The sequence below is a fragment of the Camelus ferus genome, chromosome 13 (assembly GCF_009834535.1).
Source record: "Camelus ferus isolate YT-003-E chromosome 13, BCGSAC_Cfer_1.0, whole genome shotgun sequence".
NCBI classification, from domain to species: Eukaryota; Metazoa; Chordata; class Mammalia; order Artiodactyla; family Camelidae; genus Camelus; species Camelus ferus.
Window position 1 is genome coordinate 13,510,707 of NC_045708.1, and position 70,800 is coordinate 13,581,506.

A 70,800-nucleotide genomic window follows, 5' to 3' on the forward strand; every position below is an offset into this window, starting at 1 on the left:
ATCAACAGATGACTGGATAAAGAAGATGTGGTATATTTATACAATGGAATACTACTCAGCCATAAAAACCGACAACATAACACCATTTGCAGCAACATGGATGCTCCTGGAGAATGTCATTCTAAGTGAAGTAAGCCAGAAAGAGAAAGAAAAATACCATATGAGATTGCTCATATGTGGAATCTGAAAAAAACCAAACAAACAAAGCATAAATACTAAACAGAAATAGACTCACAGACATAGAATACAAACTTGTGGTTGCCAAGAGGGCGGGGGGTGGGAAGAGAGAGACTGGGATTTCAAAATTGTAGACTAGATAAACAAGATTATACTGTATAGCACAGGGAAATATACACAAGATCTTATGGTAGCTCACAGAGAAAAAAATGTGGCAATGAATATATATATGTTCATGTATAACTGAAAAATTGTGCTCTACACTGGAATTTGACATAACATTGTAAAATGATTATAAATCAATAAAAAATGTTAAAAAAATTGTTTAGGTACAAAAGCACCTTTAGTCATAGTGCTCTTTTGTGGAACATTATAAACTTTTATATATACTGCCTCCAAAGAACAAATGAATACAACTATGCTATATGCTCAAGTCTTTAAAAAAAAAAAGAGAGCAAGAGATTGGATAAAACATGGCTTTCTTTGAGCCTTCTCTTTAATTTTAGGCTGCTACTTATTTATTTGTTTAGTCACTTTTGAGCATTTATCAGACAGTAAACAGATACTATACTTATTGGGGGTCAGATTCTCAGCAGACAAATGGTAGTAAGTTCCAAAAGTCTGGGAAAAACATCTTTATGTGAGAAAAAGATTAAGATTCACAAACATTTAGAAGCCTTCTGGGAATGTTTGCATTTTGAAAGAGGTTTCACTTCTTATCCCAAAAGCTTGACAGCTCTAATTGTGAAACGTAAGCCAGTGTGATGTGTCAAGATAAGACGTCTATTTGGAGGCAGGGATACGCTTCCAAGGCCACTCAGCTCATGCAACTGACACAGCACTTACCTTGTCTTGGAGAGGCCTTTCCAATGCGTGGGCCTTGGGTACCAAAACATTCCCCAAGCTTTATCCTAAGATAAGACGGGAATAGGGATCCTTGGGCTCCCCCTTGAAGGGACTTGACCTTTGTACAACTCTGAAGAAGTGAGAAGAGAGCAACGACTGAAAGAGCATGACCCAAGTGCCACTTGCCCCATCTGGGTGGTGGAGCAGGTGTTTCCAGGTGTGTCCAGGTTGCCATGTCAACAAGCACGTCAGTCTGCACCCACACTGCTGTTTTCAGAAACCCTCTCCTCTTCCTGGTGTCCTTTGCTCTGGGTTTTAGCTGCCTCAGCCATGACTCTGAGTGAACCTGGGCCCCAGAAAAACTCTCTGTCCCAACTCTGTCTGTCAATATCTAGAAACACATCTGTAGATGGAGAAGGAGAGGCTATGGAAGATCACTGACCTCAGAGTGTTGAACCAAAGGCCTGCTGCTTCCTAACCAGATGGCTGTGACAAGTGTCCTAACCTCCCCAGAATTCAGTTTTCTAATCTGAAAGTGAGGATCATGATAAAATCTTCATCACAAGGTTGTGTGAGAATTAAAATAATGTACGAAGAGGCTTTAACACAGTGGTGATGCTCAATTCGTAGTAACTTGGATGGTTATTAATGTCCTGAAAATTCAACATATGGGATCATTCAGCCCTTTCGGAGACTCACGGACCCAGCATCCCTCTGCCTGGCAGTCCAGAGTCTACTTTGCATATTTCCTAGAAGACAAGTGGCTTTCTCTTTGAGAGTAAAGTCCCCCAGGGCAAGAGAGAATTCAAGGGGGTGGAATGGAGCGGGTGTTGGATTCTGATCCCTGTGGATGACTCACCTGCTTTGACTTGAAACCTGCATTTGCAAATGGGGACAATAAAACATTTTCCCCTTCACTGCCTCACCCTTGTCTCCTAATGTATGAGGCTGACGGGAGCATTGATTAGCCTGTAAATTGTCTGGTCTAACCTGGAGAATAACATCTAACAGAAGCGATGAAGATGGTTGCAGTTTACAGAATTGAAGACTTGTTTTCAGAGCACTACTTCCTGATACCTGGAACTGAAGACTTTATTCTATGTAGACTCAGGCATGTGTAGGTGGAAATAGCATGGAGATTAATATTGGAGAACCAGTAGTCCTAGGACTGATATTTGTTCCTGAATCAATATGGTAGGATAAATGATTCTCAGACCCTTGGCAAAAGGGAAGTTTTACTTAAAACCTCATGGTTAGAAGCACATTCTGGAGTTGGCCTCTCAGGTTTGAATCTCAGCTCAACTCCTGCTAGCTGTGTGGCTTTGGGCTAATTTACTTAATCTCTCTGTGCCTCAGTTCCTTTATCTGTAAAATGGGAATAATGGTAGTACACAACTCATAGGATTGTTGTGAAAATTGAATGAGTTAAAAATCTAGTTTTTAGAACAGAGTGTCTGACAGAATAGGGGCTTGATACATGTTAGTATCTATCTGTCAATCTATCTATCTATCTATCTATCTATCTATCTATCTATCTATCATCTATCTATCATCTATCTATCAATATCTTTATCATCTGGACTGAGCAGTACAATGTAGAAGAAAGAATCTAGGATTTGAAACAGATATACCTTTTGTTCCAGATATACCTCTTGTCCCTGCCTGTACTACTGAGAAGTTTTGTGATCTCTAGATACTTAACCATTCTTAAGTTTCTGTATTCAGTAATGGCTGGAAGCTGGAGATACTTACATGAGCTGTATAAAATACAGAAACATCTTAAAACTAGTAAATAGCTAACAAGATAGTGAGGAGAACCGGTTGAGATCTGGGAACACCTAGGATCCCAGAGAATTCGCCTTACACTCAGGGCCACTTTTGCTCAAGAACATTTGCTGATATCAAATAGGCAGCTCTTTCAGAGATAATAGAACTAAAGGAGGATTTTGGGTCTCATCAAGGGTAATGATCCTGGTAATTTTCATTTTTAGCTGGGACTCAAAAGCACTGTACCCCAGGAGAAGGGATGAGATGGAAATAAACTAGCTCTTGCTCAGACTGTAGCCAGTCTTTGAGTTATCAGGGCGGTCCAGAAAACCTCAGTCTTTTGAGTTTGGTTGGTTAAATCATCCTGGACAGTTCCTATCCTCAGGTATTTAGTAGAAGCTAATGAAAAGTCTCTTTTGGGAGAACATAGCATCTTGCTAAGTCTCAAATTATTTTAGCAAACATATTTTAAAATACAAAATCCAACAACTAATTAAAGATAACCAAGCACACTAAGAGACAAGGCACCATGAGCAGAAGTCAAGAGAAACAACAGACAAGGGAAACAGATCCATAAGGATCACTGCTGTTGGAATGACCAGAAAACAACAATAAGACAACCACACTCACTATGTTCAAAGAGATTCACAGAAAACTGGAAAATTATGTCAGGAAACAGGAAGTGACAAAAAGTGACACAGCAGATTTGAAAAAAGAACCAAACAGAAATTCTAGAACTGAAAAACATAAGAACCAAAACTAAGACTGCAATGGATGGTTTTAACATCAGATTTGACCCAGCTAAAGAAAGAATTAACATCAGAAGCTGTAAGACAGATAAAAAGAAAATCTCCAGGAAAAAGCATAGGGAGTCAAAAGACATGACCTATGGAAGAGAAGTGACACAGAATGTCCAATTTAGGATTAACTGAATTTGGCTTTTCCAGAAAAACATTATTTTTCCCAGAAGAAAAAAGCAGAACAGAGCACAGATTATATTTGAAGAAAATAACGGAAACATTTCCAGAGATGAGGGCACATCTTTTCAAAGACACAAGAAACCCAAATATTTCTAGGCAGAATAAACAGAAAGAAATTCACTTGGGAACATCTAATGGTAAAACTGCCTCAGTGGTTCCCTATTCCTGGAACCTTCTTCCACAAGGCCCATTCTAGCTAAATCCTATTCACAAGTCACATTTTATTTTCTGTCTAATGTAGATTAGAACACTTCATGTCCATCCTCCTTCCCCCACTTCTGAGTTAGGTGGCCCTTCTTCTTTGTTCCACAGCATCCTGGGCTTACTCAGATTTTCTAACTTATCATACCTGAAATTGCCTCGTTCTCTGGCTGTCTCTCACACCAGGCTGTGAGGTCCATGAGCTGGAGGAATGTGTCTATGTTGCTCATTGGTGACCCCAGCACCCCAGCACAGAGCCTGGCACACACAAAAAAGCACTTAAAAATGTGTGTCAGAAGATGAAAATCATCTAAACTCTTTGAGCTTCTGTTTTCTCATCTGGGTACAAATGGGTACAATGATACCAATTTCACGCAGTCTGCATATGGTTATAAGAATTAAGTTAGATAAAACAGGTACCAGACCTCGGTTGATGCAATAGTGCTATATATTTGAACTCCTTAAACCTCTGTTTTCATATTTGTTCAGTGGGAAAATAGTATCAGTTAGGTCATTTTTAGCATAAGCTGAGACAAGCTATCAATCACGTCGTAGTTGACAGTGAGCTAACGGCAGTTAAATGAGCCAAAAGAGGGCCAAGCCCACTTGTTAAATTCCTACCACATGCCATTTGCTGTGCTAGGAGCATCATATTCTTTATCTCATTTCAAGGTGGATGACAACATGAGACATACAGTTCTCCTCTTCCCTTTTAGATACTCGAGAACTAAACGCCTTGCAGAGATCACATCCGAGAACTTTCTTAGAGGAAGAGGAAGGAGAGAGAGAGAAAAGATGCTTTAGATCTTGGGGAAGCTCTTGATTTTCAACTTCCACTGCAAACTCTGAGCTTGAGGAGGAGAGAGTTTACTTTGTTGAGCAAGATTCTCTCCTCCTGCAACCCCAGGCAATTAGAAAAACTTTTTTTGACAAATCAGCAAGGTCCTAGGATCCTAATATTCCTTATCTTATAGTCACTAGCCTTCTCAGAAATAAATATCCAGTATAGTAAAAACCATCACCTTCTGGAAAGGTGAGAGGGACAAGGGGTCAAAATCCCATGAGGCTGATTTCAAAGGATTCAAAGGATTCAAAGCCCTGGAGTCATGTTCAGCCAGCAAGCACTTGGAATAGGCACTGCATGACAGACTCATCCAATCTTCACAATGCTTTAAGATTGCATTAGTTAGTATAATCCTACTAGATGCTATAACATGTTTTTTAAATTTTGTTTTATGAGGGGAGGTGATTGGGTTTATTTACTTACTTATATTTGAAGGAGGTACTGGGGATTGAACCCAGGACCTTGTGCATACTAAGCATACGCTCTACCACCTGAGCTATATACCCTTCCCTCAGATGCTACAACAAATAAAACCTAAAATTTCAGAGGTTTAACACAAAGTTTGTTTTTTTCCCTCACTTAACAGTCCAATGAGGTTATTTCTGGTCAATGTGTGGTTTTCCTCCATTTGGTGACTCAGGGACCCTGGCCTGGAAGGGCCACACATCACTTCCGTTCACATCTCAGAGAGAAAAATTTGTCTTTGGCTGCATCTGGGTGCAAGATGGGCTGGAAAATGGAACCTATGGAAGAGGAAGCATGGATTTTTGGTGTAGAGCTAGACATCTCTTCTGTAAAAGTGTCATCATTATCATCATCCCCATTTTTGGATGGGGAAACTGAAGCTCTGGTACTGAAATAACCTACCCAAGGTCTGTAGCTGATAAGTGGCAGAGGCTGGATTTGAACCTGGGTGGTCCATTTTCAAATCCCGTGTACTTGCTATTGTAATCTGCTAGCTCACAGTGATGAATAAAAGAAAAAGAAAATGTCAGACACACCTTTGGAATTTTATTTTCAAAAATAAAACACTTGAAATAAACTCAATAAGCACTTGAAAAGAGTCACTCAAAGTAGCTCAAATGACACCATCTCAGAGAAGCCTTCTCTGCTCTTCTTTTCTTCCAAACACCCTGCACCCCCAGGCACTCTGTTTCATGTAACCTTGTGTATTTTCTCCACAGTGCTAGCACTGTTGGAAATCAGGCACATGTTTCTTTCCTGTGGATTGACTAACTCCCTGACTAGAATATAAGCTTCCTGGAAGCAGGGAGCTTGCCTGTCTTTGTATCTCAGTTCCCATCCCAGAGCCTGGTACACAGCAAATACTCAATAAATTTTTTGTGAATTTAATGAGTGGGCGTATCTACAAAGTGCAGATGCATTCATTTTCATTCATTCTCACATTCATTCACTCATGTATTACTCATTCATTCATTCGTTCATAGACTCTTTCTCAAATGACAGAGCCTAATCTGAAGATAGAGAGATGGTAGTCCTTGGTCTAAGGGTAACTTGTGAAATCCTGGAAGGCTTCCTATAGGTGGTGGTATTAGAGCTTGAGGGACTATTTAATTGTAAGCTGAGAAAGGGGTATCGTATTACTTGTCTTGACACTTTTACATTTTCACTTGGTCTGTAACCAAAAGCATTTCTCCCCTGGGTTTGTTCACTACCATTGTTCAGCAAAGACACCAGCCTGGCCACCACTTCATGACTGCAAAGCTCCTGAACATTATAGACAATAAAAAGAGTAGAGAATGGACTCACAATGGGACAAGGTGGGTACCAAGGCAGGTTCTAGGTTCATAGCAAAGGGCTGGCAGCTTTCTTTAGCCTATAAATAAAATGACCCAGCCATCAACAAGATGGCCAGTCCATCTCAAATTCTGATGCCACAGCAATGCCAATGTCACAGCTGTAAGCATGAGTCCCCAAGGAGAGGTTTTCATGTTTTTCTTAAAAATCTGAGTTCCTATTCTCCAGTTTTCTTTTTGGGTAAGCCACGCCACTGGTATGGTAGCTACTCCATTCCCGATGCAATGAATATGCTTAGACAACGTCACGGGTGACATGCCTGGCATGAATCAAAGTTAGAGTCAGATGCTAGAGAATGATGTATTTGACCTTTCCCCATAAGAGGCTGCTCCAGTCCTGGCACTGTGAGTTCTGTTGCCCTGGGAAGCTTTAGGGAACAGGATACGAGCAAAGAGAGGTGTTCCAAGGACTACTCACATCTTTTGGGGGAATGTTTTTCTTATTTCAATGTCCGAAAGCCAGAAAAATACAAGCATGCAACAATGCAAACAAATGGAAAATAAAAATCACCTCTAGTTTCAAGGGCCTAGAGGTAATCAACTTAGCATTTTGATATCTATTCTTTCACTCTTTCCGTGCATGCTTTTTTTTTCCCCTCACGAAAAGAAGATCCTTATCACTTTGCGAACTGCTTTTTCACCTAATAACACATTGCATACATTATTCCATTCCATTTCATTTGATCGATCATCTTCGATAAGACTACTTGGAATGGCTACAGATTTCTATGATAGGACCACATCCTAGTTTATTTGGAAAATCCACTATTGGTGGGTATTTAGGTTGTTTACCATTTTCCCCATGATAATGCTGTAATGATTATTTTTGAGGCTAGACATCGAGTCAAATGGTGTGTGCATTTTAAAGGCATGATTTGTTCTTCACCAGCAAAGTGGAGAGATCCCAGCCGCTCTAGCTGAACAAATTAAAATAAAGGCTGATTTAAATAAAGTATGTGTGTGTGCGCGCGTGATTAACTGTAAATACAAAAATTATATGCTCATTTCTTTGAATAGATCTACTCCAAGGGGGTCATTTTGACCCCAATTCCTTTTTCATCTAACTGGGAAAAAAAAAAAAGAGTTATTTGCCTGGGGATGAGAAGGTGTGGTGGAACCACCAGATTTTTTACCTCCTTTCAGGATGCTTCTGAGTTTGTGCTTTTGCACCTGGAGATTTCACAGAGGGCTCTTAGGTGAGCTGGGGACACTGAGTTTTTTGGAGACTCTCTCTCTAGGTAAGGATCTCTCCTGAACTTTCCTGATACACACCCTTTGATTCCCTCCATCTTCTCCAAGAAGAGAAATGGACACAGAACCGAAGCCAGCCTCCTGCAGTGTCAGAGATGTACCTTCTTCAAGGGACAGACATGTTCTTGAGGAGGGCTGAGGACAGCTATTTCCAGCACCGGTAGCTGGCAGCAGCCGTCACTCCGAGCTTCTGGGTTTTCATAACCATGTCCAGTTTCAGGTGTCAAAGGCAGTTCCCTGCCAACCCAGCCTGCCAATAAAAGTCGCTCCCATTTATAGAACTCTTGCTGTAGATCAGGCAGTTTAGACCCATCAACTTGCAAGGCGGGCGTTAAAATCTCTATTCTGCAGATGAAAAGACAGAAATCGAATGGTTAGCTAACTCACCCAGCATCACACACTCAGGAAGTGGGAAAGTCAGGATTCTAACTCCACTCTGTCTGATCCCAGAGCCCCTAAACTCTTGCCGCTATGCCTCATTGTTATTCTGCTTTATTGTTATCCTTGGGTTTTGCAGTTCATTTTACAGGTAAACTTTAAACTCAGTCAGGGCTAGGAAGATTTTGGCTACTAAAGGAACTGGATTTTTTGGTTGCCTGTGTTATAAGGCTCCACCAATGCCATTTCCTATCAAACATAAATTGTGATTGTCTGAAAAAATTGGAGATAAATTCTCAAAGAATCCTGAGAACATGTCAATGCTTTTATCTGAAACTGTGGGCTTTTGGTTGCCATGGTGACAGGGACCCCTCTTTCAGGAATAGACTCAGGACCCTCTGGAAGCTTTGCCTGATGCTCCTGCTCTGCCCCCTGACTTCTGGATGGGATGTCCTAGCATCCTAAGTCTGGCACTAGAGAGGTGACATCACAGTGAAATGTTCAGCTTTGATGTCTGGCTTTCCCAGACATGAGAGCCTTTCCATCCCCAGTGTTCTCGGGTACCCAGCAAAAGGAGCCTGGGCTTTTCTAGCACAGTAGTCCTCACTCTTTCACTTCCTGCATTTTTCCTTTAATGGACACTCAACACCCATTAATGGAGCCTCTAACGCCATAGATAACTAAACCAGAGTTCCAGCACGGGAGAGCCAGTCTAATGGAGAGAGGCAGATAGCAACTCTGAATATTTAATAGCAAAAGCTTGAAAACGAATCAACAAAAGCTACACATATAAACATAGATAAATTAAAAATATATAATATTCGGTAAACAAGTCACAGAATGATACATTCGCCTTGGTATCATTTACGTAAACTTAAAAATGCTAAACCATACTGCATGTTGTGTGGTAATACAAATCTGTGCATGGTAAGCACCAGATTTATGAATGTGGTTACCCCAAGTTACTAGGGAGGGGGCAGCTGTTGGGGAGCAGTGTATGGGGGACTTCTGTAGTATATGCCATATTTTATATCCCAAGAAAGGAGTGTTAGTCATGTTAGTGTACAGTGCATTATTCTTTATCCATATTTGTAATTGTTAATATTTAATTTCATTTTGAAAGTAGTTTTACAAACTGTGGTTACCCAGGGGAAAGGGCGGGGGGTGGGGGAGACGGACTGGGAGTCTGGGAATTGACAGATACACATTACTATATGTGATAAGAAGCAAGGACCTACTGCACAGCACAGGGAACTATATTCAATTTCTTGTAATGAGTTGTAATGGAAAAGAAACTGAAAAAAAAAGTATGTATATGTATAACTGAATCACTTTGCTGTACACCTGAAACTAGCATTGTAAATCGACTACACTTCAATAAAAAATAAGAATAAAAAAAGGTAGATTTAAAAAATACACACACATATGCACATATAGTCCCATCTCAATTTTGTATTTAAAAATGGACTTATGTTCATGGTAGAGAAAAGATGGGAGGAAACAGTAGGTTAAACCACAAGAAACTATCATTTGTGCTGGTTAAAAAATGCTCGATTATCAGCAATATATGGGTCAACCTAACACACTAAAATGGCAACAATCACTGTCTCCGAGAGTGGGATTAAGGGGAATTTAAAAAAATTCTTTCAAGTCTTTTCAGATTTTCTCCCATGCATATATTTTTCATATTAGAAAAATTTCGCTGCAGATTGTAGGAGAAGGAAGAGAGAAAGCTGTCTTTCTGCTGCCCCCTTGTGTGCCCTGCAGCACAAGGCTCCCCTTCCCTTCACCTGCCGGCTTAGTTAATCTGCACCGCAGGGTGGGGTCCCGGCACAGGTGCCCATGGTGCAGTTGCGGGTGGTTTACGCCGGATGTCTGTAACAGCAGACACTGTGAGCAATTAGGATCTTTCGCACAGAGGCACCAAACAAAGAAATGGTTATGGAGCTGTAAAGACAAACCCTGCAGCTCAAGGACTAATAAAAGTCATTTTGAATGAGTATAGGCATCCAGATCAGGGACAGGAGCCCCCATTCCCTTAGGCAACACTGTTTTCTCTCTTCAAGGGTCATTGATGAAATGGAAAAAAATCAAGTGAGGGTCACATGAAAACAAAAACTGATGTCTTTTATTCCGCTGGAGAGCAGGGTGATGTGCTAGTCAGTTGCTAGAGAAAGTAACAATGGAGGATATTGAACTATTCACTTCACCCATATAAATAATTTGGTATATGTAATAGATTTCAGTTTTAGAGCCATTTAAGGGAAAGTGGGGAGAATGGGCAGTGGTGAGGTAGAAAATAAGGAAGTCAGGGAGAGAGGAGGAAGGAAATGAATATTTATTGAGTCAGATACTTGGTTAGGGTCATGATATCAATTCCCTAGAACAACTCTGAGGAGTCATGATTGCTTTCATTTCTCAGACAGGGAAACTGGAACTTGGAAAGAGCATGGGAAATACTGCTGATCATAGAAGCTATGGGCAGCAGAAATGGGATTTGGACTTAATTCAACATGACTACTCCAAAACTCTTTTCTTTTTGGTCCACCATATGCTGAGTGGGTGAAACCAAAGAGGTGCTGGAAATCCAGAGAAAGGATAAGAGGGAAAGCAGGACAGACTGGGGTACATAGTGGGGCCAACCAGCACCAAGAACAGGAGCCACAAATGAAGAAAGTGATGGAGAGATCAAGCTTCACGTGTGCGTGCATGCACATATGCAAACACACACACACACAAATTCACCCCCCCCCCCACAACAGACACAGAAACAGAAAATGCCTGAGAGAGAGAGAAATACTTTTGGTGACTACCATTCTCCCCTGTGGTCTACTAGGAGATGACACAGAAGATAACTAAACCATGTTGCATTCTCACAACATTGGATACAAATGATGTAATCAGACGTGGCCTTGGTACTCCCTGCCCTGAACTTTGCTTTCTCAGAGACTCTCAGCCAATTAACTGCACTGAGCACCCACCCAAGGGAACGTGCAGAGTGGGTGTGGGTGGTGGGGTGATGTGATGCTCTTTGCCCTGAGTGTTTGACGTCTATGTGTGTGCTTTCTGCCCATCAAATAGAACGACTTATCATTAACTCAAATTTCCTACTACGGAATCTGTGATGGTTTAGACACAGCTGTGTTGATATTTAATTTTGCTTAGGAACCCTTGCCCTCCCCGGAAGAGCCAATTAACAGTAAAACAAGACTGATCCGAGAGTGATATGGTGAGAGAGGCAAGAAAGCAAGATGCCAAGAACTCTTTTCTTTTCAATTTTAATTGGAGTACTGTCAGTTACAATGTGTCAACCTCTGGTGTACAACATAATGTCCCAGTCATGCATATACATACGTATATTCATTTTCATTTTTTGAAGAACTTTTAAAGACTTAGGAAATACTTCTTGGGAAAAGCAATATGCTTATTACAAATTTGTGTTAGCTGATAAAGCAGGTCCCCAAAAGAACTCTATGGGCTTCAATTTGCAGGAAAGAATAGATTTTATTAGTCTAGTAAAAAGAATTATATTAATTTTGTTATATACACAATACATTATCATATTGCCCTCATGAAGAAAATATGTATAAAGGTAAGTTCACTTTCACTCTTTCTTCCCTCCCCATTCTTACCAATTTGGTGTTTATCTTTCTGGACCTTTTCCTACATATGTGAGAACAGTTGATCCTCCGTATCTATGGACTCCACACCCACAGATCCAAGGTTGGCTCAAGCACAATCCAAGGTTGATTGTATCCGTGGATGGGGAATCCTGAGTACAGAGGGCCAGCTGTACTACACCATTTTATATAAGGGACTTCAGCATCCATGGATTTTGGTATCTGTTAGTCTTGGAACCAATCTCCTGTGGATACCGAGGGGTGAACTGTACACACTGCAGAAAACATACAGTTCTTCTGTCTTGTTTTATGTTGTTGTTGTTGTGTTTTAACCTAAAGTCTACATGGAATAGATCTCTTTGCCATGTGTTTTTTCATTCCCCCTCACATCCAGGAGAGCTTTCCATGTGAGCTCATCTAGACCAACCTCATTTCCCCTTCACCATTCTTTGAAACGGTTGCCTAGTATTTAACAAATGGCTCTTGCATAATTGAAGAAGGCATTTTCCCATTGATGGATACTCACACTATTTCTAATTATCAGCTTTTACACAGCACTACGCCTTAAATACCCTTGGAAAGAACTCCTAGTGCATGAGTGCAAGATTTGTTTAAGATAGTTAATAAAATGAGGTATTTCTGGGTCACTGGGCATTTAAAATGTTACCAGGGACTGCCCAAATTGCCCTCCCAGTGGCCAGACTAGTTTACCTCCCAGCAGCAGTGTGTGAGACTTCTCATTTCCCCACACTGTCATTGGTATGTTCTTGCAAGTCTTAAAGACGCATTTATTTCTTCACGAAAGTTCTACTCATCACGCTTTTTTACTAAATTGAACTTAATGCCGCTCATTGAGGTTTCATGATTATTTTAATGACTTCTGGTGATGCTGGCAGAGCGTTCATTTAATTCACAAGTACTCCTTCCTTTTGGCCTTTAGATGTAATTTATAAGCAGTATTGATTCGCACTCAAAGGGAGACATTGTTCAACACAGGCCTCTGATGACAGAAGAGAAACTAGCTCATTCAAGATTCTGGGCATGGCCCGACGGGCCAAGGGCTTATGAAAGAAAAGATTTTAACAAGAAGGGCAAGTGTTTGCATTTCTGTCAATATTTCCACATTTTTAAAATCGAAGTATGGTCAGTTTACAATGTTGTGTCAATTTCTGGTGTACAGCATAATGTTTCAGTCATACATGTATGTACATATATTTCTTTACATATTCTGTTTCATTATAGGTCAGTACAAGATATTGAATATAGCTCTCTGTGCTGTACAGTAGAAACTTGTTGTTTATTTATTTTATATATAGTAGCTAGTATCTGCAAATGCCAAACTCCCAACTTATCCCTTCCCACCCCCTTCCCCCCTGGTAACCATAAGTTTGTTCTCTGTCTATGAGTCTGTCTGTTTTGTAAATAAGTTCATTTGCATCTTTTTTTTTTAGATTACACATATAGGTGATATCATATGGTATTTTTTTCTCTTTCTGGCTTACTTCACTTAGTATGACAATCTCCAGGTCCATTCATGTTGCAGCAAATGGCATTATTTTATTCTTTTGTATGGCTGAGTAGCATTCCATTGTATATATATGTACCACAACTTCTTTATCCAGTCATCTGTTGATGGACATTTAGGTTGTTTCCACGTCTTGGCTATTGTATATAGTGCTGCTATGAACATCGGGGCACATGTATCTTTTTGAATTAAAATTTCCTCCAGACATATGCCCAGGAATGGGATTGCTGGATCATATGGTAAGTCTGTTTTTAGTTTTTAGAGGAATCTCCATACTGTTTTCCATAACAGCTACACCAAATTACATTTCCACCACAGTGTAGGAGGGCTCCCTTTTTTCCACACCCCGTCCAGCATTTATCGTTTGTGCCTTTCCACATGTTTTGTGGTGACAAACCCTTCTTCCCCGGTTTCAGAGCCCAGGAGTTTTCCACAATCAGAGGAATGATTCGCACAACTCCATTAAGCTGGTACTTACCGCTGGCCTGGAGTTTTATATTTTTATATAATCTTTACAACTCTCCCTCCCATCCTTATGTTACCGTAGTCATTTTACAGAACAGAAAATTGAGGTTCAGATGTTAAATAACTCACCTGAAATGAAACCAGGATGGAAACCCAGGCCTATGGGCTCTAAAGCTTTGTGATCCACTTTAATGCAGGGACAGTTAACTAGAAAATCAGCCAACAGTGGTATGTGACAACAGACATGGTAGGAAGGTGTATCAGCAACAAATATGGGCAGTGTAAAGGAGTTCATCATGAAATAAATTCAGGTACTTTATAGGGTACACTGCATAGAGTAGTTTATGAAAAAAATTATACATGTAGTATAACATAGTGGTTAAGAACATCCACCCTGAAGCCAGATGGCCTGTCTTCAAATCCTGCCTCTGCCACTTTCCAGCTGTGTGACTTTGGGCAAGATACTTAACCTCTCTGTGCCTCAGTCGTCTCGCCTATAAGGTAGGGATTAAAAATAACACATATTTCCTTCCATTGTCATAGTGATTAAGTAAGGCAGTATTTGTAAAGCAATCAGAATAGTGCCTTGTACACAATAAACACAGTAAAGGTTTTATTATCATCATTTTTATTGTATTTGATCTTCACTGTTGTTACTCCCGTTTTACAGATGAGAAAAAGGAAACTAGGGAGGTTAAGTAACTCACCCACGATCATGGAATCAGTCAGTGATAGGCTCGAACCAGAACCTGGGTCTCTGCCATCCTGTTCAGAGTTTTTTTTCACTCCTTGCACTGCCTATCAACTTAACTAAATACAAACAGAGGGGTTGTTGCAGGCCTGGCAATGTCTGTGCAAGAAAAGGTGGTGGCCAGGCATAATTTACACACATTCTTTCTAAGCAAAAAATATGGCTTTGTAGAGGAGGAATTTCAGGAACTTCAGAGAAGTAAAACATTCCACAGTATTTCAGTCCAATTCTGTTTACTGAACTTTTCCTAGCATGAGACTCTGTTTTTCCAATCTACTTCTCTTCCCTTCGGTCCCAGACCTGGCATCACCATCCCCATCTCTGTCTTTGGATGGCTACAGGAACTTCCCACCTGGCATCCTGCTTTCAGCCCATTCTCCTAACTATAGCCAAAGACATATTTCTAAACATAAGCCTGCTCATGCCATCTCCTGATTGAAATGCTTCCATGGCTCTAAGGACTTGGGCAAAAACCCTTCATATGGCCTACGAGATGGGGCCAGAGCTGGACTTTCCTTCCATTTCCCGTCTCATAACTCAAGCCCCCCCCGCTCCCATCAGAGTGAATTTTCTTAAATACCGATCTCTGCTTTTGGACACACAATCCCTTCTCTCTTGACTGTCTTTGTCTGGCCAAGTCCTACTCATCCTTTAAGCTTCAGCTTAGAACTCAGCTCTTTCGGGCATCCTCTTTTTGCATTTTTCACTCCACTTTTTGCTCCATGGCACCCTGTACCTCCTCCATCATAGCATTTGTCATGCAATATCATAATTGCTGTTTCCTTGCCTGTATGTCCGACTGGAATGTGGGCTCCTTGAGGGCAACTGCCATGTCTCCTGGGTTCAGTGTCACATCTGGCATCTAACCCAGGGCCTGAAACGAGAGTTATTTACACCATGAAGATAAATACACACACTAGTTGAAATTGAGGAAGTGGAGCGTCAGAGTCAGAGAGAGAGGGAGACAGCTCACCATTTTGGAAACCTGCAGAATGAGTCCCCAGATAGACTGAAGCTTGCTTTTATGTTGCAGGCTTGATATTTATCCCCATGGGTAGGAGCTGATTGGTGGGTCCTTACGCAAATGAGGGATACTGAGAGGTAAGTTTTGATTGGTGGGTATACAGAAAGTGAAAGGGGTGTGTCTGAAAGAGAGAGGGCCGGGGATGAACTTTCCCGCCAGTAGCTTTCACTCAGGTCTCTGGAGGCGGAAGTTGCTATGCAGACGAGGTATGCCGAAGGGTAAATCCTGATTGGTGGGTTTTACAGAAGGCGGGAGTTGTTACTTAGGGTCCACTGGGCTTGTCCCGAAATAGTGGCGGATCCGGGAAAGGAGTGGTGGATCACGAAGGGGAGGTTGGTCGTGGCTATCATGGAGGCTGTTCCCAAAGGGGAACTTGGAGATAGGGTGAGAAAATAAGATTATTAAGGGCAGAAATGTTAGCAACATCCCCATAAATGGTGAAAGAGACTGGTTTGAGGAGCAAGAGGTGGAGGAGACAGTGGCATCCTTGTGGGAAGAGAAAGAGGGGTTTACGGCAGGTGAGAGGGGATTACTGACGGAGTTAGTTTCCAGGGTAGGTGGATGTGGATTAGGGTTACCAACTACCCCGGTTTGCCTGGGACTGTCCCCATTTTAAAAATATTAGTCCTGGGACCCAGGAGAACGCTTAGACCAGGTTGAATCAAGATTACCAGAGGAACCAGTGGTTTTGGGCAAGGACTACCTCTCCCTGAGTTAGGAGGGAAGGTAGAGAGGTAGAGAAGGGGAGGAGTAAATAAAGTGTATGGGCTTTGGAACTAGGGCTCTCTTTGACCTTACCCTGCTTTGTTCTCTCTGTCGCACCAGCCCCTCACTTGGAGTACCACCCACCGCTAGGGGGCGGAGTGGATCAAAGATCGGTGCCCCTCTAGCTCTGCCAGGTGCACCCTTTATGGCGCCTGTCAGCCGAGCCTGGCGGAGGGGGCGGGGTTCCGTCACGTGACAGGGGAGCTCGGCGCAGGCGCAGGCGCGGTGGCCGCCTCGCCGTCGCCGGGCTCGGGCTCCCGCGCCGCTCTTCCTTCTCGCCGCCCGGCGGTCCTGCGGCTTTCCCTCCTGCCGCTGCGGGCCGCGGGGCCAAGGCCATGTCCCGGAAGCAGGCGGCGAAGAGCCGGCCGGGCAGCGGCAGCCGGAAAGCCGAGGCCGAGCGCAAGCGGGACGAGCGGGCGGCGCGCCGGGCCCTGGCCAAGGAGCGGCGGAACCGGCCGGAGTCCGGCGGCGGCGGCGGCTGCGAGGAGGAGTTCGTCAGCTTCGCCAACCAGCTGCAGGCTCTGGGGCTGAAGCTGCGGGAGGTGCCGGGGGACGGGTGAGGCGGGCCCGGGAGCGCGGGGGGCGGCGCCGGGGGACGCGCCGGGCACGGCGATCGTCGCCGGTTCTCGTCCACCCCTTCATCGGGTGGTCCTGAGCGCCAGCCGCGAGCCAGCCGCTTCCCATTGCAGGAGGTCCGGCGGCGAGCGAGGCGGCCAGGTCCTCCCCTCGAGACGCTTGAGTAACCCCCAGTTCCTCTAATCGTGGCAAAGGCCCCAAGCAAACTATGAAAGGGTCCTCAGAGAGAATAGTGGAGCAGGTCTCCCTTAGATCGGTGCCCAGGAAGACCCCCTGAAAGGTGACATTTAAGCTGAGACCTGAAGGAGTGGGATGGAGCCGCTCAGTGGAAGAGCAGGACGGCACGCAGAGCTGTCACAAGGACGCTCAAATAGAGGCATAAGCCCCACTTGGTATAACGCTTGGCCGCCTTTGAGTCCTTTCTGTTGGATATTGGACTCCTTGTACACTTGGGAAATTGGGTCTGTGAGGGCCTGTTGTTTGCTGAGCTGAAGGCAGCTTCTCTAATTCTTACTTCCATGGGCTTCAATTTCTCCTCTAAGCAACGGCGCTTACCCAAGCTTGCTTGGGGCTTAGTCTGGAATCTAGATCCAGCTCTTTTAGGGAACACGGGATGGGAGAGAGTGGGGTGGGAGGGAGAGAATGGGTGAAGGGAAGGAAAAATGGCCTCGGGAAAGGGGGTATGGATCCAGGAGCATGGAGGAAAGAAGGAAAAGGGTAGGGGAGAGGGGAGGAGATCAGTTAGCATCCCACTGCAGGGGTAGGTAAAAGGGAGTCTGATTGCCAGGGTTTGTCCCTCTAAAAGAGACAGTATTAATAACAGCCTTGCCATTGTTGTTCCTCCCTTCATTTGGGGGATCAGATAGGGCAGAGGGAAGAAAAAGATGAAGCTAAAGACTGTACAAAATTGCCTTAGGTATTAATGGTAGAAGAGGGGAAGAAAATGTTTTCTGGATTTCACATGATGACATTGAAGCTTATTAGTCAAGACTGTTTCTGAACTGACTTTATTTACCTTTCCCACCTTTCCTATATATGTGCAGTGCTTCAGGCAAATTGGATTTATAGCAATTTATTTACCATCACCCGGCACAGTGCCTGGCACACAGAAGGCATTCAGTGCATTTTTTGTTGAATGAATGATAAAAATATCATAGAGGGAGGCCAGCAAGACTCTCAGCAGGGCCTCTCAAAGGGGCATTTTCTGAGTGGGATTGCTACAGTTAAAAGCTTACTTTGCTGGGTCTTGCTTTTAGCCTAGTAGCTTGATTTTTGTCAAATATAGTTTATTAAATATTCAGGGACTTACTTATCCTAATCATACTCACAAGCACAAGACGTTGCTATATAAGCCAAAATACCAGTTGAGTTCTGTGAGATTGGCGTGAGGCTGGCAGTTCCTTGCAAATGATTGGATTGCTTGTGTCTGCTAAACCGGGTGTGATATTCCCACTGTCGGCGTGTCCAGGAAACTAAAAGTGCTCAACAGAAGGTTGCTTATGAGCAGGAATGGCAGCATGGGGAGTTGTAAAATCCTGAGGGGGTTTTCATGATGTTGTGGGAAACTTTGGGAGTACTGCCTCTACTCTCCTGCCCCCAAAGAGAGCATTCTTCTTTGGTTAATTCAGCGAACATTGGTTGAGCAACATGCTGGGAATACGTTGGAGACTTAGGTACTTAAGGAGTTCATGGCCTAGTAAGAAAGAAGCTTGATGGCAGATCTCAAACATTTTGGTGTTAGCTCCCGTTTACACTCCTAAAAGTTACCGAGGACTACAAAGAGCTTTTGTTTATGTGGGTTCTAGTTATCAATGTTTACTATATTAGGAAGTAAAACAAAAATTAAAGATGTAATACACAAACACACATTCCATTAGCTTTCAGAGTGATAACATCATACATATCAGGTGGCCTCTGGAAAACTCCACTGTACCCTTGTGAGAGAATGAGAGGGAAAGAAATGAGTAACATCTTAGTTTTGGACTCGTGGATTACCTGAGAGGGTCTCAGAGACCGCCCCCCCCCCCCCCAAACTGGGCCACACTTTAAGAATGGATGCTATAAATAATTAAAATTCAGGTTGATATATTCTTAACAGTGACTGATTATAGCTGTACTATTGAGAAGGAAGTGGCCAACACTCCCTGAAATGGTCAGGGGAACCTCATTCATCCAGCAGATGTTCACTGAAACCTACACCATGCCAGGTGCCTCTCAGAGGAGGTCACACTCAGACTGGGTCATGAACGAACAACAAAAATATGCCAAGAGAACATTCCAGGCTGAAGAGTAATGAATGTAAAGGCACAGGAGCACATTATTTTTGAGAGACCTGCAAGTTGTTCAGGGCGACAGGAGTGCAGGGGGCCAGAGGCCAGAGGCCACCGTGACTACAATGCTCATGTCTCTCACTTCTGAGGTCCCTGTCCAAAATAAATGATAATGATATTTCCACCTTTGTAGGCTCTGTGAAGCTAATCCCTTCCTGTTTACAAACTCTTCCCATGGGTGCCATGAGGTGGACTGTTCAGCCCTCTTTAGCGTTGTTGCTCTTTCGGATATGGGGAGACAGGTTTTATCACTGTGCAGTGGATGGCGTTTCCTGTGTATGTTATGGGTTAGTAGGTATCAACAGATTCTTTGTTAGTAGCTTATTGACTACTCTTGGTGAAATATAAAATTGTGGCAATAAAAAGAAAAGTTGACCATCTCCACTCTTCCATCTTTCCATTCTTTTCTGATCACAATATTGTGTAGCCGGAGAGAGCACCTCACTATAGGTATCCATTGCTGGTAGTATATGATACTTGTAGCATCCTGGAACCTTTGGGTGCTTGGGAATAAATGAGCAAGTGTTCTCTAATGTAACCTTTGCATGAGTTGAAACAGTGTAGCATAGATTAATCAGGGAGTTACTTATGGGTCTTTGTAATGCATCATCGCCTTCATATTTGTTGTGTTGTCTGGAGGGTAGACCCACATAAATTGGATTCAACTTCAAAACAAGAAAGAAATATTTTAACCTTGATAAATTGTCCTTAAAAACATGACTGGCTGTGTCGTGAAAAGAATCTCGAATTGGATTAGGCAGTACAATATTAACATCTCTCTGAACTATATCCATTTGTATCTTACTAAATGTAGCCTCAAATTACATTACTAATTAGTAGTGTTCTAAAATTAAGACATTAAAGAATCACTAATTTTAGCCATGTATTTTTGTCTCAAACAGTTTTATTTTTAAATTTTTATCTTATTTTTATAATTGTAGAATCTTAGTGATGGAAAGGCATTCACACGTCATCTTGTCTAATTGTCCACTGGTACCTGCATCCCTGTACAGCAGCCTCATTTTTTGTGTCTCGCTCAGTGGTTTTCAACCTTGAATCACATGGGAAACTTTGGAAAAATAAAGTGCCTGGGCGCCCCCCCAGATCAGCCACACCAGAATCTCAGGCAGTGGGGCCTGCTTATTGATCTTTTTAAAAAATGTCCACGTGTGATTCTGATGTGCAGCCGCAAGTGAGAACTGCTGATTTAGAGCCTGGAGTCTCGGCATACAGCAGAATCTCCGGGAGGACTAATTAGACACTTGGAGGGACTAGATTGCTGGGTCCCAACCCCAGGGTGTCTGACTCAGTAGGCATGGGGTGTGGCCTCAGAATTTTCATTTTGAGCAAGTTCTCAGGTGATGGTGATCTTGCAAGTCACGAATCATACTTTGAGAGTCCGTGATGTAGACCAGTGCTGTCTAATAGAGATAAAACGGGAACCGCATTGGAGTTAGCCAAGCCGCAAGGTTTGGGGACACAGTTTTACACGAGACTTCCCTGACTTCTGACACCAGCTGCAGTTTGTGGTTTCCCAGAATCACTCTCAGGTTTGATAATTTGCTAGAAGGACTCAGAGAACTCACTGAAGGCTGTTAATACTCACAGTTACAGTGTATTACAAGGAAAGGATACAGATCAAAATTAGCCAAAAGGTAGAGTCTGGGAAGATTACACAGTGCACAAAGAGGGTTGTCAGCCAGGCAACCTCACCCAAACTTCAGTGTCCAGAATTTTTATGAGGGCTTCATTATGTGAGTGATACTGAATGACTGCCTAAGTGGTTGAACTCAGTCTCCAGCTCCCCAGTCCCCCAGGTCTTTCTGATATCACATGGCCACATGGATTAAACACAGTTAATACATAAAAAGTATTTAGAACAGTCCCTGGCTAAGTGATGGGGGTTTCAGTGCTTTTTCTTTGCATACATTTGTGTATGTTTCTCCGTCTATGTATATAGTATGCAGATGAACACGATTGAGCTCATACAGTGTACACAGTTTTATACCTACTTTTTTGGCTTACATGGAGAACATTTGCCCATTACTGAAAGCATGTTACTTTCCGTAGAACAGCATTTTGATATATCAAATATAAGATAACTAAAAATGCAACTTTGTGCTAAATCATACCTTCTTTTAAACTGGATTCAAGAATAGACTAGTGGTGGCAGATGTTAAAGGTTTAAGAAAAGTTTGAGAGAAACACTTAAAATTGAGAACATTTTCTCCATTAGCTTACTTCTTTTTACCCTTGTGGTTGGAAAAAAGGCTGCTATTGTTAGATATTTAGCAACAGACATCCCATTCTAGTGTATAGAACTATTATGTTCCAAACTCTTCTAGAATCTTGCCCCAGATTGATAACAGAGTTTCTTGGATTCTAGTTTATAGAATCAGTTGTCTTTAAGTTCTCTTCTCCCTTCTGCAAAAAAAGGTATAAATCCTTATACGTTTTGAAGAGATTCCTGCCTCTCTATAATTTTCTATTGAAAACTCACTTTTCTAAGTTGAAAACTGAAAATCCTCCATCATCTACACATTTAAGTATCCGAAGTCTTTCCAGAAGTGATGAGTTTGAATTTTGGAATTAGAATATCATAGATTTTCATTTAGAAGAGTAAACAGTTTGGTGCAAAAGTGGGCTATTGTTTGGCTTCAAAATGGCTGTTTCCTTGGTTTTGAGGTTACCAGATTGCGCTTGTCTTGTTTCAGTCTCTGTGTTTCTGGGCCCTGTATTTGTGATATAGTTCGGAATTTTAGAAGCCTTTAAGGGGTTTGAAAGTAAAGATAACACTTAAAATTTATTACCAGCATTTTAATTTTTGAAACAGAACAAAACAAGAAGCAAACTTGCAAAGAGTTTATTTGGCAAGAATGACAACAGCACTGTGGCTCCTCAGGTGAGAGGTGAGGAGCCACGCAGGGAGAGGATGCTTGCGCGGGGCACCTTGCACCTGCCTGTTGTCCAAGTGCTCTCCTTCCGTGCCTTTCTCCACTGTGCTCTTAGGACTCAAACAGGATGTTAAGTTCAGTTATTTCTGTTGGGAGCTCGACAGATTGCTGTCTTTTGGGTGCTCTTTGTCAGGTGAATGACTGGTTAGCTGGGCAGCTGGAGTGAAAAGGGTCTCAGAAGAGAGGCAGTAGATACAATTTATCACTTTGGAAGGGGGTCTGGGAGCTACGGCCCCCAGGCGTGAAATGGCCAGTAGTGTCTGGACCCTGTCTGAGGTGGACAGTTATCACCAGCTTCATCTGTTGAAGCAACTGAGACCCAGAGAAGTCCAGTAGCGCTCCTGAGTCAGCCAGCTGGCGAGTGGGGAATAGAATCCTTGTTTGCTGCCTCTCAAGAAAGTAATGTGGTTGAACATCTGCCCTGGTGCTCTCCCCCTAGTATCTGGGAAGAATCCTGGGCTGTCCACAGTCGAGGCTTTGTCTTGTCTCTGGGTGAAAGCTTTCCATGGGTGGCCTAGCAAGAAGCATCACTATTTTAGATGAACCAAGTTCATTTCTAAAAGGCCTTGACCAGTGTTTCTGTTTCAATAGCAATTGCCTATTCAGAGCTCTTGGTGATCAATTGGAGGGACACTCAAGAAATCATCTCAAGCACCGACAGGAGACAGTGGACTACATGATAAAGCAGCGGGAAGATTTTGAACCCTTTGTAGAAGATGACGTTCCTTTTGAGAAACATGGTAGGTTCATCGTGGGACACCGGATCCTCCAGGAGTAATGCATTGGGTAATTAAATCCATCAGCATCCCCCACCTTCCCAGCCAGGGATTGGATTACATCAATTATAACGTTCATTTATTCAACAGATATTTATTTACCTGCTCTGTAATAGGCAGCATGCTAGACAGGTCAGCAGTTTACATATTAAATGTGGGTATATGGTACCCATTTTGTGGTTTAGTGCTATGTAAAATGAGTTGTGTCATTGATCCAGTTAAAACATTTTAGGTGAAGTGAGTTTTTAGTTTGAGACTTGAAACTTTGAATATCTTCAGTGTAGATCATGTGGTAGATCTGGGGGTATGGCAGGACCTTAGACGTACAGTGGGAAGGTGTTTCCATGAAATGTCACTGTGCCGGCCTGATGGTTGGTTGGTGCTGCGGAAGAGTTTGTATTTAAGAAGTGAGAAGTGGCTCTGACAGCAGAAATGAAGAGAAACCTGGAAGTCTGCTCGTGCTACTTGTGTGCTGGTTGAAGACTAAGCTTCCTGCATTTATCACCCTTACCATTATGTGTCCTTAATGTCTGTCTGCCGTGTCACACCATGAGACACTTGAGGGCAGGGGTTCTGTTCCCCAGCGTGGCGATGGCTGGGCACATGGTAGGCACTCATTTTTGTTAACTGAATGAACGAATGGCTCACTTAACTCCTCAGGACCTCGTTACCCTTGAGTCTGGCTGTATCTTTCAGGATGATTCCTTTCCTTTAGACTGTGGCTTTGTAGAATCAGCACCATCTTTTCCCTAACTATGCAGATACCCAGATCAGAAACCTGAATGTTCTTCATGCGTTCCTCCTCATACTCAGTCATTCAGTAAGTCTTATCACTTCTACTGCAATACTTTTTTTCTCGTTTCTAGTACCTCATCAGATCAGGCCTCTATGGCCATTTGCCTGGATTTCTTCAGTACTCTTTGGGCTGGTCTCATTGCCTCCTGGTCCCTTCTGTTTATTTTCCAAATTGCAGCCAGAGTAGTGATCTAAATGTATATCTAGTAGGTGTTCCCCTGCCTAGCGCCTGTAAAGTCCAAACTCTAGCCCTTTAAGATCTATGATTTTATTTCCCTACCCTCTTTTCTTGTCATTTCCCAATATATTTTCTTGCTCCCCAAGCTTGCCATCTCAGCATTCTAAGTTCCTGCCGATACTGTGGAGTCCACAGGCTCATCCTGTTCTCTTTCTCACCTCTGCTTGAAACATCATCCATTCTTCTGTCTGTCTCCTACCTGCCCTCTGGGAATCAGCGTAGTTGTCTCAGGTGAGAAACTTACCTAGTACACCTTATCTCCCTCTCCTCACTGATCAGACTGGCTTACGTTCCCCTGCTAGAGTTAGCCAAGCTACAAGGTTTGGGGACACCAGCTGCCAGTTCGTGGTTTCCCAGAATCATTCTCAGGTTTGATAATGTGCTAGAAGGACTCAGAGAACTCACTGACGGCTGTTAATACTCACAGTTACAGTGTATTACAAGGAAAGGATACAGATGAAAATTAGCCAAAATGTAGAGTCTGGGAAGGTTACACAGTGCACAAAGAGGATTCTCAGCCAGGCAACCTCACCCAAACTTCAGTGTCCAGAATTTTTATGAGGGCTTCATTAGGTGAGTGATACTGAATGACTGCCTAAGTGGTTGAACTCAGTCTCCAGCTCCCCAGTCCCCCAGGTCTTTCTGATATCTCATGGCCAGAGAGGTCCACCATGAGTTGCCTCATGCATAAACTTAGTATAAACTGTCAGATGTGCTGAGGGGCCCACTATGGATAACAAAGACACCCCTGTCACTTGGGAAATCCCAAGAGTTTAGAGGTTATATCCCAGGAGCCAGGGGTAAAGGCCAGACCTCTCTTTGGGTAAGGCCGAATTCTTCACTACACATTTCTTTCTGAAAGCACTTACATATCAGCAGTGTCTGTTTTCTTGTTGTTTGTCCCCCCACTGGTTGTAAACTCTTGAGGGCAGACTGACAGGCTGTATAACGGAGTGGCCAGGAGCCAAGGTCTTAGAGTCAGGCTGCCTGGGATCAACTCAGCTCTGCTGTGTACTGACTCGTGACCTTGGGCACTGTTACAAAGTACCCTCTGCCTCAGTTTCCTCATTGATAAGGTGGTGTGCATGATAATACCTCTTTCAGAGAGTTGTTTTGAGAGTTAAAAGTGATTTATCAGAAGAAATTATAAAATCTGAATCTATGAGAAGTGAGTGAAGCAGTGCTGGGCACGTAATAAGCATTCATTAATGCAAACTATAGTGATTACTGTGGTAATTGTTACATTTCCAGTGTCTTTCAGAGAGTTAGGCATTTCTGAAACATTCAGAAATTATTTATTGAAGGAATAAATAAATGAATCCTTTCTTTTGAGTGATTGGTGCCCTTCCGAGTAGCAGTCTACGTATGGTTCAACCAGCTTATATTCCTAGACTCTGACAAAGCTAATGGACTTTTTCAGGTATATACCCTTGTTTCTCATTGTTTGGAGCTAAATAGATATCAAAGCGTGTTACTATTTGGATTTTTCCATTATAAAGACTTTTTTTTTTCACTCCTCTATTTTCATGCAGTGGCCAGTTTGGCAAAGCCTGGAACATTTGCTGGCAATGATGCTATTGTAGCCTTTGCAAGAAATCATCAGTTGAATGTGGTGATTCATCAACTTAATGCCCCTTTGTGGCAGGTAGGTCACCTATGCAGGAATTTATGTTAAGCTCTTATTTAGGAATTAGCTGTGGGGCTGTCCTAAGGTGATGGGGCTTGACTACTGAACTATGCAGGGTAACTGTGAGCCTAACCAAAGACAGGAGGCTTGTGGTGGCTTGGAATTAAATAAGCCCTACATTACAAATGGGGTCTGGAGTATAATTCAAAAACCTTTAAAATGCCAGAAATATTATTCAGCAGTCAGTTAATTGGGTAATTTGAGACAGAGGGCCTAATGGGGAAATAATTCAGATAATTTTGCAAAAATATCTAAATGAGACTTTAAAGGATTTGCATACAAATTCTAGTTTGACATTTACCTGTGTCATGGGTATGTTTTTAGTTTTTAGATGGAGGGAAACAAAGACTAAATTCACTGGACTAACCATTGCTAAAAAGTATGTTCTGAACAACAAAACTTACTTCATGGCCTAAGCTGTCAAGCTTTGTTTCTGTGCTCTGTCCAGCTGTACAGAGCGGTTCCAGTGGCTTTTCTGTAACAAATAAGATTCTACAACAGACGTTCAGTTTGTGCTGTTGGGCCGCCTAAGCCTTCCCTCCCCCTCCTCACCCCCACCCCCACCCCTTTGCCTCTGGTATTCTAAATTAACCTAATCTCCCAAATAATGCATCAAACCAAACATTGTGGAGGATGGAAGGTCAAAGGGCAGGTGAAAATGTGCGCAGACTACCACCCGCTACTCTTCCTCAGTCCTCCGGGTGCTTTTCACGTTGTGGCCCAGCTTCTAAAGACTGCTCGTGTGCTTGCTGCCAGTCCTCCCCCCTCCCCCTCCCCCACTTCCCTGTTTCTAACTTTTCTTCTAATTGAAAGTAGAACATAATGATTATAGAACAGTTTGGAAATTCCAAAAAGCGCATAAAGGCAAATAAAATTACCCAGAGCCGCACTCCCCAGAGGTAATTACTGTTAACTTTTTAGTATGTATCCTTGTTATTCCCACACACTGTTAGCTGTAAAAATATTCTCACTTCACTGGGAAAAGATGTCTGGTGAAGTCACGTGTTTTAAGCACGTTTAGACACACAGATACATCTGTATGTATGTACACACTCACTTACCTATCCCTATGTATTATATTATTATAAAGGCAACAGTGGCCTTTTTCTCGTCATTCTCCTGTACCTACCACTTGCATTTATATTCCTTTGTAAATTGATTGTTCCTAGCCTTTGCTCATTAAAAATAAAGTCAACTTTATCGAGATACGATTTACGTAAAGCAAAATTCACCCTTCTCTGATGTACAGTTCTATGTGTTTTGACATAGCCACGTAAATACCAATATTATCAACATATAGAATATTTCCCCTATCCCAAAAACTTCCCTCGTTCTCCTCTGCAGTCACTAGTCCCCTCCCCATCATCCCCAGCCACTAATCTGACTTGTCTCTTACAGCTTTGCCTTTCCAGAATGTCATATAAATGGAAGTATATAGCTTTTTATGTCTGGCATAATGTCCTTTTAACAAAATTACACGACAGCAAAATAGGTTAGATACTGCATGGTTGGTGAGGACTTTTACCTGACAGGGACACAGCGAGCAGTATGGGAACGGTATCTGTGTGTGTTGTTCTTTGGGGCCTGGTACTGACACCAGGGAGAGCTATCATGTTTTTAGTGAGGCTGTCTCTGTCTAAGGATGTCTTTGAGTCGAGAATACTGGTTACCTCCTTTGTTGTCCCAGTTTTTGTCTTTAAATCTTTACTGCTTAGCAGAAGTCATCAAAATTAGCGTAAGTCATCAAAATCATTTGAATATACAGCATAATGATCCTATCCTTGAAGGAATGTACTCAATGCCAATTTAGTAATTGTAGCTCGCCTTTTCTTCCATTGATAACTTTCTTAAAGTTTCTTAATTATCTAGGTAGTTGTGGAAGATAATTCTACATAGTTAGAATTTTTTTTTCAGATACATGTATTTCTATCGTGTCCTCTTTCATGGATTGCTAAACACTGATGAATGTGTTTCCTGTAAACTGGCACTATTCACTAGGTTTCCCTCATCTCCCTCCACCCCAGTGAAGCATCTTAGTTTGAGAATTGAAACTGGATTGGTTGCTGCTGTCATGGGTAAGAGTGCTTGCATTAATAGTGAGTAGGTTTATATTCACAACCTACACTTTTCTAGTTACGAATGGAACATTTGCTTCTGTAAACAATATAGATGTGTGTAGCAGAGAAAGCGAAAGTCCTCTGTCATCTCCCTCGTCGTGAACTTCACGCTTAACAATTTGGTGACTGTTCCTCAAGTTGCTTTTCCTACTCATGATGTGCGCAGAGTGTCATTGTTATTTACGTACGTAAGTGTGCTAGCGATCATGTCATTGAGAGGTTCCTTTCCCTGGAGTCCTCCTGGGAGGTGAATGGGTCCCTCTGTTGTGCATGTGTCAGAACCCTCTGCACCTTGACACCTAGCATTCTCCCTGGAGAAAGCTCCCTCCGTTCTGACTTCTAGGCCTCTGTGGTTCCTGTTTGCTCCATGGTTTTGCTGTGTTTTTAGACCGCAGTTATTGTTTAATAATAGTACCTTCCTGCCTATGACTTTCAGCAAAAACGAGAAGGAGGTGCTGCTATTTGGGGGTTTTAACAAAGAGACAGTTACTGGGCTTTCTGAAGGACCGATTAAGAATTACCTTGGAGTTTCTGTGGAGGTGGTGGTTTTGGGGGGTATACGCAGGTTCCACCTTACTTAGGGCATCTGTATTGCACAACTGCAGGGAGCACTGTTCTTGTTGGGCTGTGCTCCAGGGGGACCATTCACACAGAACAGCTTGTGAGTAGCACCTCTAGGCTTGTGCGGTGCAGTGGTACTGTTTGACTGTATATAATTTTGTTTTGAAATTGATACACGTGGGAGATTTTGAGTTTGTTAATGATTCTCAATATGTGGTTGATGAAGCATGCTATTTTTGTTTTAAGGACAGGGGTGAATTTACTGTGAAGCCAGGGAAGCATGTGTTAGGTTCCTCTTTTTTATGGCCCCCTTTCAAGGGCTTGGGAGAGCTTCTAGCAATTTTGTATTTTTAATTTTATATTCTTTTTCTCAAAGAGGGTCCCAAATTGTTTGAACTTCAAGCCCAACAAACCTACGTCTGCCTCTGGCCTTCCCTCTTGGAAGGGCCTGTGCATTTGAGGGGCTGAGAGATACTGACACTCCTGAAACTTCAGCTTATTTAAGTTCATTGTAAATCTTCCCCTGGTTTTTGAATCTGTATTTTCATGTGGATTTATTTCCATATAGTTGCAGATTAAAGCGCGTTGAAGCATATGTGCATGAGTGGGAGAAAGGTAATTCAGAAATTGCTTAGGACATAACCCAGTTATCTTCCTAGTCTGTCCTGTATAGAGCCCGTTGGCTGGGCTTCCTGGGCGTTCCAGGTGGCGGCTCCCTTCCGAAAGTGACAGTGTGCAGATCCTGGCTGGCATCTTCCCTTCCTCTGCCCGCAGATCCGCGGTACAGAGAAGAGCAACGTGCGGGAGTTGCACATCGCGTACCGGTGTGGCGAGCACTATGACAGCGTCCGGAGGATCAACGACAACTCGGAAGCACCTGCGCACCTCCAGACTGATGTGAGTGAATCTCCATTTTCTTCTCTATTCTCAGCCCCGCAGGAACCAGGTTGAGAGCCGAGTGCCCTGGAGCTAAAAACCAGTGATGTTTTTATAGGAAGTTGCCTCTCTTGAATCTGTAGGCTTGATTTTTTTTTTTTTTAACTGTTAGCTGAGAGCAACAGTTAAAATTGTTTGTCATTCTTTGGCTTTGCCTAACAGCGGAGGCTTATGATTACATGAGTATAATTTATAAAAATATTTTAGATTACTTTTGTTTTAAAATTAATCCATGCTTCATATCTAAAATTTGGGAACTATAGAGAAGGTAAAGAAGAAAATAAAAAATACATAAAATCAGTAATTTTTGTTATTGTTTTGATACTTATGTAACTTTGTTTCCTGCTTTTTTTTCAATTAGCATGATTTCATAAGCCTTTTCTTACATTATTAGACATTTTCATAATTTAAAAAAATGTGAAAGTCACTCTCTCACCTTTGTTTTACTTTCCTGGATGCAACCAGTGTTGCTAATATATTGTAAAATTACCTAGAGATATTTTACATACCAAGCAGATGTATGGGTATGTGCATGTGTTCCACTTTTGCTGGATTACATTCTCCCTGTGCACAGGGGTGGCATCCTCTACATACTGCTCTGCACCGTGATTTTTCAGTAGAACATATCTTGGAGTTTAATTCATAGCAGCACAGAACTTCCTTAATCTTTTTAAATGTGCATAGTATTCTGTTGTATGGATGCATCATAGTGTGTTTGAATAGTCCCTTTGAGGGACTTTTAGATGGCTTTGCCACTTTGCTTTTGTAAATAACATGCAGTACGTATATGCATATCTTTTCACGCATATGTGAGTGTATTTGTGGAATAAATTCCTGGAAGTTTCTTCTTACACATCAGAGGATGCGTGCATGGTAATTGTGGTAGGGATTGCCACCTCGCTCTCTGTAGAGGTTTCCCAGTCTACACTCCCACTTGCGGTGTGTGTCTCTTCCTGTACCTTTGCCAGCACAGCGTGTTATCAAGTTTTTAAATCTTTGTCTCTATTAGGGGAAAAGTTGTTTTCTTAACATAGTTTTAATTTATATTTCTCTTATTAGTTAGTTTATGCATCTTCTGTGTCTAAAACCTTTTTGTATTTTTGTGTGTGAACTGTATGCATTTTCTTTGTCCATTTTTTTTTCCTGTTCAGTTTTCTTAACGATTTTTAGGAGATCTTTATATAGTAGGGAAATTAGCCTCTATCTGTGGTATAAGTTGCGAATTTTTTTCACAGTCTGTCATTGTCTTTTTATTCTTTTCCATATGGTCTTTGCTATGAAGGAATTTTAGATTTTTATGTGGTTAAGTTTATCAGATTTTCTTATGTGTCTTCTGAGTTTTGGGTCATAATTAGGAAGCTGTTTCCCACTCTGAGGTTAAAAAAGAATTCTCCCATAGTTTATTTTAGTACTTCTATAGTTTCATTTTTAAAAAGAGAATTAGATCTTGTCTCTATTTGGGATTTATAGTCACATAAATGTGTGAGGGTATGGATCCAACTTTATGTCTTTCCTTGTGGTTACCTAGTTGTGCCCAAACTATTTATTAATTATAAATTTTTCCCCACTGATTTAAAGTGCTGCTTTTTTCATATAGTAAATTTTCATATGCAGTTGGGTCTATTTCTAGACATTGATTGTGTTCCGCTGATTTCTCTGTTCATATGTTAGTGTGTTCATCATTTTAATTAAAGAGTATATTTTAAAATCTAGTAGTTTTTCACTCATCATTACTTTTCTTTTTTTATAATTTCCTGTATACTCTTGCTTTTTTTTGTTTTATATATGAATGTTAGAACAAGTTTGTCCAGTTAAAGAGAAGTCCTGTTGATTTTTGTTTTTATTGGGATCTCATTAAATTAATAGATTAACAGGCAGAAATTGATATCTTTATGATGTTGAATATTCCTAGCCAAGAACCTGATAAGCTTTTTATTTGTTAAATTGACTTTTTTGGTCTGTAGGAGCATTTTCTTCATATAGATCTTTTCTCATTTTTTTCTGAGTTTATTTTTAGGTGTTTTGTGTTTTCTGTTCCTGTTGTAAGGAAAGGATCTTTTTTCCCTTTATATTTGTATGTATGAAAGTTGCTGAGAAAATGTTACTTATGTACATACCCAGCTATTCTCCAGAATTCTCTTTGTTTTTAATTGAGGTAAAATTCACATAACATGAAATAACCATTTTAAAGTGTACAATTCAGTGGCTCTGAGTATACCCACCACGCTGTTCCGGAACACTTGCAGCACCCCAGGAGGAAACCTGCTTCCCATCAAGCAGTCATTCCCCATTCCTTTTCTACCCCTTCCACCACCAGCCTACTTTCTGTCTCTATGGTTTCACTTATTCTGGATGTTTCTTTTAAGTGGAGTCCCACAACTGTGTGGCTTTTTGTGACTGCCTTTCGTTAGTGTGATGTTTTCAAGGTTCATCCATGTCATAGCATGTCTCAATACTTCGTTCACTTTCAAGGTTGAAAATACTCCATTGTGTTGCTCTACCACTACTTTTGTGTATTCTTTTCATCTCTTGATGAGCATTTGGGTTGTTTCCACTTTTTGGCTATTGTGAATAGTGCTGCTGTGAATATGTGTGTATAGTATTTATTTAAGTACCTGTTTTCAACCTTTTGGAGATACAGTTGACCCATGAGCAACGCGAGGGTCAGGGGCACCGACCCGGCACAGTTGAAAATCTAAGTATAACTTACAGTTGGCCCTCTGTATCCGAGGTTCCTCCATATCTGTGTCCATATCTGCAGTTCCACATCCTCGGAGTCAGCCAGTCGTGAATTGTGTGGTACTGTAGTATTTACAAATGAAAAAAATTTTGTAAGTGGACCTTCCAAAACCCATCAACTATATACCTAGAAGTAGAATTGCTGGGTCGTATGGTAATTCTATCTTTAACTTTCTGAGAACGTGCCACAGTGTTTTCCACAGTGTGTAGCTGCACCGTTTTACGTTCCCACCAGCAGTGTATGCGGGGTCCACTTTCTCCACATCCTCACCAACACCTGTTGTTTTTCTTTCTTTCTACTTAAAATGATGGCCAGCCTCCTAGATGTGAAGTGGCGTCTTGTGGTTTTGATGTTCATTCCCTAAAGTTTAATGATGTTCAGCATCTTTCATTTGCTTATTGGCCATTTGTGTATCTTTGGAGAGTCTATTCAAGTCCTTTTTGTGTGTTTAATTGGGATATTTTTGATTTGGTTGTTGAGTTCTGAAAGTTACGTATTTTGGACACTTGATTCTTCTATAAACACATGATTTGCCAGAGCTCTTTTTGCTTGGAGTAGTTTTTTTGTCGATCCTCTCTTTTTTTAAGGTATAGAATTCTATTATCTGCAAATAGGCAAACTTTTCTTCTTCCTTTTCAGTGTTATACTTCTAATTTTGGGGGGGTGGCAATTGCATTGCTGTTACCTCCAAGACATTGCTAAATGATAATGGTGGCTGTGAAAATCCTTGCTGTGCTCCTTACTTCAGTGGGAACGAAGCATTGTTCTGTGGATTTACCACAGTTATTTAACCATAGCCACGCTGTGAAACCTCTAGGTGTTTCCAGTTATTCACCACTGTTAGTGGCACTGGCATGAGCACTTTTACATACATCGTTTCTACCCTTGACATTCTTTCCTTTGGATGAATTTCAAAGACTCTTGATACACATAGCCAAATTGTTAGGGTAAAATTTTAGAACAGGTTGCTTTATATTAACATTCTAAGGCATATACCGCACATTGCTGGATTCCACTTACAGTTTTACATACAAAAAGTAGAAAAGTCCTTGCTCATTTCCCATCTCCCTGCATCAATAGGAAGCAGAGGGAGGAAGTGGTTGGGAGCCACAGAGGGATGGTTTTGGCTGTTCTGAAATGGGCTTAGGTTGTAAAGGCCTGTGGATACCAAGTGAGCTGCTCTTCACGTTTTTAGAATTTGGATTGGCAGATCCCCTTGGGTGTGGAAGCACGGGAGGTTGGATGAGTCATGCTCACTGCGATAATCTGGTTGGGACAAGATTGTCAGCACACTGAGCTTGCTGATGATCAAACAGGATCTAGGGAGCCAGATGACAGTGGTATACCGTGTTTATTCAAGACACGCTGTCCGCTGAAAAAGCCCGTCGGGTGCCAGTGCCAAGGACTGATTCTGTTCCTAAGCTCACAGCCCTGGAGACCTGCTGAGACAGACGTGTGCTGTCCGAGTCAGCAGTCATTGCCACAATGTCGGTATCTAGAAACTGTCAGTGCTCTAATGCCGTTTTCACTGAAGAGTCTATCCCATGTCGTGGGCCCTTCTTCTTAATACTTCAGCTGTGGCCTGTAATCTCAGTGTCTGGATGAAATTTAGCCTGGTGGTTGCCATTCCTTTAAGATTGTTCCTGGAACCTTTTCCCATGTATTTGAATGTTTTTGAGCTTAGAGTGTCTCCCTATGTTGAAGATTCTGAACAGAGTTTGCTAGAGTTCTGTGATTCTTCCTCTGCATCCTTTAGTTTCAGATGCTTCATCAAGATGAATCAAATAAAAGAGAGAAGATCAAGACAAAGGGAGTCGACTTTGAGGACGACCTGAAAGATGAAGTAGAAGACGCCGTCCAGAAAGTCGGCAATGCAACTGGGTGTTCAGTTAGTGTCTGTCACGCAGCAACAGTGGTTCACAAACTTGCTCTGCCTCGTTTACCTGCTAGCTTTGTGCCAGCACTCTTAGCGTGCCAGCACCCCATGGGCCAAGATAGGTCCAGGATCTTTAGAGTTTGATTAGGTCATGTGATATGACTTAATGAGAGCAGTTTATTCATTTCTCTCTCGTTTGCCAGACTTTACCCAGTACCGTTCAAAATCCTGAGGAAGTATGTGAATTTATTCTTTTTTTCTGACTAGTGCAGTTTTATAAGAATTAATTTTATTAAATGGTTATTTCAGATGACCAGTTTTACTGAAAATTAAGACATTTTCTAAATGGAAGGTCTTGAAACCTTACCTCAATTCTCACTATCGCATCCTTTTGTTTATAGCAAATTGCTGAAGCCGCGATAGGTAGAGAAGTATACGCAGAGTCTTGACGTGGTCCTTTGTTTCTTGCGTAGGATTTTAATTTGATAGTCCAGAACCTGGAAGCTGAAAATTACAACATTGAATCTGCGATAATTGCCATGCTCCAGATGAACCAGGGGAGAAGAAATAGTAAGTCCATGGTTAATATGGATAAGCTCTCAAAATGGATGTGTTGGTGACTTTCCAAATATTTATTTTTAATCAAGTGACAGGTAGCAATTATGTTGTCACCTATTCTTTCAGCAGTTGTTTACTGAGTACTTTGTATGTGCAGGCGATTTTACCAGGTGCTAGCCCTGCATTAGGGAGGGGATAGTCTGGGGGGGGGCAGGGCGTGGTGGAGAGTCATAAGTAAATTAGTGTAATATGTAATGGAGGGGGTACAGGATGCTAGGCGAGCGCATGAAAGGGCCTCCTAGCCCAACTTTGGAAAAATGGAAAGTGTCAGGGAAGGCTTTGTCCTTTTAGAAATTACATCTCATTATAATACAAAATGGATAACTGACAAGGAATGGAGAGAAAAATTATTTTTCTCATGGAAATATTTAGATTACTAGCATCTATCAACTGGTGATAATTCGGAATTTTTTTGCTTGAACTGAATTTAATTCTGTGATTCAGAGGAGGGAAAAAAAGATGTTAACATCTGTTTTCTCAAGTTACTTATTTTAAATGGTTTCAGTACTTCTTGCCAGGCATTATGTGCCAGGCCCTGTTCCTGGCATTGTAGTTTTCTGATGGGGTATTTTATTTTCCTCTTAAATGTTTGCTGTCCAGTATCTGTGCTGTCCCGTATGATATGTACTTGACATGTGGCTGAGACTGAGGAGCTAAATGTAGAATTTTATTTAACTTCATTTGATTTTAATTTGGCCACATGTGGCTAGTAGCCACTCTATTGAACAGCACAGCTTTAGAGCCAGTTTCCTTTCTAGTTTTTGGGTACAAGTGAAAGATTTCCCCATAAAAATTCATGTTAAAAAATGGTTAATCTAATAAAACACTCTTCTGGTGGGAAGCTGATGATAAGACTGGTCAACAGGTTTTTAAAAAGTTTATCTTCCAAATTTTACCAATTGTTTTTTTCCCCTATGTTCACCACTGTATCGGCTTGATATTAGAATTATGTCTTAAGGAAACTTGCTCTTCAAATGGCAGTGATCTAGGGACCCAGGTAGTTTTGGAGTCATTTAACAGTAATTGCATTGTGTAACTATCTTAGGTTTTCGATTTTAATAAAATACTTTTCTTTGGAAGATGCAGAGGAGAACCTTGAGTCCAGTGGCCGAGTCCTGAAGCAGTGTGGCCCTTTATGGGAGGAGGATGGCAGTGGCACCAGAATCTTTGGGAATCAGGGCTTAAATGAAGGCAGGACTGAAAACAATAAGGCACGGGCCAGCCCTACTGAAGAAAACAAAGCAAATAAAAACCAGCTCCCAAAGGTAGGAAAGATGGGGTTGCCAGGGCGAGTGGTGGGGCTGCTGTAAGTCGGGGGCAGTGGAGGGAACCTGGAATGCAGTTTAGTGTGCAGTTTTCTTGTGATTTATAAAAGTGGTTATTGTAGGAAATATGGGGCGTGCATGAGGGTATACTGTGAAGCAGAGCGAAGACCTTGCGTGTCCTGTTTGGAGTCTGCAGTGATGACTGGAAGGAAGCACACCCTCAACTCCTGCTCTGTCCACGTGGATGGGCCCCTTTTCCAGCCTCACCTTACTGTGTGCGTGGCTGCTTTCCATGCGAATCCATGTGACAAAAACCCCATTTTGTATAAATGCCATCATTTTCGGTGAACACCTTTGTGTATAAACTTTGTATTTTGCATTCTTTGTTTGTCTAGAGTCCCAGAAGAGGAATTAATGGGTTAAAGGGCATGGATATTTGAATCTTTTTTAAGGCCTTTTGGTAAATTGTCAAATGCTTCCCAGAAGGGTTGTACAGCTCCCTCTCTGCCTCCACTCTTAACAAATCATATGTGGCACCATTTATTTTACTGAATTTGGAACTTATTTTAAAGACTTTCACCAAGAAATTCTGAGCTCAAAAATGCAACATCGTGTAAAAAGCCACAGAGGCTATGATGCAATAAGCTTCTGAGGATTTCTTTAGGATGGCCTGGGACGTTGAATTATGTCCAGAAAGGCGTCCTGTGCATGTTTGAGTGTTGTCTCCTGCTGGACTGGGGTTCATGTTTCTTTAGGTCATTTTGAATTAGTTTATGAGGGGAGTGGAACTGATTTTGTTTGCCATTTAAGTGTGAATTTGAGCAGTAAGGAAAGTAAATCATTTTTGGTCTAGTAGGTGGCTATTCCCTGTTCTTGTTGAAAGGCTGCCTGTGCCCCTTGCATCTGTCGGGCCCGCGTCCCCCTGGAGCTGGTGCAGCGGGTGCCGGGCCGGCGACTCAGCCGGCAGTCTTCTCTTTCAGGTCACAAACAGGCAGCGGCGCGAGCAGCAGCGGCTAGAGAAGAAGAAGCGGCAGGAGGAGCGGCATCGGCACAAAGCCCTGGAGGGCAGGGGCAGCCACGGGGACGGCAGCAGGAGCGAAGCGGATGCGAGCGCTCAGGTCACCTTGGTGAAGACCTTCGCAGCTCTCAGCATCTGACTCAGGCCTCCCGGGAGATGGGAGGGGCGAGGGGAGAGTGGAGTGGACCGGCTTTCCAGCGAGGCTGTCCTTTTCCAAAACGGAACTCATCCCACAGTATCCACACGGCCGCTCCCACACCGAGTTAGTGTCCTTCAAGCTGCCTCTTTTTTGTTCGAAGTTTTGTTAGTGCTGTGTTTTATTTAATGAAAGTGCAGTGAAGCCATTCATGTTCTGTAATTAAAGTATCGAGTTTTAGGGCTGGATAGTTAGGTCAAGAAAAACTTTGTAAGTGTGGTCTTTTTTGCCCTAAAAATCAGAGTTCAGTAACCCTGGGATCTTTCCTGAACACTTAGGGTGAGTTTTGCTGTAACTGGTCATGAACTAGTTTAGATTAATTGCTAGGAATTGAGAATAACAAGTTTCCTTTGTTTTGCTTTCATTCTCAAACAGATATTAATATGCAGGATAGTCTATAAGCGATCTCCAACTCAGGTACCTGTTCAGAATTAATTTTCTTCTAATCCAAGTTAATGAGAAAATAATTCAGGAAGTGTTTTCCCAAAGTAATATGATACACAGGTTGTGGCCTGTAGTCGGGGTGGAAGTTAAGTTACCGCATTTTTCTTCTGGATTCTGATGTTATTTCAGATGGGATGCAGGTGCTGTTAGTTCGTTTGCTCTCAGGCCATATGATAAATGGGCCTGACTGTTACTTAGGCCTGGACTTTGCTGGAAAGTTGATAGTGTTGCTGAGTTTTGGGTACTTGTTTCTTGACAACGAGAAGACGGCATGTTACGGCTTCTGATGGCAGTTCTGGGCTTCTGATAGTATGGAAAACGGAGTCCATAGTTGTAAAGGGAGGAATCAGGAGAGTCCTGAGTTTGTGCTCAGGAAGAGTTTTTATAGGGGGAGAGTGTCTGGAAGAATGTCTGAGGCTTTTCATGTTCCCATGTTAAGTAACTGTCTTTTCTTCCCTACCATTCTAGATTTAGAAAGATGCCTTCAGAGAAATAAAAGGTAACTTGACCTGTTACTCAATTTTCTTAGTATCGTGAAAATGAAATCCCATGAAATGCTGCACTTACCTCTTTTTATTTAAGCCCTGTTTGGGATTTTGATGTTGAAAAGCTCTCTAGCACCCTCCGGAAGCTGTCAGTGACTTAGGTCACACCAGCAGGCCAGAGAACGTACTTTGGCTGAGGCCTTTGAATGACTCCACAGTGCTGAGATAGGTGGACCCGGGCGGTGGAGAGATGTCACTCCTCGTACTGAATTAGGTGGGTGTGAGCTTTAGAACTGTAAGGTATGCAGTGGCCAGTCTTGGACAGTCTTTGCCTTTTGGGGACCTAATATTGGGAGAAATAACATATGCTGACTCAAAAGGTAAATTATTAGTTACCTCCCCCATCTCAAATTTCAAAATTTTAAGAGTTCCGAGACAAAAGGAAAATTATAAAAGGGTTTTGACATGTATACACATGTCAGTGTAGGCTGACCTTGGAGCCATTGGGTTGTCTTCATCAGGTGATTTGCTTTCTTCGGTTTTAATGATGTGTTTTAATTTTTTGTTTGGTGACTTTTTGTGGTTGCAGCATCAGTGGTCTCTTGGAATTGTTCTCAGGACATCCTGGAACAGGACATTGTAATATTTAGCAGATTTAGAAAGTGCACGGCGGTTTTTCTTTGCACACTGTGAAGTCCTGAGTGAGAGCCTCTAGTCCAGACAAGTGAAGGGTAGGTCTCTGTTGCCTTACTGTCTCCTAGGGAGTGAGAGCCAGTGCTTTAGGATCTGCTGTCTCGTGACTTTCCGCTCTGGGCACATTCTGACCGTGGCCGAGCATTTCTGAGGGAACACTCTTTCTCGCCTGCTTTGTCCTGTGAGAGTACCGGAGACTGGGTGCTCCCAGAAAGATCAAGATTGTGTAGCAGACATTCAGCAGAATTCAGCGTCAGAAACGGCTGAAGGGAGACCCATTACCCGAAGTAGTAGAGCTGCTTTATTGACTTGGTTAAATGAAGGTGGCCTTGGACCCTGTTGGGTTTTAGAAGTTGCTAAAAAGTCATTAAAGAATATTGGGCACATTTATTTATAAATTACCTAATTCTGATGCTAGGCTTCCCACATTTCTGGGGTAAAATAATAGTGGTTTTAGAAACTAATCAAATGGCTTCAGTAGTTTTCTTTTATTACCATGGCATAGTTTTCCAGTTGTAATTGTCTGTGTTTAGTATGTTAACTGTTAGGAATGGGGTACATGTATCCAGTGTTAGTGATGCCTTCTAGCTAAAGGCACGAATTCAGACCTCGCCGCCTCAGCCTCACCCGGGTGTGAGGTGCGTGGGCACTTCCCTGCCCGGGCAGGCCCTTGAGGCTGACTTTCTCGACAGCCGAAATGGAGGCCCCGCGTGTGTAGTCCTGGGGTGGCCGTTGTCAGCGGCGGTCCCTGGTACAGTCACTCACATGCACACCGTGTCAGGGAGTGAGTCTCTCTTCACTTCCGTGGCTGTTAGAGGTCTGTTACGTGGGATTGTCTCGGTGGCTTTGATCAGGAGAAAGGGGATGGGGCAGTGGTCCATAGCTGCTTACTAGTCTTATAAACTGTATATAAAGGTTTTATGGATAAAAAAAGATTTTTTTAAAGGTCAAAATAAGAAATACAATTTTAGTGGCAACAGCTTTGTGCTAGAGAGTATTAAAACAGCATAGAGCCATGACTTCTAAATTAATATAATTGCCACCAGGAGATATTAGAGAGAGGGACTGTATATGTATATTTAATTTTTCAATAATAGAAAACATGTTTTCAGGAGCAAAGTGTGGTTGAAGAATTGTGGCAGAAAAAAGAATCATGTTAGTTGCAGTTGTCTATAGTTGCTTTCATAAGCTTTGAAAACACTTCTAAACCCATTTTGATTCCGAGGGCTTGTGAAGTGGGGTCTCCCTCGTGGGGCAGCTAGAGCTGGGCTTCGAGGGGGCCTTTGTGGCGGCTCTGTCTAGCACCCTGCCCTGCTTCCCTGGGGAGCTTGGACGATGGGAAATGATATGGTCCTGGGTGGGAGGAGGGCCGCGCTAGCGGGGGAGAGCTAGCGACCAGATGGACTTGGCATTGAACTGTGCTCACAGTCAGTCCCTGCTGTCAATGTGCAATTTCTCTCATTCTGAGAAACTCTCTAGACTGCCTGGGTTTTACTGGGTCCACATAGAGTGCTGTCAGTTTACCTCTGTGAAATGTTCAACTCGAATGTGCAGTCGGTTGAAGGAAACTTGGACTCCCTGTCAGAGCTGACACTCACGCCGACCAGAAGGGTCTGCGAGGGTGGGCGACTGGATCTTCCTGGTTTCTGCGTCACATCTGTGGCCCTCTCTGACTCCCATTTTGGGTAGATGCGTAGCTCTTCACCTTTTTACCTCAAGGCTCTTGTCTATCTATAGCAAACCTTTTAGACTCAGAGTCCAATGCAGTTTTTTTGTTTTGACATTTTCACGATTCACTTTTATTCATCTCAGCTTTCAGAACAGGTGTTGCTCAAACTCTGGGGCCTTCCAACGGCTGTTCTGAGGAGATTTAATAATGGCACTTTTTACGAGGTGTGTTTTTCTGACTGTAAAGCAAATTGTATTTTTCCACTGATGTCGTTAAGTTGCTGATCTCGATGGCATGTTTAAATTATAGCAAACCTTCTGGCATCACATATCAGCAGGGGAAATGGATCGTTGATTTGAAGGGGAGATACTGAGCACCAGTCACGAAGTGCGTGCTGTGCGGAACTCAGAATGTGTGCCACAGAGCTGGGCCCCGGGGAGGAGTGGGGCTGCGTGGGCTGCCTGTCTCCCTTCTGTCCAAGGTCACGTTCCCTGTAAAAACCTCAGGCTCTTCACCATTTCTTCTGAGGGATTACTTTCTAGAGCCTCGCTGTTCTAGTTGGAACTAGTTTGTAGCTCGATTTAAATGTTTAGCATCCTTGCAAAGTTACTTGAGAAGGGGCTGGTACCAGTAAAGAGTAATTTCTGTAAAAGCATGAACTCCCCTTGGTGACTTTGTTTTAAGCAGGGCCTACCCGTGATCCAGAACTACTTCTGCTCACCGCGCTGGTGGTCATGGAAGGTAAGGACCATGGATGAAACCTCGGTGGTCTGCCCTTCTTCTTCTGTATGTCAGCATCCACCAGGTCACTGTCGCCAGCTGTCTGTGACAGCCGTTTGAGTTCAGTCACAGACCTCTGCCTGTGGTTTGATCTGCTCGACTAAAGCTTGAGGAATGCTGGCGTGGGCTCCTCTCATGTTCATCTTCCTTGGGGAGAAGGGCCCTCGGCCGCCCTGGCTACCCTCCCAGCATCCTCCACCAGCGCTGCGCTCAGTGAGAAGAAGGAAGGAGCCAGGAGTCAGACTTCAAGCTGCGTGTTCCTCTTGCTGATGTCGGAGTGCTGGGGGGTGTTGACCACCTCAGTGAAGGGGGGCGCTTGGGTCTGAGGGGAACGCAGGGGCCTCCACGGGCTCAGCCGCCTTCTCTATTCTCTAGTTGCACTATACATGTTCTCGCTGCAGTCTGGAGATAATACTTAAGACCTCCCTGGGGTCATGATCCGTAGACTTGGCAAGTCTTGCCTCGTCTATGGAACTCGACTGTCTGTGGAGAAACGTGACCGTTGTCTGATGTCCGCAGTTCATTTCCCCTAGGTTGTTTCTTTCCTCAGATTGTGTTACTCTGAACCATTTTGTTTTTTATTTACTGAAGTACTGTACTTGGCTATTTGCAGTGTTTTCAGAACCAAATGTTTCTTTTTTGTGTTTTTAATCTCCAATACTTGGTGCAATAGAAGCTGCAAAGATGTGCCACTTTATCTACAAAATGGCATTTTGTATACCAATAAATTCTAGTTTAAAGACAAAGCTTCAAGTTGTTCCTGTCACTGTCTGACCACCGTTTGAGTGCACGTGTCAGAGAGCACGTGGGGAAGTGACCTTTTTGGAGATGTTCACGTGGAAGATGTGTATGTTCTTCTGGTTATGTAGCCGTTTGGGATCTTTCTGAGCTTAAACAGCTGATTGTAGCTTCCGTTCAGGTGAGTCCGGCCACCACACCCCCTGGCAGGGCCATTGTTACGATTGTGGCTTGATATCTAAGAACGTCTCTGATGATGGCTAATTACAGAGCAGCTGTCTGTTGGCCGCCACCTTGGGGTTTCTCTTGAACTCTGAGGGTTGGTTTGACCCCGTCCCAGGAAGAGCCACCTCCTCCCGACACACATGGGTGGCAGTGACTGCACGACTCACCTGAAGGAGGTCCTCGGGGTCCCTCAACGCAGGCGCCAGGGCTCCAGTCAGTCCCTGGGGCAGGATTGGTCTTACTGGCCTCGCCGTGTCCTCGTGACTGTGGCCTTGAGGTTCCTGCTCTCTCTTGTTCTGTTTGTGCTTATCAAGCAGCCTTTGAATTGGCTCTGCAGCACCATCCAGCACCACCCTGGATGAGAGAGGAATTCTCCAGCTACCGGCAAGGCCGTTCTCTCTCTGTCACTGGCCTCGTGTGATTTTTTTATTTTTGCCTCCTTCCGTCACTGAGAGACGACTGGGTGCACAGACACTCCAGCTCCTGAGCCCACGAGGCCCAGATTCTGGACCCTGTTAACCCAACTGAGACTCTGAGAGCCTCGGACCAGAGGACTAGAGGGCTGTCCCGGTTTACGTGTTCCCATCCCCAGCTGGAAAACTCACGGCCTCCTTAACTCCATCCCCGCAGTGATTCAGCGGAGGCCACGGCCACCTGCTGGGCGGGGGTGTTCCGGGGCTTCCCTCCTGGGTCTTGGTGACCCATGAGATCAGATGAGTCTAAGGACAGCAGCGTCCTCAGGCCAGGCAGGGAATAATTAGAGAACGCAGTTAATTATTTACATTTTCCTCCAGGCTGCAGCCTTGCTTAGTCTGGGTGAGTGACAATTTATGATGCTGAAGACTGAGGTACCATAAGGGGAAAAGTGGCTGTTCTGTGTCTCTCTTCGGTAACTGCTCGTGGTTGCCTAGGAGAAAACAGGGTTGCAAACCCATGTTTATAAAGTTTGCCAGACACGCCACAAGGCCTCCCCCAGTGCACAGAAAGTGTATGGTGGCCTTGAGATACAACCAAAATTTGATACAAAAATGCTCTGCTCCAGTATGATTTTGGCTGGACTGCTGGACAGAATGGCCACTCTCAGACCATAGTGACGCAGCGATTTAGAGCTATTTTGATTGAATAGGATCGAGACCCATCCTACCAATTCATAGATTCTGGCTTGGCAGAAGGAAAAATTTGCCACCTTGGAGAAACCTGTCTTTATCTCCCCATGGTAGAGAGACTTAGATATCTCCAAATGTTCAGGTTTTAAATTTACTCACCAATCCAAACATCCGAGAATCCATTCATCATTTACTGAACAGATTCTGTCTAAGAGTCTTTACTTCTGGGCGTTGAATCAGACATGGACTCTGTCCTAGAAAAACCGTTCAGTCCAGCAGTGACAGTGGCCACGTAACCATGATCCAAGAGAACACAGGCCATTGAAGGAGGTACTGATAGGAGGGGCTATGAGTTCAGAAGAGAAATCAAGGAAGGCTGGGTGGGGGAAGTGACATTTGAACAAGGCATGAAAGGGGAGACAGGAGGAGGAAATAGGGAGCTAAGGTATTTGGGCCTGAAGGGCCAGCATAAACAAAAGCCCAGAGTGGGGGAGTGGGATGCCCCACGTGTTTAGGACAGTTTATCAAGGGTATATCATTAGTTTGCAGAAAGACTAGGAACTCCTTTTTCAAGCACTTGCCACATGCTTTTTGCTTCTGGAAGAATAATGATGTGCTTGCTGAATGAATTCCGAAGATCAGGTGTGCCTGGTCCCTCATGACCGCATCCTACGGTGTCACGAGTCGGCCTGTGTGTGCGTTTTGACCTTGGAACACATCCCCGGTAGCAGCCCTGCAGGAAGAGTGCTGCACAGCGTCTCTCTGGCCAGTTTTGCCTCATTGCCTGTGTGGGACCGCAGTTCAGGGTACTGAAAGGTAATCATTTACACTTGTCCATTCAAGATAAATGAGCACTCAGAGCAGTGAACCAGGGGGGCTATCAAATATATTAGTACAGTATTTATCACGTGTATGATGCCCGTCCCCTAAAATAATTGTAATTATCACGTATCCGTGGATTCAGTTGAACAGATAGCATCCACTTAATGAATTCAACAGGGCAGACAAAAACTCAAAGTGACCTAGCCAGGCCCTTTGAATTCATTGTCTCACTTAAACCTTAAAACCACTCCACGAGACTGATGGTCCCACCCCCCATTTTACACATGGCGGAATAAGTAATGGGTCCAAGATCACAGCTTTGAATCCAGGGCAGTCTGTCCCCACCATCTAGGAACCCAAAACAACCTAAATACTGCAGTTAGATTTTCCTGGGAAGGTACAAACATTGCTGGCCATTCAGAGGAGGGTGAAGTCTTCTCCAAGAGGAAAAGCATCTTGGAAAAGGTGGTATTTGAGATGTACCTTAAAGCACGTGGATGTTAACGTGATGAGGAGCCTGTGAGGGAGGCTTCTGGACTGAAGGAAGCTATTGCACAGAGGGGTAGAGACAGGTGGGTGTGTTCTGGCAGCGGTGAGGAGCATAGGGAAATATATATGGCTGGATGAAGGAGGCTGGGAAAGCAGATGATACCAGGCTTGAATGTCAGGGGTTGCTGGATGATGGGGAGCCACTGATGGGTTGGGGGCAGAAGAATGACATAACTGGAAGTCAAACTATGGGAAGGTGAAGCTGGCGCTGGTGGACAGGATGGAGAATAGGGGGCTGAAAAACTTTTGGTCCTGACAGCCCGATCTTAGCTCTATTATAACACTTCCTGGTGTGCAGTAACTGGTGTCTGGCTGCAGACTGACCACATCAGGTTTGTCTCTATCTCCAGCATTCAGCAAGGGGCCAGGAGCATAGTTTGTATAAAAGTGTATTGAAGGAAAGAATGAAATTTAATACAGTATTCAGTTCTCTCCCAGTGACACTGCCAACAACCCCAAAGAAGCAGACAAATATGTGTGAAATCATAATTGGACTCAGGTTAACTTGGGAATTCCAATGTGACTTGGCTTCTAATCACTTATTCAGCAAGTTATTTAATTGAACACTTGGTTAATAGCTTTTCTTAGGGGCTAAGTGGGAACAAAAGCAAAAACCATCCAAATCCTGTCATCCAAACTGGAGAGGCCAGCTATGAAACATTCAGGTAACAAAGTCCCTTCTCCAGCCTTGATTTAGTCCCCCTGCTGCATTCATTCATTCATTCATTCATTCACTCGTTTCATTCATTCAATGAATTAATAAACAAATCATTTAGAACAGTGCCTGGGGAATGCCAAAGGCTTAATAAATGTTAGCTACTATTGTCATGAAGATTATCATTCATTCATTTACAGGACGCTTGTGTGCTAGGCGTTATTTTGTATACATTCACACATGCCAAATTAGTAAAACCTTGCTACAACCAACCTGCCAGGAAAATGTCATTGTTCCATTTGACAAATGCAGAAACTGGGGCTGTGGCCATTTTGCAGCACTTTTTGGATTGTAATGTGTGCACAAATCCCCTGGGGGTCTTTTAAACCAGCAGGTCTGGGGGCAGGTCCAAGAGTCTGCATTTCTAACGAGCTCCCTGAGCAGTAAGGTCTGGATCCCATGCACTTCTGCTAACTGGCAGAGCACGGAGCTCTCCCGGGAACCTCCGACAGCAAGGTCAAGGTTTTCCTTCCTTTTTTTCAGTTCTTTCCACCAAGTCTGCAGATGGAAATCAAGTGTGTATCCTACAGACACACACTCTGTATCAGGATTTAGACAGACTCATTCATTCACCGAACATTTACTGATGCCTGGGAAAACAGATTGCACCAGGGCTTGTTCTTAAAGTTCTGATTTTCACCCTGTCAGGTGGTTAAACAGCTGTAACATCGCCGGGTACTCAGTCCATCGCTGCCTTAAATCCATCATGCCCAGAACACAGCCTCTCCCCATCTCTCCCAAGTCAGTTACTTTTTCCTTTATTTCTTATCAATGTAGTGGCACCATCACTCTAAGATGTTTGTAAGGACTTACTGATTATTTCTCAGCATATTTGTTATTGAAAATGGGAGGGGACAGATTTCACTAGCCCAGGAACACACTTTGTCCCCCATGAAGGGAAATCCAGGTTTAAGCCAGATTTGTTTCCTCCTTGTAGCTGAACAAAATAGACACCAGAGGGCGCCTCAGGACTACTCTTCCCAACAAACACCCTCTTCCCTGCAGACCCGCTCGTGCTTTAAGAACTGGTCTCCTGGTGCCTCTTCACGGAGGGTTTGTCAGTCACAGCAGCCAAGCATGAACATCTGTTGTCTCCTGTTTTTTGTTTTTGTTTTTTTTCCCTAACACAGAAATTCACCGTTTAAAGTTTATGATGATGATCCTTTTGATTGCCTCAGGCTCTTTCCTGCCCTCAAAGTCCTGAATGTTGTACACACGCCATGAAAAGGACGAAAGGAGTGGACATTTATTACCCGTCTGCGGTGAACTTCGCCTGTGCGATGCTTTTTTACACGCTTTATCTCATTGAATAGACTCATCCCAATCCTGGAAGATTTTTATCAGCATAGTACGGATACTGGAGATATTTTATCCATATTTAGAAGGAGAATCTGCTGAAATACACTGCTTCTAGGGGAGGCTGCATTCCATTTGATGGGAATCCTTTGGTGCATTAAACTGGCTCCAGAGTTGGCCCCAGGATGCTGGATGCTGCCATCTTTCCTCTTCCCCTCCCTGTATCAGGAGCCTGACCTGGCCCGGGCATCCTTATGGCTGAACTTCCCTGGGTACTCTGGGGTGTCTGAGATGACAACCAGAGGGGCAGAGTGTCAGTGGCTGAGACTGACTCACGAAGAAATGGAGACATCCTGGCTCGGGAGTGAGGACACCCTCTTAGGCAGAACTTCCGCTCTCTGAATCCCCAGATGCCCCTCTGTCAAAGGAGGGACTTGAATAAGATGATTCGAGAGCTTCTTCTTACTCTTAGCCAGCATTCTGATGGGAGGGGTTTGAAGCCCGATAACATAGTGGGGACAATATTTTTAGGCTGATATTTCACATGCCTCTCAGATTAGGCCATACATCCAGAAATGTTCCTTCCAGAGACTGCCATTGTTGTCTTGGATAAGACTGTAGAATGTTAGAAAAAGAGAATCCCCCAAACTTACTGTAATGGGAAATTAAAAGAGCAGAATGTTGGAATTGTGTGTTTGGGGCCACCCATGTCAGACCAATGCTGGGCCCCAGTGCTTAGCACTTTTTTTGGCACTTGGTAGGGGCTCAAAACACAAATGAATGAATGAAACTGTAGACTAGTTAAACCCATAATAGAGTCTGAGATCAGTACTGGAATAATGGGAAAACCTTATCACATTCAGAAGAGGAAACAGATCCCAGGGGTGGGTTACAGAGCCTTCTGGGTGCTGAAGGGCCCCAGGGGCATGGCGTTTCCTAGGGGGAGATGTGGCCTGGGAGGCTAGTGGTGGTCCTGGCCAGACAGAGTCTGGGAGCTCTCAGGGAGTGATGGGTTTGCAGGAAAGGAATTTTCCAGAGGGAGGGCCTTGGGTGCCAGTGTTCCTGAGGTCTGGGGCAACAGCCGCTGGAGGCAGGGGCCGCAGGGAGGAGGCCGGAACACAGACTTAGCAGGGCGGGGTGGGTCCAGTGCACAGCTTGTTGGGGTAATTGACATATTTGCGGTCGAAGGTGCCCAGGTTGTGGCGAAAGCAGAGCGCGGCCCTCTTGTCACACTCACAGGTCCATCGCTGGCAGGTGGTTCTGCCGGCTGGTTGGGACGAGGCGAGTCAGGGACTAGGCACCTCGGGCCTGCCACTCTCGGACCCACAGGGGACTGCACTGGGGTCCCTGTTCTCAGCCCCATTCTGCTGGAAGCCCATCCTCACCAGGGAGGGGCATGTTTTGGGGATGGGTGAGAGAAGGGGCAGGCACAGTAGGGCCTGCTGGGACCCGGGATGCTAGAAACCTGGAAGTTTGTCCTCACTGTTCCTTCCTCTCCCAAGCCCCCTCCGCTGCCTGTACCCCACCCCCCCACCATGGGGAGATCATCTTGTCCACTGGCTCTCCTCTGCCCCAGCCCCAGGTTGTGTGTGTGGGGGGTGCTTCTAGGCAACACCTCCCCCTATGTGATGCCTTGCTGCTGGTGGAGGGCGGCCATCAGTCAGAAAGGAAAGCTATGAAATGAAACCGCTCAGTCCCAGACGACCTGGGTGTGCCCCAGAGGGACCGAAGCTGGGGGCCTGCTTGGGCCCATGCCCGTCTCCCGCAGGGAGACAGAGCCCATTTTTCTGGTATTTCCCTGAGGGTCTCCCCTCCGCGTATGCGCCCACACCCAGCCTGGGGATCAGAGCCGGCGTCAGCTCTGCGGGCACCTGAAGCCCCAAATCCTCCTCTTCTCTCCACTGCGTCTGCTCTGAGTGGCTCTGGCCCCTATTTGTCCCCATGAGTTCATCCCACAGCTCAGAAATGTCCCTGTACCTCATGTTCTCTCTAAAAGCTCGGCCTCCAGCTCCCATCAGGGTTCTGCTCACACCTGCCCTTTCAGCAACACTCGGAGTTGGAAGGGGCCTAAGCGCCACGTCAGCTCCTTTGGGCGGCTCTTGCCAGGAGCCCGACTAAGCTGGGGAAGTGAGTGATCATCGCCATTTTCCAGATCGGGAAGCAGAGGCTTCTGAGGGGTTACATCCCTTGCCCAAAGTCACACAGGGGGTAGAAGGTGAACCCCCCAGCCTGTGTCTCTATTCACCTGGCACCTCCCCTCACTCATTCTCTCGATGCCGTCCCTGATAGGTGGCTGTCCCAGTCTTGCATGACCCTCTTCTCATGACAGGGAGCTCACTGCCTGTCAAAGCCGCCTTGCTGAGTGGATGGTGGCAGGAGACAGAAACTCTGAGCCAAAGATGCTCCCAGTGGTTCTGGTCCTTGCTCCACCGCTCCCCCAGATCAGGCCTGAGAGATCTGAGTTGAGTCGTCTTTGACCTTCCCAGCTCCTCCTGCTGTGCCCTGCACTGGGCCTGCCCTCCCTGCAGGCTGCTGCTGGTTTTGCAACAGGAAAAAGGTTGCATTCTCTGATCTGAGCTTCCACCACACTCTCGATTAGTTCAGTTAGCTTCCCTGGGCCTGGCACCAGGGAAGCTAATTGTCCCAAGTACCCATTGGACCTGGCAAAGAGGAGTCAGCCTGCGGGAGCAAGGTCTGCTGTCCCAAATCCAAGCTCCAGCTCTCTCTTGTCTGGGGCAGTGCTCTCAAGGCTCTGTCCTGGGGGCCTGTCTCTAGCTGCCGCCCCAGCCTAGGGGAGGCCAGTGTGAGAACACAGCTCCTCTGGCTCTCGCTCAGCTCTGCCCCCTTCCTTTCTCTCCCCAGAGGCTGGAGCTGGGAGGCCTTTGGGTCGGGGGAAGTGCCTGGGGCCAGGGCAGGAGCTGATGGGTCTTTAGACTGGGTGCCACGTGAGCATCTGGGTGGGTGGACAGGACTCTCCCCAGTTCCCTGATGATGGAAGACCCCACCCCTCCAGTCCAGGGTCTGACCCTGACAAGGCCCAAGAGTCACCACCAGGACGAGGTTCCTGGCTGAAGCTCTCCCCCTCCCAACATCTGGGGGTCTCTAGGGCTATTCACTCACCACAGAGGATTTTGTGCCTACTGACAGAGAAAAGATACTTTTCCAGTTTGGGTTCACATCCCAGCTTCTCCAGACACCCATAGCAGCAGTCATGGGCATGGCAGCACCTGCAAAGGTCATGGTCAGCCTGGAGGGGCCTGTGGGCCAGGCTGGGCTGGACCAGGGGCTGCCCAGGGGCCCGGGTCCCTTAAGAGCTCAAGTGAGCCCCCACTTTCCAGGTGTCCCCAGCTCCTCCTTCCCCAGGATGCTTCCCCAGCTCCTTCCTCTTCCCTATTCGCTCCCCCCAGCCCCTCCATCTCCCAGAGAGGCCCCGCTGCTGGACCACCTGCTCACCAGTCTGTCTGGTCCACCGGCCAGTGGGAACCGCCAACTCCACAGTAACAGCCATAGTCATTGTATTGCAGTGCAGGCTTCCCCGTCATCCTCTCAATCATCACCCCGAACTGGACCAGGTTCCCGCCAGCCAGGGCTACTGCGGGGAGGGAGGGTGGAGGACATCAGGTTCCCTGGGGCCCCACCTTCTGCAGCCAGCTTCCCCTGATGTCCCCTCAAATCTGAGTCAAGACCTCTCTAATTGTCTAGGTAATCTCACCTCCCCAGGCACCTCGCTCCCAATAATAACAATGCTAATCAATAATGACATCATGATAGCATCGCACCTCCATCCTGGAGTCCTCATCCCCATCGTGTCGGCACACTCAGCCCCCCTCCCACTCTCCTCCACCATCTCCCAGAGCACCCCCCACCCATCCTCCTGGCTGCTTCCCAGTGTCTCCCACGGGGTCCTGATCATCTCCCCAGCTGTCAGCCCCATGCCCCCAGGAGCACTCTGTCCCCGCCATGTCCCATAGGATGCCACTGGATAACCTTCTGAACTAACTGGATTTCCCTGGATTCCTCCAGATCCTGCTGATGCAGCAATGGGGGGTGGCCCACCCAGGCAGGTTGGAGTCCAAGCTCAGGTGATGGCTGGAGTGTGAGTGGCAAGAGCCCCATGTGTGCTGTCTGAGATCCCTGCCAGCCCCTCTCCTATGCCCCCTGGGGCCTCCTGGGCTTCAGTCGTCCCCCCTCTCTGCTGGCCAGTGTTTGCTTAAGCAGAACTGGCTTCAGAGGTCCCACCACGCCCTCCCCAGGGACCGGCTTAGGGACCTCCAGGGAACTGGAGCTGGGGCAGGGGAGGGGTGAAGGCAGGAAGGTTACTTACCCAGGAGGCAAAGTGAGGTCAGAGTAGGGGAAGGCTTCATCCTGGGGGGAGGGGAGGTGAACAGACGGCAGAGAAGCTGGGCTGCAGGAGAAGGAAGTGAGCAGGGACGCCTCTGATCTCAAGGCACGTCCCCAATTAGTTAAATACCTGGTCTTGTCCACTCCCCTTCATCAACCCCCATTGCCCAGTGATGCAACAGTACTTCCAGGTCTGACACTTGGGCCAAGTCCCCAAGGGAGGGGCCAAACTGGGGCCCATGCGCTTTGCTTTCAGGCAGTTTGGGGGAAGTTCGGGGGTGCAATCTGTGGGCTTTGATCGCACTGCCTTTCCCATCACACCCTCCTTTCCCCAGATGGCTGCAATAGCTTCCGCCACGGAGCTGTGAGCCTAGGCTGTTTGGTGCTCTGGACTCTTAGTATCTTTTTCTCACCCCCATTTTACTGATGCAGCTACTGAGGCCCAGAGAAGCTGAGAAACTTAAGTTCACATGGCCTGGGAGTGCCAAGTGCAAGTCTGGCCTGTTTCCATGCTGCTAGCTCCTTCAGCATGGCCCCTGCTCCCTGCCCTGCCCCTCAGCCGGCCTCCGGGAGGCCCACGGGGAGAACAGAGACGGCAGCCTGAGTGCACTGCAGGGCACCAGGGCCCGGGGGCCATTTGTCCGAGAACCTAGAGTCCAAAGGCTAGGAGCTCAGCCAGCTGAACTTAGGGATCTTTCCTTTTTGTTCTTTTCTGGGCAGGCTCCTGCTTGTTGGACTGGTAGCAAAAACACCCCCAGATGTGAGTTCTGTCTCCTTAAATCCTCGAGCAGTGGTGTAGTCTGGCTGCTGTAGAAATAGGCTCTGTCTGAGTCAGCTGGAAAAGCCACATTCCAGCATGGACTAGAAGCTTCTATCCTTTTAATGTCATCTTAGGGCCTAGAGAGGGGAGACAGTAGTCTCCCGGTCCAGCTTGGCCCCCAGAGAGAGCTGCTGTCCCCGAAGTCAGGTCAGAACATGGAGGCCCGGCTTCAGAGTGGGGCTGGAGGTCAGCGGGATGGAGGGGAGGGCCTGGCTCTGTCGTGCTCAGAAACGTCGAGGTCCCACTAGCCGTGCGCTCACAGCGGCCCCCTTGGCTGGTTGCTGCCCCCTCCCTGGAGTTCACTCAGGCAGAATAGAAGGCAAGACGCCCTGTCCTGGCCTGAGCCTTCCTGCTGTCCCTGCCCTCCCTGGTCCCGGTCTGCAACTGGGATAACTTGACCAGCCACTTCCATCAACACCCAGGCCTGAGAGCTGCTTGGTCTGTGGCCTCAAAGTCCTGATTCCAGGGCATACTACGTGGTCTTGGGCAGGTCCCTTCCTTTGCTAGATCCTCGGTTTTCCTGTCTCTGCTGTGGGGATAAGAAGGCATCCCGGCCTTGTCTCCTTCATGGGATGGATGGGGTGCTCCCCTGCAACTAAGCAGTACCTGTACCCAGTACTTACATGCGCCAGGCCTGTGCCAAGCTCTTCTCGAGCAAGATCTCAAGGAGCCCTCAAACAACCCCGTGATGCAGGAGCTGCAATCATCCCCATTTTACAGAGAAGCAAAGTGAGGCACATGGCTCAGTGTTTGGTGAGCTAGAATTTGGGCTCAGGCAGTTCAAAGGACTTAGCTAGTACCAACAGTATGCAGGGTGCCAGGCACCCATGATAGGTTTAGGGGCCCTCAAAATATTTTTTTTGAGGGGGGAGATAATTAGGTTTATTTATTTATTCTTTAAATGGAGGTACTGGGGATTGAACCCAGGACCTTGTGCATGCTAAGCAGGCACTCTACCACTGAGCTATACCCTCCCCCCAAATCCTTTAATTTCTTTAAAATCAAAGTGACTATAACCCAATTTGGATTAACATTTTTCTTCTTATCAATGTGGTCCTAACATTTGCTTTTCATTTTTTTTTTTTTAATGGAGGAAAGGGCCCACAAAAGCCCAAGCGGACAGAGTCCATGACAAAAATCATGCTGCGGCCTTGAGCTTGACCACCATGCCTAGGGCCTCCCCTTCAGGAGCTGATTCGGGGTCTGGCTTTGGCCTCCTTTCCAGGGCAGGCGGCTGGGTCTCACCGCAGACAGGGAGGATTTACAACACGACTTCCCCGATCCTACCCAGTCAGGGTTAGAGTCTCTGGAGAGGTGACACTGGGGTGGGGTGGGCGGGCTGGTAGCAGAGATTTGGGATTAAAGGATTTTTAGCACGCGAGTAAAGCTGGGTACACAGTGCAGCGTTGTGCTGTGGCCCTGCCTCCTGCCCCTCCCGGTTCCTGCTCTTCATGCTCGGCTCTTCTCACCACTTTGGAGAAGACTTGGGGGAGGGGCCAGAGTGGTGAGTTCACCTGGCCAGAATCACCCAGCAGCGGTGAGTCATGGTGTCCAGAGAGAGGGGTCCCCTTTCTCACTTTTGCCTTTTGATTTTAACGAGGGTGCCTCCTGGCAGCCCCTGGCTCCTGGCCTGGGTCATGAGAGTCCAAACGGTGAGTCACTGAGAAATTACCTCCTAAACAACTGAAAATTAGCTTTGATTCCTGGGGAGGTTTGGGCCACAGCCCTTCCTCCAGCAGCATGAGAGTGTTTTCCAGGAAGAGCCAGGTTTCTGAGACAACCCCTTTGCTGACCCACTTTGAACTCTGGCCTGGCCAGGATGGGGCCCCTGTGAGCCCTGCCAGTGTGGACTTGCAGTAGAAAACCAACTACTGTAAGTAAGGCCAGAGCCAGGCAGGGAAATCCAGGCAGGCTTCCACGCAGAGGTGTCCTCAGCTGAGGTTTGAAGTGGGAGCTTTGGGAGGACTTGGACTTGGAGGAGAATTCCAGGCATTCAGGAAATGGGGTTAGCTTTTTGGTTTTTCTCGCCTGTGGCATGATGCAGCCAAAAACACTGGGTCTCCATCACCAAGCCACGGACTTGAGTGTCAGCTCCACCACTTAGGGGCTGTGTGACCTTGGCCAGTCCTGTCACCGCTTAAGCCTGGCTTTGTTATGTGTAATAGGGGGATAATTAGACCTCCCTTTTAGAGCTTGGGACCAGATGAAAAGGAAATGGAATGTTTAAAGCTCTTTGCAGAATGCCATGCCCACAGGAGGAACCCGTAAACACTGGGGCCCTCCTTTCCTCCCTCCTTACCTGGCAACACAGGAGGCAGCTGCTGTCCCAGAAACTCGAAGCCCTCCCTCCACTGGAGTAGCGCCTGGAGCTGGGTGGGCCCCCAGCATCTCAGTGGGATTATTGCCCCTACTTGACAGATTTTAACTTCCACGCTGGAGGAAGATCAGAAGGAAGAGAACCCAGTCTCTGCAATGTCGTCTTTCTCTTGGTGTAAACCAGTCCCTTGTAGTTTAGAAAGTATTCATTGCTGTGCAGTCAATAAAGTTGATTGAGGATGTACTATGTGCTGGGGCTGCACTGGGGAGGAAAACTGGACCTGATTCCTGCCCTCATGTGGCTGGCAGTCCAACAGGGAGACCGACATAAGGAATTATGTACTGAATGGCAACTTTTAAACAGGGATAGGTAGCTTGATAGAATGTTCTAGGGGTTATGAGAGTACTTAACGGGGGCGTCTGATTTGTGCAGGGGGCAGTGAGGGCTTCTCTGGGGAAGAAATGATTTAGCAGGGATCTCAAGAAGTTAATTGGGTGAAGAGGGATGTGGAGAGAGTTTAAGTGGAGGGACAGCCTGTGCAAAGGCCCTGTGGTCTGAGGGACATGGCACCTAGATGGGGCTGAAAGGAGTCTGCGGTAGCTGGGCTGGTGGTGGGCGGGCCTTGAAGGGTGTGATTCACTGGGAAGCTGACCATGACCTCGCATTCACCTCACAGTAAGCCTTTTGCTTGAGCCTGATGGGCAGGTGGCCTAGAGCTTGCAGGAGGCTGGAGAGGGCCCGGTGGTCCCCCATGAGAATGAGGCACCTCTCTGAAAGAACTGGTGACGTTTTCATCCCAACAAGGAGCCTCTGTGAGTAACCAGAGGACAGGGAGGCTTGTCCCCCAGCAGGAACAGGCTTTGTGCAGCTGTCCTTCCACAGCTGGGCTCTCCCACTTGTGATGGAGGGTAAAGAGAAGCATCCTTGGTCTGGGTCTGTCGTCATCTTTTATAAGGTTGCCAGCATCCTTGTAAAATGGCACCGCCGTGTCTTGCTGATTTCTGTCCAGGGAACCATGGGACGCCAATGAAAGGTTTGAAACCAGGAGGTGTCCTGCTCAAATGGTTCTGGCTGCTGAGAGGAGAATGAATAGGAGGGTAGCAGGGTATCCCAGGCTCCAGGACCCCATATCAGGTGATGGGGACGGGCCCTGCTGGGATGTACTAGGTGGGTGGTGGAGCCTGAAGAGGGATAATTAGAGCCTCAGGCACCGCCCCCTCCCCGCCCCTTCACTGAGCATTCATGGGTGCGAGGGTCATGGGGAGGGAGAGGAAACCGAGGATCCTCGTTCCACAACAGCTTCGGTCCTCAAGCTGACCCAAGAAGGGAGAGGCAGGGGGAAGGTGCTGGGGAACAGAGATGCTCACACACGTACGGGCAGGTGTACTGCATGAACACCTTTGCGTGTTGCTTGGGGTGTGTCTGTATGTGCCTGTGCGTGGGTGTGGGGGGGGTGGGGTCGTGCAGGCTCCGCCCACTGTGAGGGGCCCCTTTGATCCCGGGTGCCCCAGGGTCCTGGTTCAGACGGTACTCTGGGCTCTGGGGTCAAGCTGCCTGGCTTTACCACTGGCAAACTGGGTATCCCTGGGCAAATGACCTCACTTCCCATAGTCTCCGTTTCCTCACCTGTACAATGGGGATATGAATAGTACCCATCTCATAACGGTTGTTGGGAAAGTTCATAAAACAGTATTTACAAAGTGCATGGAAGAGGAGATGGCAGGTACAATATTTAAGATTCTTCTTGCTGTTAGTGGCAGTCATGCTAGTTAACACAGATTTGGGGGCCTCCCCTGCAAAGCCCCCTCCTGCCTGGACTCCTCCCCTCTTTCCTTGAGGCCTCAAGACCCTGTCCTGGTTGGTGGTGGTGGGGCTCACCCTAACATTTTAACTTTAGTGAGGGCTGGGAGGTCCTCTTGCTGTGTGTCTAAATATTTAAAAGTTATTAATCAAGCTGACGGATTGAGAAATAAAGCACGTTCTGTCATTCTATCTGAATATACTTTCCTGACAACAAATTAAAGAATATTTGGAAAACCACAGTTTTTAGAAGACTGAAAGTCAGAAATACGTCCAGGTCGATTGAGTTTAATTATTATTGTGTGTCTGGGTGTTCTGTTGATAGGCTGGTGATGTTTGAATGACTTACAAAGACATACATACTTCACAAATTATTGTACATTTATTCCATAAAATGTGTTTCTTTTGCTTTCATTTCAGCAAAATCTCCAATTATGTTATAATCAAAATCTTCTGTAATTTTTTGTTCCTCTGACAGTAATGATCTAAAAGTTTTAAAAGACGTAATTGTATATGAAGTATATGCAATTGAGTTATGTTTCATCAAAAAGCAAATCTAAAGAGAAAAAATTAAAATTATTTTAATACATGTTTTTTAAAATTTTTTCTTCTAAAACACTCTGAATTCTCTATTAAAATGAATAGGCAAAATATAAATGATAGCTGATGAATACCAAAAATTTTAAATAAAAGTATTTGAATAAAGTTGAATCTTTGAAAGTTTTTCTTTTTGGTTGAAATTTAATCACGCTTGCCAAATATTTTAATAAAAATAAAACTATTTGTAATTCTAATGCTCAATGTCATTTAGTTGCCAATGTAAAGAACTACTATTGTGACACAGGGTTATGTGCAGACCTAGGTTTATTTTTATTATTTTTTAAAATTATTTAAAAAAATTGAAGTATAGTTGGTTTATAATGTTGTGTTAGTTTCTGCTGTACAGCAAAGTGATTCAGCTATACATATATATATTCACATATGTATACAGTAGGTCCTTGTTGTTTATCTGTTTTATGTATAGTAGTGTGTATCTGCTAGTCCCAGGCTCCTAATTTATCACCCCACTTCCCTTTTGGTAACTATAAGTTTGTTTCCTATGTTTGTAAGTCTGTTTCTGTTTTGTAAATAAGTTCACTTGTATCATTTTTAAGATTTTTAAGTGATATCATATGATATTTGTCTTTGTGTAGACCTACATGTATATGAACGTACGAGTGATATGCACTGTTTGATCTTGCCAAATGTTCCTCGGGGGATACCCCACTAATTCACGAGCCCTTCCAGACCTGTGAATTGGAAATGAACAGACACAAGAAATAGATATTTGAAACCCATGGGAACTGACACTCTGTTATGCAAGAACCAGTTCATCCACGTCCTCCGAGAGGAAGGATCTGAAGGGCTGGCTCACCCTAAGCGCTCCTGCTGCTCCCAGCCTCCCTGTGAAGCAGCGTCCGTGGACGGTGTGGCCACAGCACAGCCTGCAGCCTTCGTGATACTTTGATGCAGTTGCCTTTTGTTTTGAGGACACAAGGCAAGAGATGTGAGGAAGCAGTTCACTGGGGCCTGAGCAAAGTTAGATGTGAGAGTGAGTGTTGGACGCTGGGGACTGTCCTGCCAGGAGTCGCGCACTCTTCGGGGGACAGAGGGACTCCTGGGCCTTGGAATAAGTTTAGTGTGTGTGTGTCTGTGTGTATATGTCTGTGTCTGTACGTGCCTGTGTGTCCGTCTGACAGGGTGCATGCATGTAAGTATGTGCATGTCTGCGTGCCTGCGTGTCTCTGTGTGCACGTGTGTCTTTGTGTATTTAAGTGTGCACGTATGCATATGTGACTGTCGTGTCTGTACATCTCTGTGTGCACCTATGCGTGGCTTTGTGTGTCTGTGTGTGTGTGTCTATGTGTGTGTGCGTGTGCATGTGTGTGACATGTGGGGTCCTCTGGAGCATGGAGCCCGGGCAGGACCTCCTTTGCCTGCATCTCAGGGCAGTGCTCTTCACAGTGACGCCACCATCCATCCGTTCAGCACCTCCTGTCTTGTTCTAGGGGCTCTACATGTGACCTTCACCACAGCCCTGTGGAGTGGGCATTATTGTTTCTGTTTTATAGATGATGGCACTTAGGCTCAGTATCCTTCCGAGGAAATAATCAGCCAAGGCCACTCAGCTACCCAGGATGGGCAGGGCCACAGGATGGGTCGGACATCAGATGCCTGCTGCTGTTGCTCCACGCTGCCTCCCAGTGGTGAGTTTGGGCACAGGCCTGATATCCCTTGCTCGCTCAGAGTCCCCAAGGCCCAGGGTCCCAGGAATTGGTGGTAGTTCGGTGGATGCACTGAGGCTGACCTCAGCAGCCTCCTCTCACTGTTTGTGCTTTGATCTTTCAGAGCCTGCAGCTCTGCCCTCCCTGCAGGTGCCCTGCTACTCAGAACCCAATCCTTGGAGCTTCTTTGGCTTATGATCTGGATTTCCTGAAACTCTGCAAATTTCCTCCCTCCCAGAATCCATCACCAGATGTCACCAGTGCCCTGATGCTCAGGGATGCTACTCGTTCAGCACTTAAGCAGCCTGAGACACAGGCTGGAGGAGAGAACCCCAAACGGGGAGGTGAGACATCAGGCTTTGGGCTTTGCATGTAGCCCCCAGCACCTCCCGGGCCAATGTTTGTTCTGTTTTCTCGCTGTGCCACACCACATTCGTGCCGTGGCCCTGGACCTGGTGGGACTCTTAGCAAGGGATCCAGATGTGAAAGATGTCCACTTCCAGGTATCTACTGCTGGTGACAAGTCACCCCAAAGCACAGTGGCTCAAAGCAACAGCAATTTACTCTTTCTCATAAATCTGGGGGTTGGTTGTGTGGCTCCTCTGCTGGTTTCTGCTGGGCTTACTCACGAGGCTGTCGTCCGCTGGCCGGCCCACTGGGCTGGGAGGTCCAAGATGGCCGGACTTCCGTGTCTGGTAGAAAGAGCTGGCTGTCAGCTGGGACCCCTCAATTCTCTTCCTCCCCTAGGATGAGAGAGGTGACAATTCGTCCTCCACTTGGCTTGACCAGCTTCCTTACATGGGAGTCTTGGCGTTCCAAGGGGGCCACGGCAGAAGCTCTGCCACCTCTTGAGGCTCCGGCCCTGGAACCCCCCACCCCTACTCCCCTGGCACACCTTCTGTCACATTCTACTTGTCAATGCAAGTCACAGAGCCGGTCCAGATGCAAGGGGGTGGCGGGGGGGGGGGGAGAAAAAGATTCCACCTCTGAATGGGAGAACTGACAATGTCACGTTATGAAGAAACCTACACACTAGGGTGGGAGGAATTTGTGGTTATTAAATAATTTATCCCAGACTGATAGCACCATCCTTGGGGGTAATTTCAGATTAACTTATACCAGGGGTTGGCAAATTTTTCTCTAAAGGGTCAGATAGTCTATATTTTAAGCTTTATGGGTTATATGGTCCCTCACTCTACTTACCTCTGCCCTTGTTGCTCAAAGGCAGCCATAGACAATATGCAAACAAAAGGGCATGACTGTGTGCCAATAAAGCTTTATTTACAAACACAGGCAGCAGACTGGGTTTGGCCTGTGGGCTGTCGTTTGCCAACCCCTGACTTACACACACATAGATGATTACCCCGGAAGCATCTTGAGGTCAGGGACAGCGTTTCATGGAAGTGGTTCCTGCTTTTAGACACAATGAACTCCTAAAACCCATGTCACTAACAGTACCGATCAGATTACTTTCAGCGTATTCATTCATTCTGTAAATATTGCTGAGCACCAGCTAAATGCAAAGCACTGTTCTAGGCACTGAGCAAGCAAGACAGAGGTTCACTTGTTTTCATGGAGCTTACTTACATTCTACTGATTGTAAGGAACAGAAAAGAAAAAAAAGAATTGCTCACACATTACCACGAATTTTGGCTCAAGTAAATGATGTTATGCAATGGGGAAGGGGTGGATCCCCAAAGGGAAAATCTGGGTTCTGTTAGGAAAGTATTAAGAGGGCAAATGGATGCTGCAGAAACACAGAGCATGTCCCTTTCCCTACTGTGTTTCCAGAAATGGGGGCGTTTCTAGAACCACTTAGAGTAAATCCAGAAATGCCTATTTAATTGGAGGTAGGTAGACAGAAGGGCCCATTATCATGAGGTTGGGGAGAAATATCAAGGCCAAACTGATTCAGTAAAATTGTGGAGCTGAAACTACTCCCAGAGGAAAATCTAGAAGAACCCACACTGGATTTGGGCAATTCTGGAGATATTTGCTCTAAGCCCTAGAGTCTTAATCTAAAGATATGATGTTTGATGTTCTAAGGTTTTGGAAGATGCATGAGTTATATTCAGGACGTCAGCACACTGAGGATGGCCCAGGTGCCTCCCTGTCAGCCAGAACACAAAACAAACAATTGGATTCCCTTAGACAAAGAGAAATGAGAACCCTAGGACAAAAAGCCAGAAAGATAAAATGTAAGAACAAAGAGCACATCTCAAAAGCAAAGCAAGGCAGCTCTAATGCTCCCTGCAAGTCTTAGAGCACAAATAAAGGAGCTGCCAGAAGTCAGAGAGAAGATGCCAGAGCAGCAGCAACCCCCCAGGGTTGCCTGGAGATACCCAAAGTAGGTGCAAATCAATGGTTACCAAGTCCTTACGAAGAGAGAACAGAATTCAACACGTTCAATTTAGTGGACATTTAGGGTTCTAATGCTGTGTCGATTGGCAAGATGAAAAGACTCCCGCTGACCTCAGTGGACAGATAAGCAAACGTGTGAATGGCTAGGACAGAGTGTGGAACAAAGCACAAGGGAGCCACAGAGGAAGGGATAATTCATTCTGCCTGGATGGCCTTTACGGAGAGCTGCAGAGAGGAGCTGTCAGCTGCACTGGGGCCTGGAAGCATGACCAGGATGCAGCTGACAATAGCCCCAAGGAGGGAAATGCAGCAGGAGCCATAGGGACGAAAGCCCACGAGCTCGGAAGTTCTGTGGATGTCTTAGCTTCTCTCTGCTCAGAATCCCTTCTCCTCTCCTTTGATATTGTCACCCCATTTTTCTCTCTCTCATTCTCTGTGGTCCTGGTGGAACTGCCAATCACAGTGAAGCCCCACCCCAGAGGCAAGGTCATGACCCAAGCCAGCCAATCAGACTCTCTCTTCAGAGTCTACATCTTCAGCAGAAGGATGCACTAGCTTAAGGCAGATGGAACAGAGCCATCCGGTCCTTAGTGTCCTAAAGAGACCATTCATGAGATCTTGTTACTGAGACTCTGTCCTGGACCAGCTCTTCTATTTTATGAGTCATCCAGTTTCCTTTCATCAAATTCCTTTTAGGCTTTGATTAACCAGAATAGATTTCTGTAACAATTCATTGGGCTTGCAAACAAAGATCTATATTTCATATTGAAATTGGCACCAGAAAGAAGGTTGTAAGCAACAGGCCCTGAGGGAAATAGGGAATCTGGGATGAATTATTAGGCAGAGATGGGACCACGATTTGGGACAGGAGCTGTCCATGGTATTCAGGGTCGCTAAACAGCCACCTACTCCCCAAGGGCAAAGCTTGGGGCACTGGGTGGCTGTGGACACAACAATTTAAAGGGGATGAGGAATGGAGAGACATCATGATGGGGTGATGGTTTTGACAGCATTTGGTTAATTAAAGAGGGAGATATTTATCCTACCCCAGAACTACCCAACATATTAGATGTCAGGTTTCTTTGTTTATTTCTTCTGTTCTCCTGTAATAGCATATGAGTTCCTTGAGGGCAGACACTTTGTCTTGGGCTTGGCTCCATCCCCAGTGCCTAGAACAATGCCTGGTGCACAGTAGGCACTTAGAGTAAGAAATTGAAGTGTTATCCCAGAAAGAATCAAAGGAATTTGCTCATTCATATAATAAAAGATCTAAGGAGACACTGTGAGGATAGATGTTGAGGCTCCTCCACCAAGAATAATATGTTGGGTCAGGTTGAATTCATTACTACGGATGCCCTTGCCCAGGTTTCTACAGTTCAATGTGCTAATTTGGGCAGCTCTGTGAGTCGAATGTTGCCTGGGTTGGTGAATTCATACGCTGGTTCACAGCACGTGGAAAGCCACAACTCATTGCCTTAACATGGAGCATCAACCAAAAAAACTGCAGAAGGCTACAAATGAGAAAAGTTTATTTGGAGTTTTAAGAATTGCAATTTAGGACACAGATTCTAGTAAAAAGGAAAGAGTGTTCTGGGGAAGAGGAAGAGTGAGGGGCTTATAAAGGCAGAAGCCATGAGGCTGTACTCTGAAACAAGAAAGGAAATATTTGTCCTTTAAGGGATGGCTAGCACGAGTTGTTTTAGGGTAAGGTCCAATCAGTATCTTGAGTTTCTGGCAGATGTTCCAGGTGCCTTTGTTAGGACGATAAGTGGTCAAAAGGTCAGAGTCCACTGAGGCTGAGATATGCCTAATTTGTGCTTCTTCAGTGGCCTCCCCCCTTGTTTCATTTTAGCGAGCTCTCTTAGCAGTACCAACTCCATTTTGGTTTTCCTTTCACAGTGGAGAAGAATGAAACAATGTTGAGGAGACATGAGGTCCTGGTGGTATCTGTTCTGTGCACCCTGCTTCCCCTCCACCCTCCTACTGTCCCTCTGAGAGGGTCCCGATGTCTTCCTGTCACTTTGAGAACCTGATTGGTGGGGGGAGCATCAGAACTTTTAAAAAGTTTGTTCTGAGATTTTCTTTCTTGTCTGACAATGCTAGTGGGAGGGGCTCCAGGTAACATTACTTCAGTGGGGTTGAGGGATTCCTGGGTGGCCCAGCCAGGAGGCAGCAGGCAATCACCAGGGGCAAACTGAGTGGGGTCATCATGGCAGGTAGTCGGTGAGTGAGGTGATCTCAGAGCATGGGCTGAGCTACATGAAAGTCATCAGAAATGAAATGGGCTGGTATCCCACTGAGGTCTTATTTGATTTGAGTCATTGACACACTTGAATGACAAGATGGTGAACAGATAGCATCTCAACATCAATGAGGTTCCTTAGGGTGCAGGAGCCTATCAGAATGTCTCTTCTAAATTAGAAGGAGACTCAGACTGTCACAGATTTTCGTCAGGCACAGCTGTTTTTCATTCTGGAACTTTCTTTTATTATCTTTGTGAGTTTGATGCCCTGTTTTGTTTTTTTTTTAATTTTACATCTTTATCTTAGCTTACATTCTTATTTTTGTTGGAGTGCATCCTCAGATAATTTTCTAGAAAAGAGAAGTAAACTTCTAAATCCTTCCATGTCCCCAGATATCTTGGTTGCCTCACACTTTCTCTGGATTTAGAACTCTAGTCCGGAGGTTGGCAACTATGGCCCATGGACCAAATCCAGCCCTCTGCCAGATTCTTATTCCTTTGTAGATAAATCGTTTGTTTCCCTTTTTCATCTTACTGTTCTAACATTTTACAGTGATGTGGCCAGGTGTGAGTGTCTTCCCCATCTGATTTTCTAAGCACTCAAAAGTTGTCATTCAATGTGAGGGCTGTTATTCTGCAGCTCTGGGGAATTCTCATGTTTCTTTGAGAATTTCTTTTGCTCTGTTTTCTCTTTTTAGATTTCCTGTAAGCTGACTGTTGGACTTCCTGGATTGATTCTCTGAGTCCCTTGTCTTTTCTGTTATCTTTTCTCTTTTATATTCTTTTGGTTTTACTTTCTAAGAATTCCCTTGTCTTTACCTTCCAACTCTTGATTTTATAAATTCCAGCAATCATCTCTTTTCTTAAAACTTCTGTCTTGTTATCCAATTACTGTTTTAACATAACTTCCTGGCAATTTATGAATGCATTATTTCCTTGAATCTTTCTGAGGGTAACAATTAGAGGTTTAAAAAATATATATCTTCTGTTCCTTGAATTATCTCTATTTCTTCCAGGTCATCTCCCCCACCTTCCCTCACTTTGTCTGTGTTGGCCTCCTTCATTTTACATTTTTGTTTTTTAACATTTCTGGTGGTCCTTGATTGGCTGCTGATATTTACAAACAAGACAATAAACATCTCCATGCATATGGGTGGGGCCTGCCATCCAGGGCTTTTAGATGGATGCATAGGGAGCCAGTCTTCATGCCAAAATGAAGAGCTCTTTTATCTTAGGCATGGAAGTCCACATTACTTACCCTAATTATTCCTGGACAACTTTTTGAAATAGAGAAGTCCTCTGAATTTTTTATTTTTGCTTTGAGTGTGGTGGTGGTCTGACGGGATGGGGAGATTGGATGCCCAGCCACTAGACTTTCTACGTGTGTATGTGTGTTTATGTGTGTGTAGTGGAGAGGGTTTGTGTTAACATCTCCTTTCCATTTTGTTAGTAATAACCAGTTTTTACCTCAGAAACCATCTCTCCTCTCTATTTCATAAGATCCTGTAGGATTATCTGTCATGGTGCCCTGTATTTTCCATCACTAGTGTAGACTTGTGACCCAAGATGTCCAAGCACAGGTTGTTTTTCCTAGCCACAGGGATATTTCCAGGAATAGGCACCCAAACTGGACCAATCAGAATCTTCCATTAGTTTTAATTTATTTCTCTGGGGCCCTCAGCAATAAAGACCATGTACATCTGGAGCCGTCAGTGACCATGTTTCTTGACTACATGGAAGAAGCTGCCTCGAGAATGAAGCCAATATGCTGATGGAGGGAGAGAGAGTTAGAGACTGAGATTCTTGGATCCAACATCATTTGACTTCTACTCTGAACCTTCAAATTATGTGAACCAAGAAATTCTCTTTGTAACTTAATGCTAGTTTGACTTGGGTTCTGTTATTCGAAACTCAGAAGAATCCAGACTAACCCAGGAGGTTTCCATGGATAGCAGAAATCTGGTCCTACTTGTTTTCAGGAGATCCCCAGGATGGAGGTGTCTGGGTGGTACATGGAGGTGAGGCTGAACACCAGGTGTGGAGGTTAGAAACCTCATCAAAGATCCATGGGTGCAACCATGGCTTAGAGAGAGAAGAGCCCGAGTTTTTCAAATGGGCCAAGTGACCACCAGGAAGAGCAGCCATGGTGAACCAAGACCCTTTCCAGAATGTTCTGGGCTGGATAAATCCTGAGGACTATTGGACAGCTTTAAGGGAATGGGAAGATATTCCTCCAAAGCATGACTTAAATTTCCCACCAACCTGCATCAGGTGAGCCAAATGGATTTGACTCGGAAAGTTAAAGCAATTTCATGTACTTGAGTGTCATGGAAAAGACCATGCTGATGACTCTCCCTCTTTATCCTTATCATCATCATCATCATCTACCTGTCACCTTCCCCATCATCACATCTCCCAAGTCTACACTGCTCGTGTTAAATGACACCATGTGTGAAATGCCAACAGCCAAGCTCTGGCCCATCCCTTTCTCATTTTCCCTTACCAAGGATTAAAGCAGCTTCAAGTCTGTTCCTACCCAGGGTCACCTTGCTAAACTTTGATGTTAGACACAGAACATTTTCAGATCAAGACCTGAAATTGCCCCTCAGATCCTTAGCTGCTGAGATAATGGAACAAGAACAGATGAAAGCAATTAAACGTTTTCAAACATTAACAAAAGGCCAGAATGACACAAGGAAAAAAATCCATCAGTGAGTTAGACAACATGGCATAAGATCTGCAAGACACAGTTTCAGAGTTCTGATATGAGGGAGGAGGTCTGGCCAGGCTCTACATCACGTCTAAAAGGAGTTGAAGAGTTAATTTATTATAAAACAGACTAAGGGGGCAAAACAGTCACGATCATTAAATAAATGTTGATTGAGTATCTCTTACATGCAGGGTTATGTCCTGGTACAAGACCAAATCAGATAAGTAGCCTATCCTCCAGGTCTATTGTCCTAAAGAGGAGACAAGCCGGTGCAGAAATAACTTTGACTCAGTAGAATCTAGTAAGTGCATTAGGAGCGATAGAGATAAAATTCGACAGTATTTGTGTTAAAATGTTTCAAATTGTTAAAAAAAAAAATGAGCCAGGTCAGATAAGATGTTCTTCTGGATCTGGGTTAGTAGAAGACAGGATTTGAAGTTCACTACAAAAGCTACTGACGTGGGAAGGGAAAAATATTATTTAATGCCCTTCTTCCAAAACTCACAGCTAATGTCTGCAAGGAACATAAAAAAAAAAAAAAAAAAAAAAAAGGAATAGAACTAGGGAGGCAAAATACAGGTGGCATTTGAGGCAAGCTGCTGTTCCCCTACAGGTGGGGCTTCAGGTGACACTGTTAGCAGACATGGGCAGGTTTATGGGGAGGGACTTAGTAAAAGCATGGACCATGCAGGCCTTATTGTATGGGCTACTTCACCTTCACCTTGAACTAGGAGCCGGCCTTAGCACATGTCCGTGGGATAGCAGACATCTTTAGCAGATGCCAGAGAGCTGTGGGAGCTTTAGTTGGTGTGCACAGCTGAGGCAAGGACTCATTGTGGGAGGAACGAGGCTTCCCGTAGGCACACCCTACAGACACTGGGGGCAGAATGATGATTTGCTGGATTTCCTGGGTTCATTCAGCCAGGTCCGGAAACCAGGACTCGAGCTCCAGCTAAATTTGAGTACGTTTTTACAGGACAGCGGTTCTCAACCTTAATGGGCATATAAGTTACCTGGGATTTTCTTAAAATGCAGATTCTGATTCACTTAGTTCGAATCGCACTGGACTTTGAGTACAGAGGTGGGTCCCACTCCAGGCCTCCTGAATCAGGATCTGCATTTATAAAATGAAGTAATTATTTTTAAAATTGAAGTATTATTGATCTACAATACTGTATTAGTTACAGGCGTATGACATAGTGCTTCATTATTTTTCTCTATTATACTCCATTTAAAGTTGTTACAAAATATTGGCTGTATTTCCTGTGTGGTACAGTGTATCCTTGTAGCTTATTGATTTTATGCATAGTAGTTTGTCCCTCTGAATCCCCTACTTTTTATAGATGCCCCCCTCCCCTCTCCCAACTGTTAACTACAAGTTTGTTTTCTATATCTGTGAGTCTGTTTCTTTTTTGCTATATTCACTAGTTTGTTTTGTTTTTTAGATTCCACATATAAGTGATATTATACAGTATTTGTCTTTGTCTGACTTATTTCACTAAGTATAATACCCTCCAAGTCCATCCATGTTGTAAACGGCAAAATTTTACTCCTTTTTACGGCTGAGGGGAGTATTCCGTTGTATACATTACCACATCTCTTTATCTGTTCCTCTGTTGATGGACACTTAGTTTGCTTCCGTATCTTGGTAATTGCAAATAATGCTGCTATGAACACTAGGGTGCATGTATCTTTTTGAATTAGTGTTTTTGTTTTCTTCTGATTTATACCCAGGAGTGGAATTGCTGGATCATATGGTAGCTCTATTTTTAGTTTTTTGAGGGACTTTCAAACTGTTTTCTACAGTGGACCTAAATGTAAGACCGGAAACCAGAATCTGCATTTTAACAAGATATCCTGGGAGATTTTCAGGCATTTTGCACTTTAAGAAGAGTTGCTCTGGAGCATGAGGGCTTTAGCTTTTAGCATTAAAGTCCTCTGTAGAGGGTATAGATGGACCACGCAAATTCCTTTCCATTTAATTTGCTTTGAATGACCTCAGAGACAAGGCACTAAACTGTAGAGGACTATTCTCAATTAAGGGTGACTTGGACCTGAGAGGACATGTGGCAATGCCTAGAGATATATTTAGTTGCAATTGGGAGGATGCTACTGGGATCCAGTGGATGCAGGCCAGGGATGCTGCTAAACATCCTACCATGCCCAGGACAGCCCCTACAAGAGTTAGTTAACCTAGCCGCAAATGTCGATAGGGCCGAGGTTGAAAACCCTGCTGCAGAGGGATCAGCCTTGAATTTAGATGGCTTGTCCAACGTGGTCAATCCCACATAAAGTCTCAAGTTAGCTCTGGATTTATTAAATACAGAAGTCAAGCCATGGTCAACTTTGAGATCCACCCATGGAAAGATAGTAGATTTTATAACAGAGAAAAAAATAAAAAAGGAATGGACACTTTTACTACAAACATAACATGCCATCTACCTGTGGTGAGGTATAGAAATAAATGATGCAATTAAATCATTGTCAACTTGAGGGTTAAGAAGGCAATTAAAGTGGCCTGCGTTTGTAATACTCTGTCTCCAGGTGTCCAATTGCTCAGGAAATTTAAAAAAGGAGCTGGAATTATTTGACAAGTATGCTTCAGGGTTTTTTGTTTTCAGTCTGAACAGGAGCAGTAGAAGGAGGAAAACAAAATAAAAGAAACCAGGCAGGTTAATTTAGGGGAGAGATTTCTTTACAATAGTAGTTCTCAAAACGTGGTCCCCTGCGGGGCGGTGGCAGCATCACCTGGGAACTTGTTAGAAACGCAAATTCTCAGGCCACACCCCAGACCTTCTATACCAGAAGTTCTAGGGGTAGGGCCCTCAAACTCATTTTTATAAGCCTTCCAGGTAATTCTGATGCTCCTTGCAGTTGGAGAACCACTGCTTTAGGAGAAAGGCTAGATACTGGGAGGCTCCCTAGAGACATAAAAGGAAAAATGAGATCTTGGATCCTTTAGCTGAGACCAAGCCAATGGAAAATTAGGGAGGATAAATTCTGAACCATAATTCCCTTGGATGTTAGCTTGGAAGGTAAATTAATCTCCTGTTTAATCTAATATGCCCTGATGCTGGTTTTTCCTATCTGAAGTGGTCAATAGAAGGTTTTTACACAACTAGATGAAGTATTCTACCTGTCAGTTGTAAAATGATATTGATTTTAAGATGTTTCTGGATCGCATTAAATCTGGATACTTTAAAAGGAAGGGGGAAAACGTGCATTTTTTTTTTCTCTTGACAAAACAAAACATCCGGCCACACTGGGCCACATTCTTTTTTTTTTTTTTTTTTTAACATTTTTTATTGATTTATAATCATTTTACAATGTTGTGTCAAATTCCAGTGGAAAACGTGCATTTTAGAATAAATATTTTGGGTTACTTTTCAGATTTTACTTTCTTCCTGGGAATGTGATTATAGGAGAGCATTCATATTCAAATGAGGGGCACTTTACTGTTGGAATTTGCCATTAGAGTATCTTTCTGATGTCATTTGAGCTCCTCCCAGGACCTCTAATAGGCTGTGCTGGACAATGAGCCTGAACATGAAACAGGAAACAGAACATGAAATGGGTTTTCAGCTTTGGTTTTGGGGTGGTGAGTCAGGATTAGGTTCAGCTGTGACTGATAAAACCCAAAATAATGGTGGCTTAAACAACACGGAAGTTGATTTTGCTCTCACAGAAAAGAATTTTGGAAGTAGGCAGTCTTGAGTGTGAAAATGAGTTTACAGTCATCAAGGACTGGGTATCCTCTGTTTTGCTGATTGGGTTTTCTAAGTGTAGTTCCTCATGTTTAAATATGGTTGCTTGAGTGCCAACCATTGTGTCCATATTCCATGTAGAAGGCCCAGGGCCAAGCCCAGGGGAACTCTGGTCAGTTAAAGGAGGAAGCCTACAATGGAGATGGACGAGTGGCCAGTGAGATGAGAGAAAAACCAGGATAGTGTGGTTCAGAATGGAGGGGAGAGAGTTTGAGGAAAGAGGATGAGGGCATCTGGGGCGCTCTCCTTGTTCACGCTGTCGAGTCTGGCCCTGTAGTCATTCAACAAGCATTTGTTGAGACATGCCCTGCACTGGATGCTGAAAATACAGGGGGACCAAGATGGAGAGAAGCCTGAAGTTTAGATTCTAAACACATGCTGTCTGATACGGTCGCTGCTAGCTACACGTGGCTGTTTAAATTTCAATGAATTAAAATGAAGTAAAGTTAAAAATTCAGTCTCTCAGCCGCACCAGGCACATTTCAAGAGCTCAACAGCCCCGTGTGTCTAATATCTACCTACCATACTGGACAGTGGGGATATAGAATGTGTCCATCACTGCAGAAAGTTTTCTTGGGCTGTGCTGGTCTGGAGCATTCTGAAAGAATGGACTCTATGGCAGGGATTGGGTGGGCGGGGAGAGTGAGTGGGGAGAGCCTTGGGGAGCCAGGGTTGGCCTTGGGGGAAGCACGCAGGTGCTGTTTCAAGTGTGACTGTTGCTCGGGCCATTTGGAAGCAAGTGGGTACCAGCCCCAAATCCTGAAATATTGCTTTAGTTTCAATTCACGCTAAACAAATGTAATTTATGTGTGGTAAGAGAGAGTCCACTCAACCTCTTCATTTATTTGGTGCACATCGGCCAAGCTGATGTACTAGTGTGCAATTGCTCTTTTGCTGACAACTGGGTGGAGACAGATAAATATGACACAGCCCATGTCCTCAAGGAACCTAGTCTAGTATTGGCTTCTTGATTGACCCATGAATAAATTAAAACATACTGAGTGCACACAAGAAAGCACATAGTGCAGTGGGAGGAGAGAGGATCTTCAAACCCTGTTTGGGAACATCCAGGAAGCCCTCCTGGAGGAGGAGGCTCTTAAAAACTGAGTCTACAAAAAGAATAGTAGCAACCTAGGGGAAGAAGAGAAGGGTTGGGGTGACAGCAAGAGCAGAGGCAAGAAGATTTCCAGGTTGGAGTGACAGCAAGAGCAGAGGCAAGAAGGTTAAAAGAAACAATCCTCTGGACCAGAGTGATGGGTGTAAGGCAGGCGGTGCAGGGACAAGCCCGAGGCCTGAGGCCAAAGAGGAGACCAAGGCATAGACCTTGGAGGTCCCAGAAAGAGGTTTGCCTTTCATCCTTGAGATATGTCTGAAGGGTTTAAACCAAAGGATGACCTGGAAGTAGGTGTTTTCTTTTCCACATCATCCTGTTTAGGTCCTTCTTGGCAGTTACTACAATCTTGAGCATCTTATTTATCCATATATGTTTTATATTTGATTAATGAACAGACGGATGAAAAGTGGAGCTTGGTAGGCTTCTTGGCTAGGGGAAGCGTCAAAACCTT

At 44.7% G+C, this 70,800-nt stretch overlaps 2 protein-coding genes across 6 annotated transcripts; one reads left to right on the top strand and one right to left on the bottom strand.

The window, feature by feature from the left end:
• Positions 1–16,622: 16,622 nt before the first annotated feature.
• On the top strand, positions 16,623–41,914 carry OTUD3 (OTU deubiquitinase 3). Of its 3 annotated transcripts, XR_004325379.1 has the most exons (9): positions 16,624–16,967; positions 22,863–23,011; positions 25,613–25,725; positions 29,220–29,342; positions 33,878–34,009; positions 34,471–34,567; positions 35,696–35,880; positions 36,861–37,160; positions 38,007–41,914. XR_004325379.1 is itself a non-coding variant. In XM_032495340.1 (8 exons), the coding sequence occupies exons 1-8, from the start codon at positions 16,747–16,749 to the stop codon at positions 37,035–37,037; spliced, it is 1,191 nt and encodes a 396-aa protein (XP_032351231.1). In that variant the 5' UTR covers positions 16,623–16,746; the 3' UTR covers positions 37,038–41,914. The 3 variants fall into 3 exon arrangements, 2 of the variants coding, with proteins under 2 accessions (XP_032351231.1, XP_032351230.1); XM_032495340.1 differs by having other exon boundaries at positions 16,623–16,967; positions 35,702–35,880; positions 36,861–41,914; XM_032495339.1 differs by having other exon boundaries at positions 36,861–41,914.
• Positions 41,915–45,884: 3,970 nt separating this feature from the next.
• PLA2G2E (phospholipase A2 group IIE) lies at positions 45,885–51,073 on the bottom strand. Of its 3 annotated transcripts, none has more exons than XM_014562279.2 (4): positions 50,941–51,073; positions 50,070–50,208; positions 49,737–49,843; positions 45,885–46,902 (listed from the first exon to the last, which is right to left on the bottom strand). In XM_014562279.2, exons 1-4 carry the CDS (start codon positions 50,978–50,980, stop codon positions 46,841–46,843), a joined length of 348 nt encoding a protein of 115 aa, XP_014417765.1. In that variant the 5' UTR covers positions 50,981–51,073; the 3' UTR covers positions 45,885–46,840. The 3 variants fall into 3 exon arrangements, with proteins under 3 accessions (XP_014417765.1, XP_006188343.1, XP_032351232.1); XM_006188281.3 differs by having other exon boundaries at positions 45,885–47,883; XM_032495341.1 differs by having other exon boundaries at positions 45,885–47,883; positions 50,070–50,205; positions 50,941–51,037.
• Between the last annotated feature and the right edge of the window lie 19,727 nt (positions 51,074–70,800).

Coding starts and splice junctions, on each gene's coding strand:
- OTUD3 (XM_032495339.1), top strand. CDS start 16,747: ATGTCCCGGAAGCAGGCGGCGAAGAGCCGGCCGGGCAGCGGCAGCCGG. Junction 29,343..33,877: donor CTGCGCACCTCCAGACTGAT/GTGAGTGAATCT, acceptor TGCATCCTTTAG/TTTCAGATGCTTCATCAAGA. Junction 34,568..35,695: donor GAACCAGGGGAGAAGAAATA/GTAAGTCCATGG, acceptor TTTCTTTGGAAG/ATGCAGAGGAGAACCTTGAG.
- PLA2G2E (XM_006188281.3), bottom strand. CDS start 50,980: ATGAAGCCTTCCCCTACTCTGACCTCACTTTGCCTCCTGG. Junction 50,209..50,940: donor GACCTCACTTTGCCTCCTGG/GTAAGTAACCTT, acceptor CCCTCCCCGCAG/TAGCCCTGGCTGGCGGGAAC. Junction 47,884..49,736: donor TAGGCACAAAATCCTCTGTG/GTGAGTGAATAG, acceptor CGTCCCAACCAG/CCGGCAGAACCACCTGCCAG.